This window comes from Takifugu rubripes, chromosome 18 (genome assembly GCF_901000725.2).
Source record: "Takifugu rubripes chromosome 18, fTakRub1.2, whole genome shotgun sequence".
In the NCBI taxonomy this organism is placed as follows: Eukaryota; Metazoa; Chordata; class Actinopteri; order Tetraodontiformes; family Tetraodontidae; genus Takifugu; species Takifugu rubripes.
This window is the reverse complement of record NC_042302.1, coordinates 716,523-777,179: the sequence shown is the minus strand read 5'-3', so window position 1 is coordinate 777,179 and position 60,657 is coordinate 716,523. Positions and strand designations below refer to the sequence as shown.

Below are 60,657 nucleotides of genomic sequence, written 5' to 3'. Positions count from 1 at the left end.
AGAATTATTGACAATATGCTTTTTCAAAGAGGAAGGTTTTAAGTCTGATCTTAAAAGTAGAGATGGAGTCAGCTTCCCGTACCTGGACAGGGAGCTGGTTCCACAGCAGGGGGGCCTGGTAGCTAAATGCTTGGCCCCCCATTCTACCCCTAGAAACTCTAGGGACCAATGGCTTCATTTAGCACAGGCAACTGATGGAAAACTGGGCTTTTGTTGTGAAGGTGTCGCTGTTACGAGTCAGTGAGTAAGGGTCAAAGGTCATTGTGAGCGCAAATGTATTTTATTTTTGCCTACAACAGAAATAGTGGACATGATGACAGAAATGAGTGGTCCAGTAAAGCTGTCTGCTGAAGAAGGACCTGCTTAAGGTTTCTTCCTGTTAAAAAGCAGTTTTTCCTGCTTGTTGGGGGTCAGGTTTTTTGTAAAGCGTCTAGAGACAATTGTGAGTGTAACAGACGCTGTATAAATAAAGAAGAACTGACCCAAAGTCAGGCCACCGAGCCTTATCCGGCCCAGCTGATATAACGTTGAAGGATCCCCAGTGGTGCAGCTGTTCTCTCTTCTCCTGTGCAACATCAGGCCGTCCATATGTCCTCCTCCACCATACATAATGCAGGAAACCCCCCGATGTGAAACCTGAGGAAGAGTATTTTCAATCCCCAGCCAGAACCACAACACAAAGAATATCCTAGTGTCTAAATAGCGTTAGGGGTCAGAAGACTGTGGGTCAGAGGTGCACTTCCATCAAAAGTGCCTCTGTTTATGTGAAAATACTGTGGCGCTGCCGTGCTAACAGACTGAGGATGTCAGTCACAAGTCAGGTGTTGCCATTGTCAGCTCAGCCTTTAGGACCTCTGGCCTCAGGAGGTGAGGGTGGGAACGAAAAAGAAGGTTAACCAACAAGAAATTGTAACAGACGCTATATAAATAAAGATTGATTGATTGATTGATTGATTGATTGATTGATTGATTGATTAATTGATTGATTGAAATCTTATTGAACTGCTCTGTCACATCAAACCACCAACCCAAATGTCATCGGTCATTAGAGCTGAATCAACCAAAGTGGAATTTTCCCTCATTCGCGTCAGCTATCAGGAAGGAATCTGCCTGATCAGATCTGACCTTCACCAACAGCTTAGGTGGACTCTAAAACCAGTACTGGGTCAGGGCCGTTGCTGTGATCAAATCGAAAAGGTATGAAATGTTTGGTCCACCCGCACGCTGTAGCCCATAAATGGTCCTGCAGATCCTCCATAGCTTCATCACAATCAGAGACACCCTGGCAGCTTCCTGACTGTAGCTCTGGTACAGGAGGAATCCAAACAATGGATCTTGGTGGTTACTGGGCCAGGCACTGGTCAGACCGTCACGTTAATCATGAGTGGAAGATCCCACCAGCAGTTGGCTCGGCATCCAATTGATTCTGAGCTTGACATCCGTATTTACAGCATTTCAGGACATCAGTGTGGTATCTGATCAGTCTTGTGGCTTCTTCAGCTCTATGGCGGAAATCATCTCATCTCTGCAGGAATTTCAGGATTGAACTTTTCTGACTTTTTTCGTTGTGTTCATTTATTGGTTCTGTCCAAGGATAATCCCAAGGTTATGTAACACATCTTGTTTTATAAGAAACCTAAAATGATTTGAAAGGCCTGAAAACGGCAAAAAAATAACAAAGCTGGAGGAGCTGAAGCTCATTCCTCCTGCAGGACGTCAGTGGCCCATGTGGGTTCTTTCCTCTACCTGAGCAGAATCTTGGACTAAAAATAACAATCCACAGACTGAACACTGACAAGTGGCAAACGTGAGAATATGGAGCTTCTGGAGACCACACAGAATCCAGTCCTAGACTGGCCCGCGGTAGTCCCTCCCCTCAGAGCTGCTTTCTCTCACTGTGTGGTCTCATCATAATTATCAGTTCAGATCAACACTGATCCCGCAGCCTGATCTCCAGCCTGTGTTTGTCACACCCAGAGAGGGAACACTTAAGCCAGAGACCGTGTTGCGGCACCTCCGCCTTCTTTTCTTTCTCTCAGCTCTAAATACAGAAGCAGAGGTGGGATTAGCTGCGGTCGTGTGTCCTGTTACTGTGGTGGTCCCAAGTGCCTGGGAGAGATGACGGAACACGTGCTGGGGCCCCTCGTCGCTCCACCTCTGGACCTGCCCCCTCCTCAGATGAATGCAACAGTGGGCTTCTTAGACAAAACAGTGGAGCCGTCACACAGCGGCTCATTCACCCAGGACCTGCAGTCACTCTCTTCTGTCTCTTCTTCCCACTTCTAAGTGGAAGAGGTGACTGACATGTATGTTCAAGCTCTCGTCTGTCTGCAGGCTGCTGCTCGGCTCTCCTACATCAAAGTGATGTTGTGTCCTTTTATTGAAAGTATGTGCTTGTCTCCATGGAGACATCATTAAAACCTGAAGGACAATGTGTCCGCCAAAGCCTGCTGAACGTATTCAGCAGGTAAGACAAGGCCGGCCTAATCTGGCTGGCCTAGGTCCAACAAAGACCAACCTTGAGTCAGAGTCTCATCACTGTGTCAGGACGAATATAACCCTCCCAGTCAGAGCTGGTTTTCATTCCAGTGCTCTCAGTGCAACTGATGGTCTGTCAGTGATGGTCACAGAACATGTGTGAGCAAGCTGATAACAGATGTTTTTATAGATGTTTCTGAAGTCCTAATCTTTAGTTATGGATCAGTTAACCTTAACTGTGGTGGTTTTGAAAGGTGTGCGCTCCTCTGGCTGTAGTTGTGGCTTTAACTCAGTCAGCAAATTTAAACTCAACATTAATTCAAGCTGCTTTTTTGGCACAGGCCTTATTTAAATTGGACTATTTTTTTTTATAAGAGTGGATCAATGTGTTGAGCCGAGTAAGTCCAACTGAAGACATACTTGCATATTTAAAAGTCTAGTAGCCATTTGTGACTTGTCATTAATGTACTATTCACTGTTTTTGGAGGCAATGTTTCACTGTAACATATTTTACAACCAGAGTTCGACCGTTATGCTTTTAACCAGGACAAGGAGACTAACCATTTGGTCTACAGCTGGGCCATGGTGACATGCTGAATGACTCAGGCTAACTGCTGCTGCAGCTAACAGGAAGTGTAAGTAGCCCAAACATGCAGCTAGTGTTGAAACCAATTTAAAGACCTCATGCTCAGGTTTGCAGGAAGCATCAGACTCACAGCAGCTGTAGGGGTCAAGTGGTCCAGGTCAGAGGTGGAGAGGTGAAGACTGAGTTTTAGGTAAGAGTTCAGAAGACATGCTGGTCTACTTGTGGTCCCCAGAGTTTCTAGGGGTAGAATGGGGGGCCGAGCATTTAGCTACCAGGCCCCCCTGCTATGGAACCAGCTCCCTGTCCAGGTACGGGAAGCTGACTCCATCTCTACTTTTAAGATTAGGCTTAAAACCTACCTCTTTGAAAAAGCTTGTCACTAATTCTGTAGTTCCAGTTACTATTATAGACAGACAAATTATCATACTAAGGGGGTCGATTAATCATTAGGTTAACATCTTAGCTATGCTGCTATAGGCCAAGGCTGCCGGGGTACGGAAATATGATCACCTGACAGGCCTCTGTCACCCCACTGGGTCATGGTTTCCTCTCCTCTCCTCTCCTCTCCTCTCCTCTCCTCTCCTCTCCTCTCCTCTCCTCTCCTCTCCTCTCCTCTCCTCTCCTCTCCTCTCTATTCGATCCTCTACCTGTCCTCCCCCCTCTCCTCTCTCTCTACCCAGCCAGCCATCAGCAGGAGGGTCCCCCGACATGAGCCTGGTCCTGCTCAAGGTTTCCTCCTGTTAAAGGGGAGTTTTTCCTTGCCACTGTTACTTGTCTGGGGTTAGGCCCTGGGATTCTGGAAAGCGCCTTGAAACAATTTTGATTGTAAAAGACGCTGTATAAACAAAGATTGATTGATTGATTGATTGATTGATTGATTGATTGATTGATTGGTTGATTGATTGATTGATTGATTGGTTGGTTGATTGAAGACAGATCCTTCCCCAGGTTTTCTTCATTACTGAGGTTGTTTTGTGGCGTGTTGAACCGTTGTTCCGTTACTGGAGATGACGTGTTCTCTATTTGTTGTCTCTGCCCAAACCCCCGCAGAATAAAATCCCTGAGTCATCAGCATACATGTTTATTATCAGGTGTTACGTGATAAAAAGGTGTCTGTAGGAGGGAGGGAGGGAGGTATGACTGATGCATCTTAACTGTTGTACTTGTGTCACGTCTGTGTACCATCCTGCTTCTGCATGCGTCACGTGAAGGAGACCCCCGCCTTGTCTTTCAAGCTTCAGTGACAGCTCCTCTTCCACCACCTCTCCCAGACCTCTTCGGAGGGTCTGTATTATGGAGTACACTTTTACGAGGATCCATTGGAGCTCAAGGTTGAAATAGTTGCGCCATTACCAAAACCACCCGTCCGTGGTCAATGCTGGTCGATTCACCCGAGTTGTCAACACTGTAAGAAGTGAATGTAAAGGAGTTAAAAAGCTAACATGCAGACCCACCCTTCAGCACCCCAAACCTGCCTGCTTCTGCTACTACCGCAAGGGGTCCTCCTGTTGAGCCTGGATCTAAAGGACCGCTCTGAACAATGAGCTCTTTGTCTCTTGACAACCTCACCTAAACCACTTGATCTCTGAAGTGACGGCATAAGTGAAGACATAGTGTTTAAAGAGTCCCATTAGCTGGGAAGGAAGTGGAGACTAACGGGCCTGAAGGGACATGATCCTGGCTGAAATGGGTCCTCGTTCACCTTCTGATGTTTCTAGATCAGAATCTCTTCTAGATATTTGTAAAGACTTGACTCACTCATGTTGTTAAGTTCACATTAATGTTTCGCTGGAGTCAAGAGACAACAGGTGCATGAGTCATGACTGACTCTTGGAATTTAGCTCAAATGAGCTTGAATCCGTCTGTGAGAGAAATGAAAGGAAGTGGGAACAAACTGACTCTGTTTGAAATTGGTGTTAAAAAGGGTCTCTTATCTGATCACAAGCTTCGTTCATATACTGAGAGCAAAGCTTCCAGTTTAATGCTTTGGAAGGATGAAAATTATGCTGTACCGGATTAGGTTGTTGTGGATGAAATTTCTTATCTGAATTATGGAAAAAGCCGTCGCTGTTCATTTCTTCTCTGTCCATCAGCATAGGAGGAACTTCGGGGTGCCCAAATCCAGTCCTCGGGGGCCACAGTGGAGTCAGGTCTTCTGTCCTACCAGGCAGAAAACACTTCCTTCAAGGAACCGGAGATCCCAGGTGAAAGCGATGTCTACCTGGTGGGATAGGAAAACTGGGCACCTCCGGTATACCTCTGGAATACCAGAGGGTGGAGTTTTCCACTTCCAGTGTGGCAGGCGTCCTTTGTTTGTTAACGACTGGTGGTTACTAAGAAAAGCGCACGTCACAGAGCCTCTACCTGCATGCTCACCTGCTGTGTCAACAGCGTCTCAGAGCTCTGACATTTTTACTTTGCTGGTTTCTGGGAATGTGAACAGCTAATTCTGTCTTCACAGAAAGCAGGAGGTCATCAGCTGCTTGGATATAAACAGAACACACCTGTCTCTTTACCTGTGAGGGATGGGAAACGTCCCAACTTGATATCCACCTCCTGGTCTCCTCCCAGTTTTCCCCAATTATGACACACCATCCTCTCCTTTTCTTCCTGCAGATAGGAGGCTGGTGCGGTCATTGTGAAAGCTGAGCCGCTTGTTCACCAGTTAGTGCAGTGCACTTTGATTCTCAAGGACCTGTTTGTACAGGTGTCCCTGCTATAAGGAGCCTCTGGAGTCTGGTATACCACCCTCCATCCCAAGTGATCAGTCTGTCATGTGCAGCAGGCAGAAATATGAGCTGGCAAACTGTTAGCCTTTATGTGAGGGTAACCACATGGACTCCTGAAGCTACAGCCTGCCTCAGATAAAATCAAAGTTCTCACACTATGCCTAAAACACGTGAGGAACATGTTCTCTACTGATAAAGCCTTGCTGAGTGGCATTAAGCTGCCCCCAGGACTACTGGAAGGAACCTGGGTGTCTTCTCTCAGGATCTGTCTTCATACACTAATAATCATGTCTCAAGGTCCACCTTTAATCACCTGCACAGTGTCGCTACAATTAGTAACGTCCTGTCCCAAAGTGAAGCCGAAGAAGTCATTAAAGTCTCTCCAGCTGAACCAGAATGCAGCTGCTTGTGTGCTGACTAGAACCAGGAACAGAGACCACATTAGTCCAGTGTAGCTTCCTAGATTTTATAATAATCATTCAATCAATCAATCAATCAATCAATCAATCAATCAATCAATCAATCAATCAATCTTTATATAGCGTCTGTTACAATCAAAATTGTTTCTTGGCGCTTTACAGAATCCCAGGGCCTAACCCCCAACAAGCAACAGTGGCAAAGAAAAACTCCCCTTTAACAGGAAGAAACTTTGAGCAGGACCAGGCTCATGTAGGGGGACCCTCCTGCTGATGGCCGGCTGGGTAGACAGAGAATGGAAGGGGGAGAAGGACAGGTAGAGGAGAGAATAGGCAGAGATCATAGAAATACATTAATTAAATTATTTATAATAAACTGCCGGTGGGTCAGTTGAGTGGGTCAGTGGGGTCGGAGGTCAGTAGGTCAGGATACAACTATGAAGGTGGCAATACCTGTAGATGAATAGAAGGGGGGGGGGGGCAGAAAAACTACACAAGAAATAACATCACAATCTACTCCTCACACAGGCTGTCCATGGTGAATTCTTTGAGGTTTGACGAGTTGTTTGTCTCACAAAGCCCTCTGAGGCATTTTGGCCTCTAAATTTGATTGATTGGTTGATTTTGAGTGAGGATCACCACTCTGAATGTTGAGCAAAGATGACCACCTCTGAGGAAATCAAGAACTTCCTGGATGAAACACAGTTTCATTAACACAGACAAATGTAGGAAAACCGGTCAGTTAAATGGGGATTCACCTTCAACTCCGCTCCACAGCGGCTCTTTGCATACCTGCAATGGAGCATTAGCAACATGGAGAAATTTCATATGGCACAAAACCAGTTTATGGGGAGAAACACGCCTGCTAGTGAGCTCATGTCTCACTCAACAACACGTCTATTGTCCCGTCTGTCTTGCCTCAAGTTCTGATTTTCATCAGTGATAAAGGGCTTGTTGTTGTAACGTGGTAGGAGGCTGAAGACCAAACAAAAGATAGAGCAGATAAAATAAAAGAGCACTCAGTGGGCAGATAATGGGAGTCCAAGCTGAAGGCCACATTAGCAGTCATGAGGGGCCTTAAATGAAAAACCTGAGGGTCCTTCCTCACAGTCAGGAAGAATACATGGCCCCTTGTCTTCTGTGACATCACCAGAAATGAAACAATGTCCGCAAGCTTTGATTCTGGTCCTCTTTGCCTCCACTTGTTCTTATTTTAAACAAGTTTTCAGCTGTCAGAAATGCAACATTGTGTAGCCAAGGCCTTAAGACTGGCCTTGTGACCCTGGTCGCTCGCTGGATCAATCACGTTGGGCAAGAATCCACTTGACAATTAAAGTGAATGCACATGAAGAAGAGACAAAAGCTGCACCAGAGACGAACACAGAGCTGTTGCGTCAGGCTCAGACCTTTGGGGGAGTTAGACCTCCATCCTGCAGTGACCTGGATCAGTGAAATCTGAGCTTTGCTGCCACAGTGCAGGTTGCTGTGTGTAACGTGAAGCAGAGTTGACCCGCGACTCCAACATTGAGCCTGTTCACGGTCGACATCTCGCAACAGCTGTTGAAGGCATTACTGTCCCGCAGACAAAACAAGGCAGAACAGGAAGCTGTGATTAAAGCACTTCCTGTCTGAGTGCCTTGAGGGTTTTATTTCACCCATGAACCCCCACCAGTCAAGAAAATTTACTGCTGAAACTGGAGGAGCGTTGCTGCTGCAGAGCGGAGCTCGTCAGCTCTGGGAGAGTAGAAAAGTGACTCAGAGGAGAGGAAAGAGTGTGAGTGTGTGGGGGGAAGGGTGAGAGAGAGAGAGTCAGTGCAGCTAATGTACTTGCATACAGGTTGTATTTCTATTCTCTCCTGTTTCTGTCTGTATTCTAACCCTAACCCAACAGCAGGATCCCCCCCACCATATGAGCCTGGTCCTGCTCAAGGTTTCGTCCCGCCACTGTTACATGTTGGGGCTTGGGCCCTTGGTTTCTCTGAAGCTCCTAGAGGCTCTTTTTGATTGTAACAGACACTGTACAAATGAGGATAAATTGATTTTATCAGAAGCAAAAGCAGGAACCCAGGTGGACTCGTCTGCAGCCCTGAATCATCCTCCTCTTTTGAAGTCCCATGTTGGACAGGCTAACAGAGACACTCTCCTCTCAGCATCTGCACCAAAGCATGAGAATGGGCTTCACAACAAAACAGAAATGAACAAATTCCAAACATTCTGTCTCTGGTTACGGAGCTAAAAACCATCTTGTGAGCTTCCAGACTCAGGAGAGATCCTCAGAAATCCAGACGGCTTCAGTCTGAGCCTCTCTTTGAAGCAGAGGGGACCCCCCGTCTTTACTTTGGAGCTGTTCTGAGAGTCAAACTCTCCTCAAATCAGCTGCAGATGACACAGATGGAGTGTTACCGAACGCTGAATAACCACCAACCATGACCTGTTACAAGATGAAGCTGTTGAAGCTTCTTTAGTCACTGTCATGCTATTTATTTCCACCTAATGCTGTAAAGCACACTCTGGATTGGTGATTCTGTGGGTACCCAACCAGCCAGAGCATAAAAGAAACAATGCCTGGCAGTTCTTCTCACCGTGATATTAGCAGACAGGCAACACAGCTGTGGGTGAGACCTTCTCAGGGAACCACATCCTCAATAGGAGCCATATGAACTTTCACAGCAAAATCCTGTTCCTGGGCTTTGCCGTTCGCTGATTTCTGCCCTTTGGTGCCACATCAGAGCCAAAAAATAGTGCAGGGAGAGTGCTGGTTCTTTTATGTGCCCATTATCCTCAGATGCTGGTAGGACACAGGAGCATTGGACATTGTTTATATGTACTGGGAACTATCTTGGATTCTGGCCCTCACCTACCTCCAAGGACTCCACATCTGTGAATCCTTACGTCCGGTTGCAGTTGTGACGTGTTTGGGTGATGCCACCAGAACTTCACCTTTAAATAGCTGCTACACGCATCCACACTGTCACAGAGCATTATGCAAACAGAACACCCGCTTAGGACCCTAGATCCAGGTCCGCTGGTGCGTCACTGCAAACCATCATTCACAAGAAATGGTTTTGTTATTCTGTGTCACCAGGCAGGATGTGTTTTGTTATCTGAGCTGGTGTTAAGCTGTCTGCCACTTTAGAACTGACCCGCTGCTGTTTGCGTTAGCCGAGATAAAAACCAGCCCTCCAGGTGCCAGTCACCCAGTTCCAGCAGAACAAAGGAAAGTCTCCTCAACTGATGCAAGCCAGCCCCCATGGCCCAGAACGTGTTGCTGTGACCACAGCTGATTATCCACCACACGAAGATGGACCCACAGCAGGAACTTTGTCTGACCTCTACAACAAACCTCTTCGTCATGTGTATGCGGCGTCAGGGAAACCATGTCACGTCACCTGGCCGCAACCCCGCGAGCTGAATCTGTACGGGTAGAAAAGAAAACCCGGCCAGTCAGCCTGGGCGGTCGGCCAGACCCCGATCCTCCCATGCCTTTCCCCGCCCAAATCCCCTGGAACTGGTTCTTGTCTCGTCATCGATGAGAAACACAGTCAGACGCAGATTTGGTGCCTTTTAAATGGCCTCAACATTCAATTTGCTCACAACGGCTGATCTGAAAGATGAAGCACTTGAAGTCTGTCTGTGTTGGCAGCATAAGGCCGACTTCTTAACGCCAGGGCTCATACGAGGGTCATTCCTGTGTGTGTGTGTGTGTGTGTGTGTGTGATAGCTTTATGGAAGCTATCGTTGGTAAAAATAATAATCTGAATTATGCAGACTAATTTGAACTACTGTCCCCCCCAGGTGTAGCACTTTGAAACTCACCAGGACTCTGCAACTCTGTAAATCAGTGACCGTGATGATAACAGCGATAACTGCTGAGTGGGCGGGACTCTTTTACAGTACTCGAAATAGGACACATGTGTCACAGGAACAGGAAGGCTTAACTGAGTAAATACTCAATCAATCAATCAATTTTTATTTATGTAGCGTGTTTTACAATCAAAATTGTTTCTAGGCACTTTCCAGAATCCCAGGGCCTAACCCCAAACAAGCAACAGTGGCAAGGAAAAACTCCCTTTTAACAGGAAGAAACCTTGAGCAGGACCACGCTCATGTAGGGGGACCCTCCTGCTGATACTAAATACTTACAGCAGTGTGTGTGTGTGCAGTTCTGTGTGTGTGTGTGTGTGTGTTTATGCGTGTGTGTCTGTGGCCATCCAGACCAGCAGGACTCACCTCTGGTCAGAGGTCATTGGTTCCGCAGTCATAGGCCCAACAACATTTCTTTAGAATCACGTGCACAAACTTTGATTTGCTGATTGAGAGTGTTCTCAGCACAGGCGCCCCACATTCTACATGGAGCCCACATTCTGGAGCACCTCAAGCATCAGGGGACCCCTCATCAACACTGAAGAAGAGGTCGAATTTGATGAAAAATGACATCCCCACATTTAATTGAACAATCATATAGAAAGTCCCCTTTTCCCAAACACTCTTTCTCCAATGTGTGTCTGTGCACATGTATGTCTTTTTCACATGGGAACACACACTCACACACACTTAATCCCAACACTGCAGCCCCACAGATGGGTTGGATGATTTACCTGCGGTTCTACTGAAAGACAAAGGCTCTTTTGTGCTTAGCAACCCCCCCCCCCCCCCCCCCCCCCCACACACACACACACACACACACACCCCACACATGTGAGGAGTATCAACTGCATGCACATGTGTTTTTTTCTGTGGGCCGCTGAGGTAGCCACATGAATCAGGCCGGGGTCACGAGGGGGTCAGGTTTTTCAGACATTAAAGAATCTGGCTGTCTGGCAGAGACATCTGTGTACATTTACAAGAACACTTGTGAGCTGTGTGTGTGTCCATACCCATAAACTATGTACTTGGAAGCTCGCATGGATGTCCCAAATGTTTCCCCAAGTCTCATTCATGCACATCAAAATCAAACGTAGCTCTTTGCTGGGCTAACGTCGCTGACATGGCTGAGTTAACTCCACCTGATCGGGGACTACTTTTATATCTGTATCCCTACACGTGCTAAGCCCCTCCCCCTCCTCTAAACATCTGGTCAGTGATTGGCTGGAACATGGTCCGTTGTGTTTCGGTGGAAACTGTTTGTTTGACTTTTGCGACCCTGCCTCCACAGATGGGCCATTTTCACAAAATTCAGGGAGCAGCTAGAAGCTAGCAGCTAGCACATCATTTGGAGATCGATTTGACGAAAGTACAGAAGATGGTTAAGTCCGATCAGATCCCACTGTTTACTGTCCTCTTTCTTTTGGAGATGGCATTTGACCTGTTGTTGAGAGACTGAAGAGGACAAGTAGGGCTGCTCCTGAATGCCTCACAAAGTGCTATAAAGGCGCCACACCTGCCCTCTCAACCTGTGAGGTGACGCAGCTGCCGAGATGGAGCAGAGATTAACCTGCTGGGAACGCTTGGCTGCACGTCCGACACGTCCACATGTGTGGAAACACGTCCACCCTGCTGCTCACGCCCTGTCAACACTACCCTGTCAATGCTATCAATGCTGTATTCCTCGTCAGTTCCCTTATAAACATAAAATCATTGAGTACAACACTGTGTCCAAAACAGGGTTAGGGTTGGGGTGGGGGATGGGGTTCAGAGTTAGAGTTTGAGTTGGGGTTGGGGTTGGGATCAGGGTCAGTTTGAGGGTTAGATTTAGAGTTAGGTTTAGGATTGCGGTTCGGGTTGTTATTTGGGTTCAGGGTCATGATTGGGGTCAGGGTTAGGTTTAGGATTGCAGTTCGGGTTAGCATTAGAGTTCAGGAGTTAGGTTTTCAGAGACTTAATCTGAGCTGCATGTGACTCAGTGAAGTCCAGGTAATGCTGATTATGTCAGCCTCCTCCTCCTCCTACCCCCAGCAACACTCCAATGTGAAACAGCATGTCAGTGTTTAGATCAGATGAACGGTATGAATGAGCTCATGTAATCTCCTTCAGGCTAGGGGAGTCAGGCCGAGCTGCAGAGCACCGAGGGATGGCCACACCCAAACACTGATAGGGAAGGACAATACTTGATACCAGGACCAGCCTTGGCCTGTTGCCTGTTGCAGGACAGAAAAAAACCCTCCACACATCCCAGTTGGTTCCTGCCAGAGAGACTTTCAACACCATAGAGCAGGGGTCCCCAACCTTTTTTCTGTGAGGGCCACATAACTTTTCCCTTCTTTGATAAGGGGCCGGGGTCAGTTTGTAACAGAAAAAGTGTGAGGATTGCAAACGTAAACGAAAAAATTTATTGTTTTCAAGAAAGCACAATCAAATAACCCTTTCTGGATTGTTCACAGACCAAAAGTCAGGAAAGAAATAATAACACTAATAATGAAAAAAATAATAACCAAATAACCCTCTCTGGTTTCTTCACATAAAAAAAGTCCATGGAACCTAAACTTTCTGTTGTGCCGTGCACAATCTTAACAGGTCCAAGTTCAGCTTAGAGCAGAATCTCTTACTTAAATGATTCATATGAGCAGTCTCTAAAGTCTGACTTTATTATCAAATACAAATACAAATATATGAAAAAAATCAAAATCCTTTCTGGTATTGTTCAGGGGTGGAACAAATGTGGAGGCGGGCCGTATCCGGCCCACGGGCCGTAGTTTGGGGACCCCTGCCATAGAGTTTTAAACAAAAACTGAACATTTGATGAAAACCAAAAAATTGTTCCACACTTTTTTAAAATCTAAAAGTAATTTTTGGATATCAACAGTTGCTCAATATCTCATGTAATTTTTAGGTTGTATTAAAAGAAAACAACTCCTGTTGGGTAACTAGTCATCGAGCAGTTAGTGAAGCTTCAGACCTGTCTTAAAGACATAAAGTCTTGGATGTCTTCAAATTTCCACCTCCTTAACTCATGGTGTTTGGTCCTGAACCTCTCAGGGATAGATTAGATCACATGGTCACTCTAGATGGTATCTCACATCTAGTCTCTCTGTGAGGAATCGTGGAGTAACTTTTGATCAAAATCTCTCCTTCAACTCACACATTAAAATAGTCTTTAGAAGTGTCTTTGTTTACCTGAGGAACATCACAAAGATCAGGAAACTACTGACCCACCATGATGCTGAAAAATTAGTCCATGCATTTGTCACGTCCAGGCTGGACTATTGTAATTCTTTATTATCAGGGTGTCCAAACAACTCTTTAAGAAGCCTCCAGGTGATCCAAAATGCTGCTATTTTGCTATGCCCCTGCTATGGAACCAGCTCCCTGTCCAGGTACGGGAGGCTGACTCTATCGCTACTTTTAAGATCAGACTTAAAACCTACCTCTTTGAAAAAGCTCATAGTCACTAATTCTGTAGTCCCAATTACTATCATAGACAGACAAATTATCATAATTAGGGGGTCGTCTAATCATTAGGTTAACATCTTAGTTATTCACCTGACAGGTCTCTGTCACCCCACTGGGAAATGGTATCCTCTCCTCTCCTCTCCTCTCCTCTCCTCTCCTCTCCTCTCCTCTCCTCTCCTCTCCTCTCCTCTCCTCCTCATCAAGTAGACTAGTGACATTATTTCTTGTGTAGTTTTTCTGCCCCCCCTTCAATAACTGTATTCATCTACAGCTATTGCCGCCTTCAGAGCTGCATACTGACCTCCGACCTTGCTGACCCACTCAACTTGACTGTACCAGCAGCTTACTCGACTTAATATAATGTATTTCTGTATGTATTTTCTATGATCTATGCCTATTCTCTCCTCTCCTCTCCTCTCCTCTCCTCTCCTCTCCTCTCCTCTCCTCTCCTCTCCTCTCCTCTCCTCTCCTCTCCTCTCCTCTCCTACCTATCCTCTACCTGTCCTCCCCCCTTCTCCTCTCTCTCTACCCAGCTGGCCATCAGCAGGAGGGTCCCCTTACATGAGCCTGGTCCTGCTCAAGGTTTCTTCCTGTTAAAGGGGAGTTTTTCCTTGCCACTCTTGCTTGTTGGGGGATAGGCCCTGGGATTCTATATAGCGCCGAGAACAGACGCTATATAAATAAAGATCGATTGATTGATTGATCGATATCAGTCCCAAAGCAACTATGTCAGGCAACCAAAGACATTCTCTCCCTGTCAACCAGGTTTTGATGGTACACTGATAACAGAGGTTGTTTCCTGCCTCGTGCAACCAACTGCTGGAACGACTCTTTGACCTTGAGGTTGGAAGAACCATTGGAAGAACCATCTTCCCTACCACTGTAATTTATGATTATGGAACCCCCCCAGGATTTCCATGATGCCCTCTGATTAACAAAAATTCCCAAAGCTTTTCCTCTGTTCCCAAGATAGGTTGTGCATTCTTTTAATTTCTTGCTTCTATGTGGCATTTGTTTTGCGTGTATTGTAAAGACCAGCTATACTGCCATGTACAGATAAAGGGACAGAAAAGATGTAATCAACTTTCAAGAAAGGAGCCAGAAATGTGGGTGAGAGGGCAAACCTGCGAAACTGCTGTTAGCTTCATAGGCTAGAGGCCAAACAGGTTCCTTTAGATCAACAGGTTTTTGCTCAGCTCAAACACTCGTTATTCTATAGACACGCTCATGTTGGACTGAATTATTGGTGCTCATGATGGTTTTTCCTCCCGTGGACGAGATGAGGAAGCAGGAAACAGCGACACCTTTGATGTCTACGGGGCTGTTCACAGAAACATCGGATAACATGGCGTCAGCGAGTCGAGTCAGAGGCCAAACTAACACAGAGACACTTGAAGTGTCGCTAGTTAACAGCAGCAGCCAGGCAGCAGAGTTCATACAGTATTTACAATATTCATTTCTGTCACTGTGCCACCGGTGAAACAAACCCAAAATGCTAATCTGGATGGGACTAAAGGACAACACCAGCACGAGTCCCTGATTCACAGTTACAAGACAAAAGTGTTTTGTCTTCTTTTATCTGAGTTTGCGACCAGATTCGACCTGCAGTGTGTTCGTGTGGACTCGTCCAGCCTGTTGCGTGTGGCGCTCGAGACGTTGTCTCAGGTTTATCCATGAGTCAGAACAGGTCTGTTTCATCTGGCTGCAGGGGAACACCTGGGCTGACATCACTCCTGTTGGGATGGGAAGGCGCATTTGTGGTTTGGGGAGGTGCGGCGGTAATTACATAGATGTCCCTTCAAATTAGTTTTGCCAATATCAGGTTCTGATCTGATACTAAAACCCCCAAAATAAGACATCCTAAATTTTGCACAAGGTTTTTATGACTATTACTGTGACGGCTCTGTCGTGCCTCACTGTTGTCGGGGCTGGCTGGAAGAGCAATTCCCTGGCTGACCTGCAGGGGGAGTGCCAAGCGTTTCCAGTCGACCCAGCATGTTCACCTGCTCACCTGTGGCCCATCTGCTGGGATTGGCTGCCTGACGGGACCAGGTATAAAACCTGTCTGGAGAGCGTCGAGGAGGGCCCCTCTCGTCCTCTCTGGTGTGCTGCAGTGGAGTTCGTCAGATGAGCCCGGAGCTTGTCACGGCCGCAGGAGTTTGGAGTTTCCCTCTTTGTGACTATTTGGACTTTTCTGTTTTATATTCCACTGGGTTCTTTAATAAATGTTATGTTGGGTTGAAAATCCTCATCGTTGGTCTCCCCATTTGTATGTCATGGCTACCTTGAGCCAAGTATTCGTGACAATTACTGAAACAATGAACAAGTCCATGAGTCCCGACTGAGTCGTACATGTAGCACTACCTACTGGCGACAGTCACCTCTAGACACCCGTGTTCATTATATTGGAGGCCCAGCACACATGTAGCTATAGCGCTACACAGAGCCTTAATGATGCGCCTAGTGCTGGTCAACCGTAGATTTCTATAAATGCAAAAACGCATATGTTACATTTTTGACATACCGGATACTTTCCACTGGATTCTGATCAAGCGGGCGAAAGGGGATGGGGGGAGGGGTGGGGGTGGTTGTAGGGTATGGGGTGGGGGTCCAGGTTGTTTTTTAACTGCTGTAGACAGGAGCCAAGTACTCTGGAAATAAAACGTGGATTAGACGCCCCCTTTTGAAGCTGCATTTCTGAGTTATCCAGAGGAGTGCTGCTGCCGCTCAAGCCCCCCTGGATGCAGGGGAGGGTGCTGAAGGAGCCACTGCGATGAGGAACCACTTGTTATCCTCATGTTTATTCCCACACATGCTGTTGATGTCAGAAAGAGCTCTGTGTATATCCAGGATCAGCTCAGAAGCTGAACCATGTGTACGTGAAGCCGTCCAGGGGTTTGAAGCAAAGCGATGGAAATGACGGGAACTTCTACCAAGACTGCAGCTCTTCTGGTGTGATTAGATCAACACAAATGAAAGGTTGTAGTTGTCGGTTGTCGGTGACCTTCCCAGTTCTGGAATTTTGGTTTGCAACAAACTCCGATCGGGTGTGAAAGGCGTGTTGAGAAAGGCTCCAAAAAGATGGTGCTGCTTGCTCATTCACTGTGTGGCCTCATCTGTGCCATCATAAATCTAATCTTTTTCAGGATCCTAAACCTGCTCTTGATGCGCAACATGGACTTCTATAGGCCTTCATAATAAACCAGTTTGGCAAGAGGAATTACAAATGACTCATTTAGTCTTGCTTTTGTCTTGGCCAAGCTAATGGCTGGAACACACAATCCCGGCGGTTTCTGTCCATCAGGCAGCACAAAAGTTTCAAACGAGGCTCAGAAACATCACACAGATGTGGGGAAAGACCAGAGGATCTAAATGTAATCAAGAGTGGGACACGAGGGACAAAGAGCAAATGCTACTTGCTACTTTTCATTGAATACTGGACTTCCCCCTTTGCTGCCTGTAACGTAAGGGGCCTGTCTTGGACCATGTAGACAACACAGCCAGACATGAAGCCACCCAAGCAGCAGCAGCCACAGCCTTTAAGAGTCCAGACTGGAGCTTGATCCAAGATTATATTTGTGTAAACAGAGCTGGGGAAGACGGACGAGCACTTTTGAGTCCTTTGCAGCGTGTAACATTGAAGCTCACGTGAAACCGCTTTTCAGTGATGTCAAACTCAGAACTTCTCCTCCACCTTCAGCCATGTTCTGCAGGTCCGGCAGTTCACTACAACCCATGACACTAACCAAAGACTGGTTTAATTTTTCCTCACCACCTCTGTCCTAGATGCTTGCTCCCCTAACCAAGAGACAGACATCTCTTCCACCAGTGGTCCATTTCCATCATGTCCTTCTTTCTTTACCTCTGTCAGCTGATTGGGTTTCAGAAATGTTAGCGCATCAGCTACTTTGCACAAGGATAAACAGAGCACAGCCAAAAGGAAGTGAGGTCATCCTTCGCTCTGCTGAAGCAGGCACAGTTCAGATGTAATAACCAAACTTCTTGTTTGGCCCTGGGGCTTTTATTCTGTAGTGAAGTAGACTTCTGGTGTTCATAGTCTGTCCCTGGCTGATAATGTTTGTGTTGGACATCTTTGCTGCATTGTTAAGCTAACAGCGCTAAATGTGCAGCCTGTTTTCTTGAGAAAGCTGTTTTTTCTTTTAAAGCTCCCGTTTGTTTGTATGAGGTTTTCTTTTCTCTTTGGTTGAACACTGTGGCCCCCCCTATTGGAACCAGCAGCCCGTTTGTCCCCCACCAGTAAAAATTCAGGAGATCCAGTTCTAAAGACTGTGAGGCACAAGCGCAGTCTCTAAAGGAGGCGTCCCTGCTTTGGTGTCATGTATGAATCTTCTGGACATCTGTCAGGACCCAGAAATCATTTTAAGCTGTGTGGCCCCAACCTTAGCTGAGAGCGCTGACACAAGTGCGTCGGTTCTGAAAGTAGATCAGTGCAGAGCTTTAGGAAACGCTCATTCAGCGTTCCTCCCTAAGCCACTCTAAAAGCCCCCCTATGCCCCTAATGCCAAAAGAACAGTCCAACCTTTATATTGGCCACAGTCACACACTCTGCTGAGTCATGTGACCCTGAAGGCTGGATGGCTGGAGGGCTTTTAAAGGTGGTCTGCTCTTTCAGAGGGGAAGGTCCAGCCTCTCTCACACTCACAGGTCCTGCGAAGATCATGAGATGCCTCACAGTTTGGAAACAATCTTTGAGAGAAATGGACCTTAGATTGGGAAATGGTGCTGTGTTCAGATTTGTGTCGGCAGCCAGAGGGGCGTGGCTTCCTCCAGAACGCTGTGTTGATCTTAAGTGAATCAATCAATCGATCTTTATTTATCTGTTACAATCAGAATTGTTTCTGGCGTTTTATACTGTAAAATCCCAGGGCCTGACCCCCAACAAACAACAGTTGCAAGGAAAAACTCCCCTTTAACAGGAAGAAACCTTGAGCAGGACCAGGCTCATGTAGGGGGTCCCTCCTGCTGATGGCCGGCTGGGTAGAGAGAGGAGAAGGGGGAGGACAGGTAGAGGAGAGAATAGATAGAATATAGAAATACATTATATGAACTAAAAAATGCTGTTGGTAGAGTCGGGTTGAGTGGGTCAGTGGGGTCGGATGGCAGTAAGTCAGCATACAGCTTATGAAGGCGGCGATACCTGTAGATGAATGCAGAGTGGGGGGGGGGGCAGAAAAACTACACAAGAAATAACATCACTGGTCTACTTGGAGAAAGAGAGAAGAACTGAAAACCCTAATTAAATTCAACTGGGCAACGTCAGGAGAGCAGAGGAGAGCAGAGGCGAGCAGAGGAGACCATGACCCAGTGGGGTGACAGAGGCCTGTCAGGTGATCATGTTTCTGGACCATGCAAGCCTCGGCCTATAGCAGCGTAACTAAGATGTTAACCTAATGATTAGACGACCCCCTAAGTATGATAATTTATCTGTCTATAATAGTAACTGGAACTACATAGTCATAATAAGCATTTTCAAAGAGGAAGGTTTTAAGTCTAATGTTAAAAGTAGAGATGGAGTCAGCCTCCCGTACCTGGACAGGGAGCTGGTTCCACAGCAGCGGGGCCTTGGCAGCTAAATACACGGCCCCCCATTCTACCTCTAGAGACTCTGGGGACCGCAAGTAGACTAGCATTCTGAGAGCGAAGCGGTCTATTTGGATGATAAGGTGTCATTAGTCACTAGCTCCTCCACGTAGGATGGAGCTAGGCCTCTGAGGACTTTGTAGGTCAGAATAAGAATTTTAGAAATTATTCCAAATTTAATGGGCAGCCAATGAAGAGACGCCAGTACAGGACTTATGTGATCTCTTTTGTCAATACCTGTCAGAACTGTGGCTGCTGCATTTTGGATCAGCTGGAGGCTTCTTAAAGAGTTGTTTGGACACCCTGATAATAAAGAATTACAATAGTCCAGCCTGGAAGTAACAAATGCTGGACAAACTTTTCAGCATCATGCCGCGTCAGTAGCTTCCTGATCTTTGCAATGTTTCTCAGGTGAAAAAAGGCACTTCTAGAGACTGTTTTAATGTGTGAGTTGAAGGAGTGATTTTGGTCAAAAATTACTCCTAGATTCCTCAGAGAGAGACTAGACGCTAAGGAGATACCATCTAGAGTGATAATGTGATCTAATCTATCCCTGAGAGGTTCAGGACCAAACATCATGACCTCAGTTTTTCCTGAGTTAAGGAGGAGGAAATTTGAAGACATGCAGGACTTTATGTCTTTAAGACAGGTCTGGAGCTTCACTAACTTCTCTGTCTCCTCTGGTTTCATGGATAGATATAGCTGAGTGTCATCAGCATAACAATGAAAATTTATTTCATGCTGCCGAATAATGTTTCCTAATGAAAGCATGTACAAGGTGAAAAGGATTGGTCCAAGTACAGAACCTTGTGGAACGCCATGGCTAACCCTACTGTATGAAGAGGGAACACCATGGACATGAGCAAACTGATATCCATCTGATAAATACGATCTAAATCAGTCTAGTGCTGTCCCTTTAATTCCAATCATATGTTCCAGTCTCTGTAACAGGATGCTGTGATCAACTGTATCAAAAGCAGCACTGAGGTCCAGCAGAACCAGCATAGAGACCAGTCCATCTGAAGCTATGAGAAGATCATTAGTAACTTTAAGAAGTGCTGTTTCTGTGCTGTGATGAGCTCTCAAGCCTGACTGAAACATCTCAAACAGGCTGTTCCTCTGCAGGTGCTCCAGTAACTGAGTCACCACCACCTTCTCAAGAATTTTAGAGATAAAAGGAAGGTTTGATATAGGCCTATAATTTGCTAATATGGGTGCTAGGGGTGCTTTGCTCATCCTCTCCTTCCTCACACTCCAAAGTTCAGGCCCAACACGATGGGATGTTAGATTTAGCTAAATGCTTCTGCGCACCGAGTACCCCAACCAAGAATGGCCACTACACTTCCAGATGTACAGGAACAGTTTGTTGGAGGACCTCTTCTGTCCCAACAGGGCACTGATGGGGAGTTTGGTGTGGAAGAGCATGGCTGACCAGCACAGAGCCAGTACAGAGGTAGCGCAGCTCCGTTGGGATGACCTGAATCAGAGTGCGAAACCAGACCTTCTCCTCCGGATTCACCCAATCAGGGTGCTGAGAAACATCAATAGTTCTCTTCTTCTCAGGTTCTTTACTGGAACTGGCTGAGATGCTGAGCTCAGCTGCTTCACACATTCCTGCTTTTCTTCCATTTGCTCTAATAATCCTGACGTAGCCCAGTTAGATTTAATTAGGGTTTTCAGTTCTTCTCTCTCTCTCTCTCTCTCTCTCTCTCTCTCTCTCTCTCTCTCTCTCTCACACACACACACACACACACACACACACAGTGGTTAGTACCAATGTGCCACAATAACCACTGAGAACTCGCTGTCTCTTCTGCTGTTGGACAATTTGGTTTCCATTTCTTTTTAAAGCCAGAGCTCTTTGTTCAGTCCCAGTGCTGGTTCCTCTCAGACACTCCACAGAGGTTCTGCCAAACCCCCCCGGCCTCACATGCTCAACAAGTATTTACTTCACTCAAAGCCTTTGGGCGAAACCCTGTCAAACAACATGATGAAGTGAATATTAGGGTTAATATTTCTGGCTCTCTCTGGCTCTTTAAATGCAGCCAGATTGGCTGAGTGACTATAAACACTGCTGTTAACTTGCTGTTGTCCCACCTTTTAAACAGATTCATCTGCATTGTTGCGTTCAACAAAGTTTAACACGGATGATGCATGATGGGCATTCCGTCTCTGGGGAATTCAGGAAGAGGAGGTGTTTTTTCCCAGATTGACCAGATAGATACCAGTTTGCTATCAGATAGATACTAGTTTGCTCATGTCAATGGCGTTCCCTTAGGAAACATTATTCGGCAGCATAGGATAAATTTTCATTGTTATGCTGATGACACTCAGCTCTATTTATCCATGAAACCAGAGAAGACAGAGCAGTTAGTTAAGCTTCAGACCTGTCTTAAAGACATAAAGTCCTGGATGTCTTCAAATTTCCTCCTCCTTAACTTAAGGAAAAACTGAGGTCATGGTGTTTGGTCCTGAACCTCTTAGGGATAGATTAGATCACATGATCACTCTAGATCAGGGGTGCCCACACTTTTTCAGCATGCAAGCTACTTTTCAAATGACAAAGTCAAGAAGATCTACCTACTATAAATTTGCAAAAAATTTGGTTTTCTTTGTTACGTTCGAGGCGCCTGCCATAACACGGTGAATGCAGCGTTTTGGATGCTGGGCAGCGTATTTTTAGCCTTAATGGGAGCAGCAGACCAGTTGACGCTGCACAGCCAACTGAAAGCTGCATTATGACTCGAGCCCATAGGTCCAGCAGGAGAGGAGAAACAGGGCCCTGAGACGGTCTAGACAGTGAGGGAGGCTCATCCCACAGTTCCCAGTGATGCTCACCGCCATGATAAATGTCCTGAAAACGCAAAAACCTGCCTGACAGTAAACACATGTCGTCCATACATTCGGCACCACAATAGCACATTTGTGTGGTTAGCTCAGAGGTTATGGTGAAATGTGCTCACGTCTGACATGACTCTGAAAGGCCCCCTTTGTTCCGAGCACCTCACACCTCGTTCCGCTGGTGTTTCTAACTGCTTTTCCTGCAGCGCGTCTGTGACGTAAGAAGGGAAATTAAACTGTCTGGACAGCACAGATGTGGAGTCTGGCTTCATTTGCACGCCAGCCTTTTCTGACACTAAGCGAAAGTTTTGGAGTCCCACAGCTGAGTTATTAACGCCTATGGAGCTTCACAAGACAGCTACCTTGGTCCTTTGCTATTCTGCACTTGGTGGCATCATTAGAAAGTCAAATGTATGTTTCCATCGTTACGCAGACAACAGTCAAACCACAGCGATAAATCCCATCACTAATCAGCTCCTTGTACAGAGCAGCTAGTTCAGCAACCTCTTAGCTTAACAAAGATAACACAAAAACCCGTTATTTGGTTCTGAAACACATAGATCCTGTCCGCGTTCTTGCTCCCATGATTACATCTGAAGCCACAACTTTGGGCTTTAAAGTGGATCCAGACCTTAGTTTGAGTCCCAGATTCATGTGGTGACACAGGCATCATTAGATGGCATATTGCTAAAGTGAGATCATTTAATATAAATATAAAACACAGGGATGTGCCTTTATCTCAGGCTCCAAAGAAAACCACTGATGTCCCCAAACTCTTCTACTCATCTATTAACCAGAACCAGGAAGTGCGAGCTGACTGTTCCAGTCTTAGCTACCCTTCCCTGGCTCCCTGTCGCACATGTGTCAAACCCAGTCCTCGAGGGCCACGATCCTGCTGGGTTTTCTATCCTACCAGGCTGAAAATGCATTCAGTGGGATAGAAAACCCGGCAGGATCGTGACCCTTGACGACTGAGTTTGACAGGCTTGAATTTTAGAGGGACTATAAGCTCCACCTCCTTGCATACGGGCCTGCTCCATTGCCAACTTCTTGGTCAGCGTTCTACCCCAAAGGACCAAACGATGAGCTGCTGCTCATTTATCGGAGTTTCCCTACTGTCGGCCAGCACCTTTCTTATTTACAGTCCCCAACTTCTCAGGTCCAGAGTGCCTCCTCAGGCCAGTGAGATACTGGGAAATCCACCAGTCAGCCATCTGGTTTATTCCATCTATAATCTAATCTATGAAAATACTAAATCAGACAAAAGTAAAGGTGTCGAGCTGGCAAATCCAAAGCTTTAGGGCCAAGACACGCACACGCACATGCACACACACACAGACACACACACGCACACACACATACACACACACACACACACACACACACAGGTATTCAGAGCCATATATATGAATGCATATATATGAATATATATGCCAGTAATACTAATAATAAATTTGCACAGGAGGAACTGCTGCACAACACAGGAGCTGATGGCTGAAATCCTAAATTTCTGATGTCAGAACACAGAAAAACCTCCAGCAGATGGAAAAGTTGGACCATTTAATGTCACGTTGGGCCAACTGCTGGCACACATTGTTTCCATAGCATGAATCAGATGAAAACTGATAATGAAGGTTGGTTTAAGTGCGTTCAGGGGTGCAAAATGTACTTTTGGAAAGCTTGGCAGCATCTGAGTCGGGCAGAGAGTTTACTGTGGAAATATGTCCTGCGTCTTCTCGCTGGATTTAGAGTCAGAGCTGAGGGAAAATCATCGCTTGGTTTATTGACCGGCAGTACTCCAGAGAGCTGGCAAATAACCCAGAGTTCTTTTACTTTCCACCATTGATCCGAAAGGCTTGTTCCATGTCCCACTGGCCTGCAAGGACAACCGTCTCAGTGGGGCTGGGTAGAGCAGAGCAGGTCGGCATCGAGAGGTTTTAGCTTTGCAAAAGTGATTTTATGATGTTTAGTATTTAGAAAGGAATAATATGTAATATAGGGAATAAGGGATTTTCGCTTTAATGACGGGTTTATGGAGGCCAGAGTGAAGTATGTGATCACTAGCGTTGTTCTTGGCTTGTGAACCTGCTGGTGATCTGGTAAAGTTACGCCCTGTTCACGGTACACGACTACCAGAGTAGCAGGAGCAACAGCAACGGCATCAGTCTTTTCTTCGTTCTTTTGGGGGTTTTTTGCATACATTGTCATTCCAAAATTATATTTTTACAGATATTTCCTCCTTCACACAACCGAACTAAAATAATAGCTAAATTAAAGCTCCTGTCACTGTAGCTATGGCAACGGAGCCAGCGTAGGGGTTGCTAACCAAGGTCAAGCAGGAACTGAATAAGTCAGCTGTCCGGCAGGTGGAAGAGAACAATGTCAGCTGGTGTTAGCATTTGGCTAATATTATTGTCGCTACGTAGAAGCTGTTCACTTGGACAAGCACGGCCACAATTTGATGGCATATTGCTTCATTCAGAACAGATTATATATGCTTCAGTAGAGTTTGCTATCCTCCTACATGTCATACTTTCCATAAATGATGATGGAATGATGCTAATGATTTGTCACTCTAGCTAGCAGTTTCACCCAATATCTCTCTACCTACCTTGATACTTGTGGAGAAATTCCACATCACTAAACTTGTAACCTTTATATAAATTGTTGCCGTTTGTGTTGGAATGTTCTCCCACACGTTTTACACCATCTGAATAAGCAAACTTTGGTAGAACATTTAAGTTTTTTCAGTCGACTCTCTGGTATCATTTCCTTTGATGTGTTTTGACAGGAAGTCACATTACAGATCATCTTGTTACTTCTAGTTGGTGTGGAAAAGGCTGTTTACCTGCCAGACACGTCCATTCGGGCTACACTTGTTGTGACATCATCATCAACATCTATTCAAGTTTGCTAGCACTGCTGCTAGTGCTGTAGCTTCCTGACATAAATGTGTTAAGGGTTAGTGTTGTGTTACTTGCTCTTTGAAACTTTGTCCCAGAGCTCCTGAAAGAACCCACCTGTCTCCAACACCTTCATTCAGGCAACAGATATGCAGATATGTTGGCTTGGAAACAGGTTCTCAGGTTAGGTGAAGCTAACCCCTGAAGCTGGTGGGGCTAAAACCAAGAATCAAGAGCATCTTCATATTCCTTCCGATGGATTTTTACAGTTGATTCAAAGTATTAAATATTATGTCACAGGAATCCACCATCACCCTCTTTCTTCACTCTCCTGCTGACCCACAGTCAGCATGTTTATGTGCGCGTTGTCGGAAAACCGCCCCCCCCCCCACCTCAGCATTCCAGTTCTCTCCCTCTCTCTCTTGGATGTTGTTGACATTTGAGACAATTGCTCTAGCAGACGTTCGGCCTGACGATGCAAAGAATCCAGACATTACCCAACATCCTGAGAGGGTCCATGCTGGTCATTTACCGGCATGTGTGATGGGCGGACTGCGCTGCGGTTTAACACACATGTGAGCGACACATCAGAGGACAGGTCCTTCACACTCATCCAACATCTGTCTGTCAGTCTGAACCTGAGACAACAGGTGAGTGTTGACTGATGTGTGCAAAAGGAGATTCGCCAAAAGTAAAACAAGAAACACTTCTTGAGTGTTGGAACTGAGCCTAAACAGAACTGGTCTAAACTTCCAAGTGGGGAAACAAGAGATTCAACGATCGTCTGTCTCTGTTGTGGCTTCACATTTTCATGGAGGGAAATGTCATCTCGGACTAGAGCAGGTGAGGAGTCCCATGATATCCCCCCTCCAGTAAGGGGGTCGCTCTATATTATCCTCAAGATATTAAAAGGAAGCTTTTCATTTGTTCAGCAGATCGGTTCATTTGACATTAGACCGATGTAGACGGTACAGGAGAACTCTTGTGGCCGTAGTTCTAGCTGGGTATTATTAGTGGTAGTAATGCAACATGGTTGGTTCTTCTTGAAGCTCTTGAGAATTATTTGCTGACAATTCGATATACTCTTACTCGTTCACTCTATTTGCATTTTACAACTTCATTCTGGAAGTTGTAATAGGTGACCGGGTCTGCCGTCCTTCACTGATATAATATTATACGCTCCGCTCTCAGAATGCTGGTCTACTTGTGGTCCCAGAGTCTCTAGAGGTAGAATGGGGGGCCAAGCATTTAGCTACCAAGGCCCCCTGCTGTGGAACCAGCTCCCTGTCCAGGTACTGGAGGCTGACTCCATCTCTACTTTTAAGACTCTGTCCTCTGGCCTCTGTCACCCCACTGAGTCATGGTCTCCTCCCATCTCTCCTCACAATACCTGCTGCCCTTTCACCTCCACCCTCCCAACACAGCCCACAGACACCAGTGGCCCTATAACCGGCTTAGGGACCGGGCCGGTGGTGCCAGCGCCCAGGAATCCTCACCCTCCTCTCATCCGTTGCTGTTGTTTTCACAGCCTTGGAAAGTGTGAGTGAGCACTTCCTGTGGAAAGTGTTGTGTTTTCAGCAGTCATGAGGCCTCTGCAGCAGCGCTGGGGCAGTAGTATGCCTGATCTGCATTTAACTCTCCTTGGGGGGGTTCAAGAGACACGATCGGGGGGCTATCAGTAGGTCAGGGCCTCACCAGATGAGGGTCAAAGGTCATAGTTGTGTGGACTCACACAGGAGAGATATTTCTGGGTCCATTAGCCTGAGTGAGGCACTAAGGTGCAAAAGTTATGGTCAGATATGATAAAGATGCAGCCCAGTGCACGTGAGCACTGAGTCTTTCTGGAGCACCAGAGATCATATTTAACCAGCATTTTGTGCACAGAATCATTTAAAAGAGAATATTGGCGTTTCCTACTAAACCTGAAATAGACCCCTCAACGTGTTGGGGTCACGACTCTGTGTCCTCATTAGCAAAGGTCAGGTGACGCTAAGGGTTCTAAATAGACTCCTTGGTCTTGTCCCAACGATCAGCAGCCACTGTTCCTGCGAGCAGCTGCCTCCAACTCTGAAGAGGTTTGATGACCACAGAGCAGAAGCCTGAGAAGATCACAGAGTGTTTTCAGCATCCCCTTTTGCCCACTTTGCAGATGGAGACGGGTCCTAAACACACCTGCACTAGCCCGCCATGGACCACGAGCTGAAGGGGCCCAGGAGGCTCACAGAGCTGGAGGAGTATCTGGAAGACGAAAGAACACACCCTCGGAGCTGACGGTCTTATCACACACATGCACACACGCTAACAGGAGACCAACGGGGCAGGTGCTGCTGGGGTCCTAGACAGCAAAAGTGAGGTAAAGCTACTAGTTAGTTAAGAGGTTATAAACGTGTTGGGGACAGGGCCTTATTGGTGGGGGGCAGGGCCAGCAGCCGTGCACGTGTGTCTGCACGTTACAAGAACAGGCTGAACTGCTTTACTGGAACTGACTGGTCCAACAGGTTAACATGAACCAGCTCCAGTCGGCTGCTTGTCAACAGCATTGAATCACCGCTGCTGTATAAACGGTGGTGTGCACAGCTCAGGCCTCACGTGCACGCCTGTCTTTATTTGAGATTCACACATTGTGTTCTGTGTTTATCTGCTCAGGTACTGCACAGAGGAGCTGGCTGAGAACCATCCCTTAGGCCAGGGGTGGGCAAACATTTTGATTCGTGGGCCACAATGGGTTCTAACATTTGATAAAGGGGCCGGACCAGGAGCAGATGGATGGATGGAGTGCTTTGGTAACCTCACCTCATTGGAGAAAAAATACACATCTTGGGATATGGAGAAAACATGTGCTTCAATTTCAAATGAAAATGAAGAGAAGCATTACAACAAAATATCTGACTTTGGAATGAGTCTTAAAACACTTAAAATCAAATGAATAAAATGTGCCTTTTAAAAAAAAATTAATAACGATTTCTATTTTAAAGCACTGAAAGTTCTGTTATCCTTCAGGATATCACCATCACTCTCCTCCTGACTGTCTTTTTTCTAGTGGGAAAACACCAGAATTGCAGTGAAAATTTAACATTAACAAGGTTTATTCATTTAATTTTTCAAGTTTGGCTGGCCGGATTAAAACGTTTAACGGGCCGCGTGTGGCCCCCGGGCCGTAGTTTGCCCATGCCTGCCTTAGGCCCAAGGAGCCTCATCTGCATACCAGGACAGGACAGCAGGAGCCTGCTGCTGTCCTCATGTTAGCGCCTTCAACAAAAGGGATCCAGTTTGTCTTTTAGCTTTGTGGTTCAGAACTGAAGAAATGTACAGGTGAAAGTCCATCCATCCATCCATTCTCTACCGCTTATCCGGGGTCGGGTCGCGGGGGCAGCAGCCTAAGGAGAGAAGCCCAGACTTCCCTCTCCCCAGCTACCTCCTCCAGCTCATCCGGAGGGATACCCAGGCGTTCCCAGGCCAGTCAAGAGTCTCTCCAACGTGTCCTGGGTCTCCCCGGGGGTCTCCTACCGGAGGGACATGCCCTGAACACCTCACCAGGGAGGCGTCCAGGGGGCATCCTGACTAGATGCCCAAGCCACCCCATCTGGCTCCTCTCAACGCGGAGGAGCAGCGACTCTACTCCGAGCTCCTCCCGGATGGCAGAGCTGCCCAGGTGCAAGTCATTTTCTTAATACTGAAGTTACTAAATGACAAGCCAAAGAGATTCCAGTAGTTCTTTACCTTATCACATGTTTGCAGCTGCATTGGTGAGCTGCTCAGCTTTGATTCTGGTTCTTGGTTGAGTTCCTGGAACTCTAATAGGACTTCTTGAGATCAAGCTTCCTTCACATGACCCTCCCATGTTCACAAGCACATCTGACCCACTTGATGTTATTGTATTCGGGCTTGTTGGAACCGGGACACTTTCAATGATATACAAGTGTATTTTAGTGAGATTCTGTTCAAGGATTTTGGAGAAAATCGAGTTTGAATTGCAGCAGGGACAGAAATCCGTGACGTCACGCAGCAAGACGTGGCAACAGTTCGTTTTACGGCGCGCTGATTGATTTAATGCTCTCAAGGTGCCATATCTGAGTTACTAGAAGCTGGTAGCTACAAAAGGATGCATTTTTTTTAATGTTTGTAGGACCTTCTGAGGCAGCGGTATGGCTGCTAGGTCACGTGGTCCCGAGCAGAGTCAGGAGGAAAATTCCAGTTCTCAAACAAATACCCAATGTGGGAATTTGATTTTTCACATGGTGAATCTAGACACTTTTGACTACATTTTAAATTTGAATGTAGTTTCTAGGTGAATGTATGCACAGAGCTATGTGCCCTCAAACAGGGGTCAAATTCCATGACCAATTCAAGGCCTCTCCTATTAGTTAACATGGGATTTCAAGGCCTTGAAAACCCCCATATCTCAGACACCCACCCACCCCTGCCCTCCAGGACTAATTAGAACAAAAGTAATAGCACGATTCCCAGAATTTAAACAATCACAAAGCGTGCTGGAGGAGATGCACGCCAAAATTTTGACGGATTAAAAACACAATAACTATCTGTGCGCCACAGAATAAAGGTGGGATTATGTAAAGCTAATGAGCACGCAGCATGAGCTGAGGGGCACTTACAGCAACATTCTCCTGCTCTGGTTTGAGAACATGTGTGTTACCAGCCCTGGTGTCGTCAGTGAGATGATAAACGAGACACTGTTCTGCAGCACATTTTGTTCTCCTGAGATGGTTTCAGGCCGAGACGTCCACCACCAGCCAGCCACTAGGTTATCCAAGGTTGACTGGATTTTATCACCAGTCAGGTTTGAGGCTGAAATCAGAACCAGAGCCCATCGCAGACGAGACTGAAGTAACCAAATTAAACCAAAACTAACCCTAACCCTAAACCAGGAAATCTCCTGTAAACACACGGCCATATCGAGCAAGACGCTAAACGCTGCTCAGGTGTTTCCTCGGCATACGAGTGGACGTGGCCTGTTCTACTAAAGAGCAGGTGATGCCGCCCCCCCCGCCCCCCGGCATAGACGGTAATCCTAAGAGCTCCACACGCCTGGAAACATCTGGCTGTGACCCGGGGCAGAAACATTACATTTCCAGTCATATTCTTTGAATTGTCTCATAGATTGCCAGTAATTTGTCTTCTCCTGTCCGCGGTTGTGCAAGCGTCCCCGTTACACAAATGAACCAGCTCCCCCCACCTTCCGCCGTCTCAAAGGACATGATCATGAAGACAGGGCACCCGGGTGGTTCTGCCACCAGGCCTCATGAGAGGATTCGTGTTGCGCCGCTGTGAGTAGCAGCAGAGCAGACATGAAACTGGGAACCAGTACAGGCACGGAGCCACTTTTCCAGTCTGGATCAGGGGCAGCTTGGGCAACAAACGAGTGAAGTTGGAGGCTGAAGGGGCGCCGCCTGTTTCTTAGCTGCATTCTTCGGTTCTGGTGTGGAGATGGAGGACGTTTGGAGTTCTCTCTGATCAACAGGCACGTCTCGGTTATGTTGTTTCACCCTCATCTCTCGACCTGTAGCGCCACCCAGTGGCTGCTGCGTCAGCACAGCACTGGAACATTTTCAGCTCAGGACTAAGGTGTCGCCCCCCCCCAAATCAAGAAGCCCTGAAAACAAGTGAACTAACCATAAGTAACCTTAACAGAGCATTTCTATGGAAACGGTGGACTGTCAAGGCAGATGAGAACATCATCATCTGGTCTGGTTGGCTTCAATGTTGAGATAAGTCACCTCACAAACTCGGTGAGAGCAGAATATCCAGGTTATTCCCGAGCAGCGGTTCAGACCAGATCCACAGAGAAGCATCCGCCTCCCTCATTTCGAGAGCAGATCACTATAAAGATTAAATCCACCCAAATAAAAACACATATTGGATTAGTTTCTGATTAGTTCATTTGATGTTCTTCATTGGTCCTTGTTGGACCACAGTTAGCCTTGTTAGCAGGGCTGAATTCACAAATATTCCTAGAAATCCACCCAACTGGAGACCACTAAAGACGTCCCCAGGTACCAAAGACAACAGGACAATCTGAGGGGTGAACTCCCTCAGCAACAGGTTCATAAATAGAACCCTTGGTGGGTTTTGGCATCAGCATGAATAAGGCTGCATTTCTGGAGCATGAAAACAGGCTGAGAGGCCTTCCGTCCCGTTAGAGGAGTCCATCTTTTCATATTAAGCCTGCGGACAGATTTATCGAGTGCTGAGATGGAGCCAGGCGGGCCGGGGAGTGAGGGAGTGAGCCGAGCCGTCTGGATCCAGATCTGAACGCGAAGAAATATCACTTTGAGATGCTTTAGGAGGTTCTGTTGGACCGACCATTAACACGCAGCTGCTGGGCAGCAGGTCCAGCTGACGACACCTTTACCTGCACCCGAGTGGACAATTGGAGTCCAGAGAGAGCAGCAAGCTCAGGCTGAAGTAAAGGGGGCTCCTTGGCTGGCCCCCGGCAGCTGGCTGCAGGAAGTGAAAGGAGACTGCAGGAGACTGCAGGCTTGGATCCACCTGACCCCCTTGTTTCGCCTTTGACGAGCAGCATCCTTTGGACCGAGTTCACGTTACGAAACCTTTGGAGGCGTTTGCATCCTCTAACCCTCCAGCATGTTCTGGAATTCAGAAACAAGATAAAAATACTCCACGCCACTATAAATAGGCAGCCCTGACTTCTCTGGAGGAAGCTGCTTAGCATCTGTCAAACAGAGGGAAGCACGACGCTAACGGCTGCAGATGAGGCTGGAATGTGGAGCGAGGCAGAGCTCCGTAGATCACTGTAAGGAGTCAAAAAAAGGCTTGTTTCATTTGAAGGAAGGACGACTTCTAACACCAAAACTTTGATTTTAGGACCAGATTTCCTGCCTCTCTTAAATATCATCGATAATCTCGGCATCAAGGGATGTTTCAAAGTACACTTTGACATTAAAAAGTGGCAAACGGAGCTTTTAAAGACAAAAGTGTATTTCTATATTTCTCTGCAGAATCTCAATAATCCCCGTTTCATCATGCTTCAAACACACAACAGCTTTTTACTGCACTTGTGAGGACATTGCTTGAAGAATTCCGCCTTTAAAATCTGCAGATAATTGCATTAAAACTAATTATCGAATAAATATCGAATAAAACTATTAAATGAAGCTTCCAGGTGATTTCCTGTTGTTCTCAGTGCAGGAAATCAGGTTAGTTCCCATTTTCTGCAAGTCTGGATCTTGTGGTTCCACAATCAGCAGGTCACCAAGCCCTTGGGCCTCAACGGCGTCCTTCCTACATCATGACCTCCGATGCGGACCACATGAATCATGTTAAAGAGCCTAAAACGCTGTGCCGAAGAGGTTGAATTGGTAGATTTCAACAGCACGGATGGATCAGCCTGGGCTGCTGTTACAGGACCTTAAACTAGTTCTGATTTCGTTTTTGGTTCCTCCAAGACTGGGGTCTCTTCTTCTTGGTACAAGAGGGGAGCATTAACTCGGGTTTCCTGAGGTGAACCGGGACTTTGTGCTGAACCTGTAGCCGGGACTCACTGGTAACAAAGGTATCTGATGAGGAGTTTGGGGATCTGTAGTTGGCCTATGACCTTTAGAGCTCGGGGACCCAGCCAGTTCCTCAGCGCCAACCTGCAGAGCTGCTGGAGACTCATGGGAATGTCTGCAGACAGAACCAGAACAGATACTAATGAGTGAGAACTGGACTTTAAAAGTGAGGTTTCCTCTATGGATTGGGTCCCGCCCCCTCAATAGTTCTGGTTCTCTTGAGCTGGTGCTGCCCCCTTCTGGGCACATGCTGACACACTAAATCTCAATTTCAGATCCGGTTTAAACCACCAGACTTCTGATACCAGTACAGAAGAGAACCGGTTCTACGCCCATCCGTGGAAACCTGTCGGAAGAGCGTGACTTACTCTCATAGAAGGAGAGGCAGCCTGCAGAGGGAGACCCCGGGGTGGTGTAATATACAGGCTTCCTGTTGTGTTGGTCTCTCGCATAGACGTTAGCGCCAAACTCCACCAGGATCTCAATCATCTCCACCCGCATGTTTTTGGCCGCGTGGTGTAACGGGGTCTCGTGCAGCCTGGCAGCATTCACTTTAGCCCCTGGTGTCGGCGCAAAGGTCAGGTCAAAGGTCAGGCTACAAGAGTTGCTCATTTTCGGACACGTATCATCACGACGAGACTCGCCTGCGTTGAGCAGCACTTTGACACAGTTGATGTCGTCGTTGGCACAGGCCACGTGCAGGGGCGTCCCGTAGTAGAGGTCATACGCCTCCAGACCAGCGTCCACTGCGATCAGCAGCTTCACACAGTCTGCGTTTCCTAAACAAAGAAGACAAAATAGTGCCATGATTCCACGTGAGGAACAGCTGAAGCTAACATGCTGCCCAGCTCACCCCCCATGCAGGCCTCGTGGAGTGGGGAGGCTGTACGTGAGGTCAGTGCTGTGTTGGCCTTGGCGCCGTGTTCTAGCAGCAGCCTCACACACTCCAAACTACCAGCAGAGCAGGCGTCACACAGGGGGGTACTTCCATCCACATTCCTTGCATCCACCTGAGAGGAGATCAGCACAGGACACAGGGTCGCACAGAGAAGCGCAAAGGTGGAATGTCCTGTTCATCTGGCTAGCTAGAGCAGAAAAGTCATCGCCGATGACCTCCACGACTGACCTGAGCTCCGGCTTCCAGGAGCAGCTGGACGCACTCGGCCTGCCCGCGCACACATGCCTCGTGCAGGGGTGTGATGGAGTCCACAGCCACCATGTTGACTGAAGCGCCGCTCTGGATGAGGTGCTGCAGCTGGGCGGCATGACCCTGCGAGGCGGCTCTGTGCACCTCTGTTCTTTCTGACCAGCAGCCTGCAGGAGAACAGCGATGGCAGTGTAGTCAGGGCATAGCCAGCTTCGCTTGAATCTTGTGCCTCCCAGCTCTGTGTGCCTCCTAGCCCCGCGTGCCTCCTAGCTAGGAGCGTCTACTAGCTCTGTGTTCCTCCTAGCTCAATGTGTCTCCTAGCTCTGTGTGCCTGCCAGCTTCGTGTGCCTGCTTGCCATGTGTGCCTCCTAGCCGTGTTCCTCCTTGCTTTGTGTGCCTCCTAACTTTGTGTGCCTCCTAGCTCTGTGTGCCTCCTAGCTCTGTGTTCCTCCTTGACATTTTTTATTTCTTTTGTTTGATGTGCATCTCCTCCTACATGCTTTGTTTTAGAGGCACCAAATTTTGCCAACTTAACTTTAAATTTTAGCCAAGAGGTTTTGGATTGCTCCTGTGAAATCTCAAAGTCCTGGGTCCACGTCCAAGATACCTCCTTACGGGTCAAGTTGACTCAAGTCTCCTATTAACTGCCATATTGACTCCCAAGACTGACAAAAGCTACGTATTGAACTCGTCCTTTCTCCAACAACGTTGAACCTAATTGAATTAACTTACGCACGCACATATTTGAAAGCCTTCTGGGTCTAACATCCCCAACCTCAACGGCATCAGTGGTCAAGTGCCTTTCAACACGGGTGCCTTAGGGGGCATCAGCCATGGGGCAGATGAGCAGAGCAGGAGGCACAGTCACAATTTTTATGCAATGGTCTAGTTTCAAATGACTGTTTATCTTTTTGCCTTGCTAACTACATCCGATGAACCAACTCTCGATATGCATGATGGGAAATAATTCGGGCAACTCGGAGCATCGTAGCTGTGGCGAAATGTCTGAAACAAAACCCACTTGCTAGCTGATAGCTAAGAAATCCCCCAACCTGTCGAATTGGGACGGGGCCACGTTTCATTGAGTTCTTACTCACCAATGTCTCCAAAGAAATACGGACGAGAATTCTCTATTTCCATCGCTAAATGCGTTAGCCCGGTTCAAAATAGCACACAAACTGCCGAGATGTTTGTAGAAAAAAAAAATCCGCGTTGCTCTGTTTACTTGCGGCGCGCGTCATGCGGCCGAGAGAGAGGCGCATGCCGGGAAATGTAGTGCGTCCTAGCCACCTTTTGGCAATTTGTTCCATGAAGCGGTGACTCCAGTTAGTGAAAATCTGGATGGATAATTCCCGGTTTTATTAACGCCTCGAAAAACAGGCATTTCCACAGTAGTTTTTGTCATCCGCATGCATATATCAATCAAATCTCTCAAAGAGAGAGAGAGAGAGAGACAGAGAGAGAGAGAGAGAGAGAGCCAGCCAGCCAGCCAGGGTTTTAAAAATTATTCTAAATTTAACGGGCAGCCAATGAAGCGACGCCAGTCCAGGAGTTATGTGATCTCTTTTGTCAATACCTGTCAGAACTCTGGCTGCAGCATTTTGGATCAACTGGAGGCTTCTTAAAGAGGAGTTTGGACATCCTGATAATAAAGAATTACAATAGTCCTGCCTGGAAGTAACAAATGCATGGACTAACTTTTGAGCATCATGCCACGTCAGTAGCTTCCTAATCCTTGTGATGTTCCTCAGGTGAAAAAAGGCACTTCTAGAGACTATTTTAATGTGTGAGTTGAAGGAGAGGTTTTGATCAAAAGTTACTCCAAGATTCCTCACAGAGAGACTAGATGTTAATGAGATACCATCTAGAGTGATCATGTGATCTAATCTATCCCTGAGAGGTTCAGGACCAAACACCATGACCTCAGTTTTTCCCGAGTTAAGGAGGATATATGTGGCTTCTTCACACGGGTCAGTAAAGCTCCAGCCAGATTCTTCTTGACAAATATGATTTTATTTTGCAGTACAGAAATCATTTGAATGCAAGATGGATTTTCAGTTTACGACTGAATTTATTATATGGCTGTTACCACTTCAAAACCGCTGCAGTGCACGTTTGGTCCTTCTCGGGCAACTAGTCGACCTCGCCCTGTGAATGCTCAACCTAATCATGGTTTAACTGGGATTCTCAAGATGCTTCAGGAGGAGTTGAGCGCACTAGAGCGCCACGTACAGGATGACAAAAATAAAGCCGCTCTCGCTGCGATATGTAAAAAATCCCCGTGGGATGATGTGGGGCGAGAGAATCCCCCCCCCACCAACACTGAAGTGCTCCATGATACTATTATTGAAGAAGGTCCTGTTGGTTTGGCATCTTTGGACTATGTAAGATCTCCCACCAGGAAGACTGTTCTGCTCTCAGCACTGACTTCCTCCCTGCAGCCTATCCAAGAACACTATATCATATCTCTCTATATATATATTTGCATTTGGGACAAACCATTGATTTGGAAAATGTGCCCTGCCACCAGTGAACATCTGAGGAGGTCACCGGCAGCACTGGCGGACGTGCACGTGAGGCCTCTACTCGGCGGCATCACCAAACGTGTCTTTCTTGTGCCGCTCCATCTCAGCAAAGTTGAATTCTGTGCCGGTCATCCTGTTGTAGATGTTCTTGATGTCGTCGCAGGTGCTCTCGAAGTGAGTGGTGGCGTCGTAAGAACGGGAGATGAAGATCTAGAGTCGTCATCAGAGAGGGACAAAGTCTCAGTGCACGTGGGTCGACAGGCAGCTCTAACAGGTCAATGAATCTGTTTTAGCCACCACACCATCAAGCTGCTGGCGGCTAAAGCTAAACGCAAAGCTGCTCCAGGAACATTGAGAGGTCCTGTCCGAGCCGACTGGACATACCTGGTTCTCGGTACCCGGGTCAGTGGGTTCGTACTGGTCTGCGATGCTGACAAACTTCTGGTCGATGGGCATCAGAAGGTCCAGAGCCGGCTTGATCTCCTGCTCGGGGTCATTCGTCTCCACCGAGGTGCTGGCGATGGCGATGTATTTGCCCTCTGCTGCCACGTTATGAGCAAAGGAGATCATGCAGACGTAGATGTCTGCAAGGACAAGAGAGGTTACCGACGTCCCGCCTGACAACCGACCGAAGGAGCTTCCACAATCCGGTCCCAGCGCCGGAGGAGATGAGGAACTCACCATGCTTCCTGTTGACCTGGTTCTGAGGGATGATGATCTGGCAGGAGTTGGAGTTATTGGTGTTGGCGATGGGGTGGCTCAAGATGCAGATCACTCGGATCACCTGACCCACTTTGGTGACCCGCTCGGGAACGTAGCTGGGGTCACAGATGAGCTGCTTGCATCTGGCGATCTGTCATGCCGGTGGCCACAGGTCAGAGGTCACATGTTAGGGGTGGGTTCTTTTTTCAGGGAACCCCACAGATCATCTTGCACAAAATTTGACAGATTGTTGAAAAGCTCTGGGAGCGTACCAGGAGCTGCTAGATAAGAGAAGCCACACACAAGAACGGAAACGTGTCTCACCTCCCCGTCAGACTTGACTCCCACCACCTTCCCGTCCTCCATGATGATTTCCTCGATGGGCTTGTTCAGCATGTACGTTCCACCGTAAATGGCACTCAGCCTGCAACAAAGAGTGTTGAGCCGAGTCAGCGGGTGCACGACGTGCACGTTAGACTTCATTGTGACCTCTGGGACAGCACACTCCAGGTGATACACACATCAGCCAGCCGCTACAGGGTAAGAGCATTGACGGACAAGGTTCCTACCGAGCAAATCCTTGAGGAAGTTCTCCCAGGCCGTACATGGGATAGAGGTAGGGGCTTTGGCCGTACCTGGCCAGAGATTCGCTGTAAAGCTTTATTCTGTTTATCGTCTCAATGCAGGGTCGATCGATGTAGCTGAGAAGACAAGACAATGGTCATTAAAGGCCTGCACAGCTCATGAGCTCATGGTTCTCCTCCAAAGAGCACTGACTCATCTGTGCCGTAGAGGGCCAGCGCGTGACCGGTGAAGTCCACCACATCCGGGCCCAGGCTAAATTTGGAATAGAGCTCCCTCATTGTCGTCTTCTGTGGGTCAACGCCATCAAGAGTTTTGGGGTCGTTCACGTCAATATTGGCCACAAAGCCCAGGAACTTTTTGAAGCGCCGTTTCTCAAACAAACCCAGCAGTTCTTGAGGAGACAAAGCGAGACAGTGAAGGCGACACAGAAGAACGGGGATCGGCAGCCCATCCCAGCGAGCCAAAACACAATCAACGATGTTAATGGCACGCATGCATGCCAGAAACATTTAAAAGGACCAGTTAAAGCGCTGGCTCTCATTGCGCTCTGCCTTCTCAAACCCGACCCCTGCAGTGCCCCACTAGTGACAGCAAATGGTGTGAAATTAGCTAATGTCTAACATCTTCATGTCTGATTGGTTTTAACCTTTTCTTTCTTGGAAAGGACTAAATTGAGAGGAAAGATTTCTTCATAACTTACTGGTGGCCAGAGCCTCAGTCTCTGTCGAGGGAACTTTGTAAATGTTGCCATTTTTGTAGACAAAGCTGCCCATAACCACCTTAAAGTCCAGATAACGAGTCACACTTGTTATCAGCAGCATGCGGGCCAGCTGACCTGCAAAAGGAAGGGAAATTATGCTCAACAATGCTTAACAATAAAGGCCGCCGTGCACGGATTTAACATAGAAAACAGACTTGTCAGCAGAAACGTACCGTTGCTCATCAGAAATTTAGGAATGAGATCGACGTTCCAATCCCGACCTTTTCCCATCGACTCTGGTGGTTTCCCAGGAAGGCTGAAGCGCTTGTAGAGCTGGGAAGAGACACAAAGATGAAACAACCTTATCCAGGAAGAAGAACCATCCGCAATGTTCCGCAGCGTCCAAACTCAAGACCACATGATAACGGCGAGGAACCAGACTTGCATTGTTTTAGAGCCTCATCAACCCACCGTAGGTCACTTTGTGAAGCACCTTTCCGATGGGTGGGGCCACTAGGAGACAGTTGACTGTGTTCCAGTTAGAGCTCTGGCTGGACCGCTGCCTAAACCCCCCACATGTTGCCTTGGCTCACAGTGGACAAACTGAGAAGCAGCTTCAGCAACAGACTCCTGCAGCCTCGCTGCTCTAAGGAACGGTACAGGAAGTCATTCCTGCCGTCCGCCATCAGACTGTATAACTCATCCAAACCCAGCCACTAACAATAACTGTGCAATATTCATGTTGTAATTTTATTTCTATTTAATCTATATTTATGTATATATGCTTATATATGTGTGTGTGTGTATATGTATACACACACACACATATATGTATATATATATATATACATATATGTGTGTGTGTGTGTGTGTGTGTTTATAATATATGCTTATAATATATGCTGTATATATGCTTATAACGTTCTAATCTTATCTGTAATTATTTATTCTGTTTCTATACTTTGTATAGGTTGCTACTATAATTCAACTTCCCCACGGGGATGAATGAAGTACATCTTAATCTTAATCTTAATAAAAGCCTCAGGAGTTCAAGGAACCTTTGGGAACTTTAGTATTTTACAAGTGCACCAGATGGAGGCCCTGGATTGAAACATTGCAGGAATGTCTCCTGAAGGACCAGTAGCCGAATCCCCTCGACGCTGAGCCGAGCACCAGCAGCAGGACCTTACCTCATCCAGAGGCGTGATGGAGGCGCTCTCGGCGCCGTAGAAGTTGTTGCGGTCCATGTGAAGGACCTTCTTCCCCTTCACCGACATGATGCCTGACAGAATGCATTCCTGCGTGGACACAAGAGTCAGAATCAAAATCATCCGGCGATAGTTGCATTACCATGACGCCCAACCCTTTGACTTTAGCTCCAGGAAGCTTTGCTCCTGCCTGGGCTCCTTCTAGGGTCCTCACACCGGCGTCCCAGTCATGTGGACGGTGGTAAAAATATACTGACCAGCAGGGTCAAAGTCCCAACTGTCACAAAGGAGGGCGAAATAGGGGCGAAAAAACCCCCATTCTTTTTAAATAAAAAATTGGCATTTGTGTGGTTTCGACCCAGCGGATGATTAAAGGCATGTGACAAGACCAGCCTGTAAAATGAGGCAGCAGTGCTCTGCATTAGAGACACAAGTCAATAAACCTCCTGTCTGCAGGGGAAAAACTGTCAGAAAACGCTCAGAAAAAGCTCACCTCCACCACCAGAACAGAAGTGGTCACGGGGGAGTTTTTTGGAACTCTGTCACGTGTTTAAATTCATTAGTTCCCATTTGACAGAAACATTGTGCCATCTTCTGTCCATTTCTGTTTGTCGGACCTTGCTAACGTCTTTTGCATGGTTTTCTTCTGTTTTAACCAACACTATGGGGAGGGGGACATATTTTTTCTACTCCATCATGAGCTTAAGAACTTCTCTGCATGCACGGAGATGCAGTGGCAATGCGCACGCGCAGAACTACAACTAGCAAAATTCGCCTGAACACCGACTTTAACGTCCAAATGCTCCATGTTAAGTTGTGCTAATAATGCTAATTAACATGGCTTTAAGTTGACGAATAATTTAGTGAGACACGATACAAAGTTCACTTCACGATAAACTATAAAAAGGACACTTAAGTATCATGTGTTTAAACCACATCGAGCTAATAACGAGACAAAAGTTTCATGCGTGGGATTTTAGTGTCGTTAACTTTGATGGTTATTCCGGGTTGGTGACGCCGCTTCGCGGCAAATATTTGCTGATGTAAAGAAAGTGCTCCAGGAAGACAGCGTCACCGAACACACGTCGACAGTCTTTTAAGTTGTCAGAAGTTAATTAAATGGCTGCTGGCCTGATTTGGGCCGGCTAACGTTAGCGCATTTAATCATCCCCGTATAATCTTTACTAAGAAAAGCTGTCGGAACTGGCGTCAAACTTATGCAACAGCCAGGCAGAGTTCTGCATATGTTCAGTTAACTCATGTCTGGACAATCGACACCGGAGAGTGGTGTTGTGGAAGTCTAAGCGAGTTGGCTCCCCGATCTTCCGTCTTCTTTTCATTTTCTCCTACTTTAAGTGGCCGGCTAAGCTAGCTACTTAGAGCTAGCCCCGATTATCAGGCCCACTTCAGGCCGCCTCGCACACCGCTTAACAGGTTGCAAATCGCTTCTACACCGCACACCACAAAGTTGTCCCAAAGTCTTACCGTCAGCCCGGTGCCCAGCACGATAACGTCGTATTCTTCATTCATGTTCAACTCTTTACTCGTCTATTGCGCTAGATGAGGAAAAGAGAAAATGGAGAGCTGCGAGTCTTGAAACGAGCAGTAGAGTTTCGGATGTGGGCGTGGCCTCCGCGCTGTCAATCACGCGATGGGCGGCTCTCAAGCTCCTGGACCCGAGATCCGCCGAGATCAAGGTTCCTGGTTCCTGCAGCGACTTCAGGTGTTTGCATAAATGCACGCTTTATGTGAATCTTAGAAGGAACACAGCAGTGTCTCATAGCAGTGCGTCGGTAGGTGGCCGCTGTTTCCTGTCCCAAAGTCACAGAAATGGTTGAAGACACCCAAACAGACCATTCTGTGAAGCTGATCGTCTCCAGATTAAAAGAATTGGTGACAAACTCAGTTGACAACTGGGCTCGGGAACACACTGACTCAGAGAGGAAAGGGCCCTCTCACTCTTTCCTCTGTGCACAAACACATTCTGGACCTTTATTTTAGGCATTGTTCAAACACTCGCACAACATCTGGTTTTCGGGCAAGCTGCTGTGCTGTGGTGCCGCCACAGTCCCCCGAGTCTTCGAGTCCCAGCTCCAGCAGCACCTCGGCCGTCTGTGCGTGTTGCCCGATGGAGGCCATGTGAAGCGCTGCATGGAGGGAAAAGAGGACAGAGGTGAGACAAGCGAACGAAACCCCCCCCCCAAAAAAAGACGCCATCCAGAGGTTTCTGTCCTCAGAGGGGACAGATGTGTTCAGGTGTTTGTCTCTGAAATGCTGCTGTTCTGTCTCATTACCGCTTCTCCCCTTTCTGTCGCGACAATGAAGATCCGCTCCAAGCTCCAGCAGGGTCTTTACTGTGGACGTGTGACCCTCCTGAAAGCACATGATGTTGGTGTGGATGTGTCTTCATGTCAGTGGGTTCACTTGGACTGGTATTCTGACCTTTGCGGCGTAATGCAGCGCAGTAAGGTGGGTGTTTTCCACTCTCTGGTTCACGTCAACATCCAGCTCCTGCACCAGGAACCGCAGCGCCGCCTGCTGGCCAGTGACAGCAGCTTGGTGCAGCGGCTGAGCTCCGAGTAGATCGGTGGCTGTTGGAGACGCCTCCAATGGAGAGCAGAAGGATCAGAGATGCCCTCTAGATCCCCTAAAACCGCTGTGTGCAGTGGCTTTACCTGGTGTTTCTCTCGGAGAGTCCTGGCCACAGATATGTGTCCACTCCTGATGGCGTCCATAAACGGAGTGACTCCGCAGCTGTCGGGGCTGTCTGGCACGTAGCCACATCTGGAAGGTCAGCAAACATGTGGATCCATCAACATGCATTTTCACAATTTGCAAACACATAAGGTTCCAACCTTACAGAATGGCATGTTTGACAGTACTCAGGGCTGATTTTCACACAATTCCACAATTTACCCACCTCTCCAGCAAGATCCTGACAACCTCCTCACAGCCGTGCATTGCTGAGCAAGAAAGTATGAATTTATGAAAGCGTAGATGCTCCGTGCCACTGAGAAAGGAGTCAGTGACATGCTGCATGGATCTACAGTTTACCTGCCGTGTGCAGGGGAGTCCTGCAAGTCTTGCTCTCAGTCCTCCAGATATCTGGGGCGACTGTGAGCAGGTAACCGACGACCAGGGGGTCACCCTTCCTGCAGGCAATGTGGAAGGCCGTCCATCCGTCCTTGTTCCTCAGCGCTGGATCAGCCTTGTGGCTCAGCAGATCCTGGATCACAGCAAGGCTGCTGCGAGTGCAGGCCATCATCAGGGGGGTCCTAAAAGGGCAACATTAATACCTGCTCTGAACAAATGCTTCAGAAATAATGGAGAAAATTGTTGTCTTGCATTAAAGAAGTTAATGAACAACTTATCAATGACAGAAATTATATGGAAGTGGTATCACAAATGTTAGCAAATCCTCTGAAGCTGACTCCAAAACCCTGGCTTTCATTTTTACAGTAAAGCAAACATGGTTTTATCACATTACATTGCTAATATTAATGTCCCGTTTCCTATGAAAATACCGTAATGATTCAACAACAAACATGTAAAACTTAAGGAGAAAAAAAAATATCCTTCGAGCCGGATTCGAACCAGCGACCTAAGGATTTCAGCCAAAACGCCATCGAATGGAGACGCTGCACTGTACAGCGGTAGTTTGTATTTAAATTAACAGTAAGATGAACTCGTCTAACTGGTTAAATCAACCGTGACATGATCTGGTTGAACTGGCGACAGACAGCGATTGGTCTCACCAGTCTGCCTTTTTGAGAGAATCCACCTCGGCTCCCTCCCGCAGCAGGTAGCTGACACAATCTCGGTGGCTCATTGATGCAGCTTCGTGCAGCGGCCTCTTGTAATCGTTGTTGTACACCTCGACATCCACTCCGACCTCCTTAATTAGATACTCCACAGTGTCCAAGTGTCCCATTCTGGAAGCATAGTGCAGCAGAGTGTCTCCCGCGCTACCAAAGTGCTTGTTTCTGATCGTTTGCAAAGCCACCGAACCACCTAATGTTATCACTTCTTCCAGGGTTTGCAATTTCCCATCCTGGGCCAGTCTCACTACTCGTTTTAATGTGTTTTCGTCCATGTTTCGAAACGATTAAAATCCTTTGCAAGAACACAACTTCGCATATAAAATGCTGCGAGGACGCGCTGCCGAAAAAGGTTTATTAATATGTTTCTCGCTAATCAGAAACCCCCGTGGCCAATCAGGACTGAACTCGGTGAAACTTACACAAAAAGATAAATAAAAAAACACACTAATTCAGAACCTTTTAAGATTAAACTAGATAAAATGGCATTGTTATTGTGTGTGATCGTGAAAATGTACGTAAGTTTTTGTTAGAGCCTATCCAAAGTTTTACAGGAATAGATTTTATTTGTGCGCCATCTTGAGGCGTCAACCCTAGTCTCAACGGGTAGTAGACCTTAAAGGGACAATAAACGAATTTATCGCTTTTAGGTAGAACTAATTAGATTATAGCAAGATGTGACACACCGTCTGTGTGAGTTGATCTCCTATGCTTGTGAAATGGTAAAACATTAATCTGCTGGCTACCGTTTCCTTGTTTATGTTAGTCCTGCTGGAAATGATGGACAGGGCTTTTAGCCGGCAAGCCCCAGTTCTCTGGAACTACCTCTCAGTTTGGATCTGAGAGGCAGACCCAGTGTCATTATTTACAACCAGACTTGCTGCTTGCTTACTGCAATATTGTCTCAGGTGACTCTTCAACCTTGCACAAATACACAAGAGAGTTGGTTCATCGTGTGAACAGCAACTATGAGAAGGTGTCTGGCAAGAAACTGGTTCCAGATTTTACACCAGAGTGGATTAAAATTTCTTGATTCAATGTTTTCTCAGGAAAACTAATTGGGGTGCAGTAATTGCTAATAATGAGCCCCTACAAAACATACACAAGAATCAGATCAATCAATGAATCTATAACTGGTCAAGAGGAAATTGTGATACCACAGAACTTAAATATCAGTATTTATTTTCCAGGCTGAAGATGACCACAACATTCCTGGAATGGACCGCACAGATGAATTTGTTCGTGAGCAGACAGGATTGACCCTGAACAATCAACAAGTTAGCGCCATTCTAGGCTTGTGGCAGAACCTTGAAGAATATGACAAAAACAGGATCGTGTATGCTACACGACATCAGGAGTAGTGGCTAACCGGATGCTTCAGGCTGTGTCCACTCCTGGACACAGCACAATAGAGAGCACAATAGTGTGTTGTGTTGCCAGCTTAGTGGTCAAACTGTTGCCTGATTGAGACTATCTTTATAAGGCTGTGCAACATTCAAACAAGCCCTAAAACAGAGGACAGCACAGCCTATCAAGCTGGTCTCTAATTCTACAGGACTACAAAAAGATCAGGCAGCTGGTTTGATCTAACGGGACACTAATGCAGCAGAAGACCCTTCAACTAGTTGAAGTGAACCACAGAGGCATAACCAGCGGTTGAAGGGCCAGGAGGTGTCTGTTCTGTTGCAGGGAGTACAGCTGCTGGTCGCACAGCCAGTGGCAGGTGAGCCACAGTTTCCTGCAGAAATAAAGCTTGTCTCTCTGCTCCACTATCAACACCAGCTGCACTCATACCACATGCCACTGATTACAGCTGGACCGAAAAAAAAAAACGAGTTTCTGGTGAAATGAGACTGCAGTTGGCTCCAGAGAAGCATGAGCCCTCCCTCTTTCACTGCTCAGTCTCCCAAGCTTCAAATTCCTCAGGTCCCAATGGAGAGAGGCTCATTTAGCCCAAGTTTGTAGTGTCATAGCTTGATTTTGTATCCGTTGATGGGATTTTTTTTTAAAACCGAAGCTTAGCAAAAATAAACCTTGTGTTCAGAACGTCTATGTGTTTGTACCAAAAGTGTCAGAGTACCAGAAGTTGTCTTTTTAAAATGCTGCCCAGAATTGGAGACTGTATACGGCCCTGTCAAAAGAGCCTCGAGGTACATTGCCACGTTTTTGGTGTTGGCTGGGCTGTTCTGGTGGTTTAAGTCTAGGCCAATTAACAGTTGGTGCGAGTGGAGCCAAAATAAATGGCTAAATAGTGGTATGCAAAATTGATCTAAACATGAGTGCCACCATATGTCATCTTAAATGACCGAGTCCGGAAGTCGTCCCAACTTTCTGCCATTAGATTGGGTGCATGTGCAGCAGCTGTAGTTGCTGCTCAGACATTGGAAGGGTGGAGGCACCACCCTGGCAACACCATATCTGGAAAACATAATTGAACTGTTGCGATTAGTATCTCCATATGGAATCTGAAATATGAAGTACACACAATGGCTGGTCTACCCTCCTTGCCACACCTGAGCAACCTAAATGAAGGTCTCCTGCTCCAGATCAAAGCTTTAAAGCTTGATACTAAGTGTCACTCCTGCCAGAGGAAAAAACCCACAACTCTATAAAATAAAAGACTATGAAACTTAAACTGACAAAAGAACGCTCAAAAGTCTGCTTCTGTGAATAATCATTCCAAATCAAACATACAAGTCCCCAAATGACCAATCATTACATTTAAAGGTTTTCCTTAAAAACACTTCACACAAACAAAAACAATGTTTCTGAATTCAAACACCATGATCATTTGCAAAGTAGGAAGGATCTCTCATCCTGTTAGGGACTTTTAGTACAGTTTTTAAATAAATCTAAAGTGTTCAATGAACCCTTAACCAACACTGAACCCTTAGTATAATTTGCATTTATTCTTTGGATTAATCTTGAATGTGTTTTAGGGTAAGGGGGTGAGCATCTGCATATTTTATTGTAAAGACGATATAATCATTATTTGGTATGAATGAACAAAACACCTGGATGAGCACACAATGAACTTGGTGTCATGGAATTGAAACAGTGCCAGTGCTTCATAGACGACATGTGGACACATGAGGGTAGAAAGAAACAGGTGGAATTAATCAGAGATACATTTCAAAATAAAACAGGAAGTCACAAGTCAACCTCATAGATAAATCGAATCCATATATTTATATCTGTGGAGTTTTGTCTTTTGACTTCCTGTTTTATTTTGAAACAAAACTCTCTAGTTTCCGGCAACTTGCCCTTCCCTCATGCCTCGCCTGCCTGATTGTGCTCCCTAATTCCTGATTGTTTTCACCTGTATTCCATAGTATTTCCACCTACATATATAAGAACATGGCTGGAGCCATTGTTGTGGTGAGAAACTCAGGTGAGGGATCACTGAATGAGGCTGCATTCAAACCTTGCTAGCAGTTTTAAATCTGCAAACTTATAGTGAATTGTAGAAATGATTCCGAAGTCTCCAGTTTCCTTAAAGCAAGGGATTATGCCTGGGCTAAGGCCGGAAATTCTCAACCCTAACCCCTAGGCCAATCTCTGAATTGAGTATTCTCTCCAAAGTTGGTCTGTGAACAACTTCAATGTACAAATATGCATAGTCACAATATCAGTCAGGTTTACCTAACAGCACAGTACGATAGCCTTTGCTGTTAAAGTAGTAAACAACATCAAAGAGATACGAGAGCGGCTAAATATGAATACATGATCATAAAAACCTTTTGTACAGACTTGTCCAAAGGTTTTAACACAGTCGACCAAGTTATCCTGGCAGATAGACGCCACGAGATTGGCGTACCAACCAGGCTGGAAACAGTACGTCCAGGTCGGAAGGCCTGTTTCTCCTTTCCCCTGGTTGCAAAGGCCATGCCTCAGGGGTCCATGTGAGGGCCACTGTTGTCCACCATTTTCTGAATGGTGGCATCCTAGCCTAAAATCAGATAATAACTTGTTATTTACTTAGTATCATGTGACTTTGAGAGTTCTGTTAAAAGGAAGGACTGAATTCACTTACTGGCAAAACAATCATTTGGAACTGGGAGAACATGAGGAGTCCCATCTGGAAAGAAGAGGATGCGGGGGGGGGGGGGGGGGGGGGGGAAGCGTTGTTTAGGGTGAGTCTCAGTCTTCAGAGGGTTGGAACATGGAGCATGGACAGGAGGAATGAGACCACAGCTCCGCTTTTCTGGTAGGATTTCACTTTTCTTTTAGAGTATAAATTGCAGCATGTCTTATTCAACCTTTATCCTTTCAAAGAAACATTGCAAACGCTTCTAATGACACATTTACCAGAAGAATGTGTTTTATCAACTTTGCTCTTTGTCTGTGTGTGTGCGCGTGTGTGCCACGCTCTGCTTTAAACATTTGACCAATAACAAAAATTGTTACATTTGAAATAATACCTTTGTGAGTTTTTTTTAAAATAAAAAATAATTTTAAATTGTTAAAAGTCCTCAAATGTCTTATTATTGCAGTGATTGATTGTAACTAAACTTGTCAAAAGACTATTGGTCTCTAAGGGTTACCCTAAATCTGGTATACCAAATTTTACCTCAATAATTCTTACATGACACATCCAACTTTGAATAAATCCCGACGATTGCTGGGTAATTATCATGCCGTGGTTGTTGAAGCCTAATCTCCACATTGTGGTTGTGGCTGCATTCTGTGTAAACTGTCTTGAAAAATACCCTGAACTCATTATGGGTGTTCACAGCCTGCCTAGTGTATGTTTCGCATTTCTGCCTTCTGGAACGAGTGGATCTTCCACTGCTAATGAGCTCCAGATGCTTTAGCCTTCTCTGTTAAACAGCAAAAAAACAAAAGCATGCTGGGTTTGAAAAGGTTCAACTGGACTTCCTTCAGGTTCCTTGGAGACAGTTTCCATTCATCCAAGAGGCTTCTGCCCTTTTTAAGTGGGTATCTGGCTCACCGGATTAGGTTGATGGGGGTCATTAGTCGTCGCTCCAGCCTAAGAATTCTCTTATTGTCTTGGACCTGGATCACTGAGGACATCCATCAACATGTCCTCTTTTATCATTCGCATCAGTAATGGGGTGTGGGCCGCCCGCTCCTGTGCTGTTAGGTGTATGTACATTTGCAAAACCCAGAATCTTAGTTTTTTTTACCATCTCTATTTCTATCAAAAAACCATGTCAGTCCATCCAATAATTGTTTTCAGAATGAACACAAAGAGAAATCCATTACTTCCTGGAAAACTAACCCATCAACAAACTTCTGTCATTGTTGCAGATGGGCCAGGAAACTAATCAGAGATGAGTGTGCTGAGACAAAGTAAGTGCAAATGTTCATGACTGCGTAATGATCCAAGAGTTATAGATGAAAAACACTATTCATGTTTTTCTGCATCAAATAACAGACTTTTGTCTTGTTGCTTGAGAACAACTCCATCATGAATTTTGGGTAACATTAACTTTGTCTGAAATGCACTTCTAGAGTTGTAAAACTGATTTGTTAAAATGCTAAAAAGAAGCATTTTGATTACTTTTTGATTACAGTCGATCAGTATGATGGATTAATTTAACTTTAACTTACCCGTTAACTGCAAGGAAGCTATGAATCAGAAGCTAACTTAAGTGTCAGGTTTTCAGCACAATCTCTTCAAAGTCCCATTACTGACAACTTCACTGTGTTTATAAGCTAAAGGGGATAATTTTCTTTGTTACTAAAGCACAGTCTCTAGTATAGTTCACCACACATGCTGGTTGTTACTGAATTTTCCCCCTTTATTTGTATTTTGAGTTTTTTCTTGACATTTTGGCTTTTTTGCCAAGGACCTGATGAAAACTAGCTCCCTCCTGGATGGACTCAATGTTTTTCTCTCACAAAGGAGAGGAAGGATGAATTAATCTGCTTTCTTCTGGTCTATGTTGCAGGAAAAAGAAATAAGAGAAATAATCTCTGGACATCCTTGACCCCACTGTCCCTGAGGGGACAAGTTTTATCTCACCTTATATCTAAATTCATCCTCTAAAAACTAGTATGTGAGGGATTAAACTTCAGGAAAAGGCTGTGAAAGATTTAACTGGGCAGTGACAGACTTTGGATGTATGCTAACAACAATTGCGTTTTCATGTTGCCTCGTCCTGTTCTTTAGTTAACAGGGTCCTTCTGGTGCTGGTGGTTCTGATGGTGGGTCTCCTGCTGCATAGTTCTCTCAACAAAACCTTCACAAGACACAGTTTTCAGGGTAAACTGGCCTCCAGGTTTTATAGTCAGCTATGCCACATGTTTTCCCAGAGCTAGGCTCTGGGAACGCAAAGCCTCATCCTGTCCCGAATGTTCATGAAAATAATGTTCAAGAATATGAGAATAACTGGCTAAAATAGTTAAATGTCATAATGCAGATCACCAGACGAGCGCCGAAGCACAAGTTCCTGCAGGAAGAGTGCCGGAGGAGGACAATGTCATCCCAGTGGTCATCTGCTCCTCTGAGGAGCGTGTTGGGGCCACCATGGCAACCATCAATAGCATCTACAGCAACACAAAGGCCAGCGTGTTTTTCTATGTCGTTACTCTTCGGGATGCTGTGAAATTGACGAGGTTGGTCTGCTGCCTCCATCCTTCAGAGTTTACAAGTGTGATGTAGGACCAGTTAAAGACATCAGTGGTTGAGTTGCCGTTTTAAATCCACCTCTCAAGTGTGATAACAGTCTTGGTTTTGCCATCCATCCCAATCATTAATTTTGACTGTGCACTGTGAAGACATGAAACCCAAATGTGTAAAGTTTGTAGATGCTTCCAACAGATTGGCAATCATACAGTATATGATGTAAATGTGCTGTAACGATGTGATGGAGGCTGACCACACGCGGATTTGGGAGTTACAACTACATTTAAACTTGAGTGTTTCATTCAGGTGGACCATTGTCACCAAATATGGCTTTTCTTTCATATATCACAGGTATAGTTGGTACAGCGTGTGCTAATGTAAGGACCCCTTGTTTATATCTTGCGATCTTTTTAGACGGTACATAATGAAGACTAAACTGAAAAATATCCAGTATAAAATTTTGGAATTTAATCCCATGGTTCTGCGTGGGAAAGTCAAACCAGACTCCTCACGGCCTGATTTGCTGCATCCAGTGAGTTTTTGGTTTATTCTGCAGTACAGATCAGAAATACATACTGTTTCAACATTTACAGTGAATGTCCTTTTCTTTCGCAGCTCAACTTTGTGCGTTTTTACTTACCTCTGCTTGATATCAGCCACAGCAGGGTAATATACTTGGATGATGATGTCATTGTGCAGGGTATGTATGAGCTCATCAGTGCGTGTGTGTGTGTGTGTGTTATTGTTCTTGCTACATATCGAGTACCAAAAAACTGGGACGAGGACATTTTGTCTGGTCCTCCCAACTTCAACGGCTGTTTGAAGGTTAAGACTTGGTTTTAAGGTTGAGGTTAGGTTTAGTTCATGGGTTAGTTGGGGTGGTTAGGGTCAGGGTGGTTAGGGTCAGGGTAATACGTTATGTCTGTAATTTCTTACTCTACCAATTCATGTACCTCTGATGAGCTCACGACACAACCAGTGTGAGCTAGAGGCCACTTCTCTAGGACGACCTTGAAGGTCCAAAACTAAATGGTCGAAGATGTACCGTTGTGTCAACGTTTCTTTAACCCTGATTGTGTCAGAACGAAGGCGAGTTTGTTCAGACGTCACTTGGCTCCAGTCATTTTGATAACTTCTCCCACGTTCCTGTAGGGACCTTGCATTAACCCGCAGACACCGAGCATCCCTTCGCTTCAGTGGGACACCACAGAAGCCTTTTATTTATGGCCTTTGCAGTCATTGAATAAATGCCAGGATTTTTGGGATATTCACTACCAGTCGATTACCGGCAGCTCCTGGATCTGGCGAGTAAAGCATAAAAGACATTCTGACCCATTTGTTAGTCTTTTCTTGGCGAAAGTTCATTTCTTACCCTTTAAATAAAACCCACTCAAATGTCCTTAAGTCACTTTAACATGATTTCAACCTTTCCTTCTTGCTGTTTAACATTGTTACCTCCACCAAGGTCATGTGACAGCTGGCGTCTCTGTCCGATTGTGAAAGAAATGACTTGAAAAGTTGCAAACAGATTTCATTGAAATTCGGAAATGTGAAAAGAAACATGACAGTTTTGGTGCTGTTCCAGATTCTGGAGGGTATTTAATATTGCAAATTTTGTTTTAGTAAATTATTAAGAAACCTTCCATCCTCTATGTACTATCGGTGTACTTCACCATATGTGGGGAAATGAGCTCCTTGGTGGACATCTGGGCTCTCCCAGTACTTTTATTCATGCTGTTGGCTCAGACTCCCAGCCCAACCCGAAATACCTGAAAAAATATCTCTGTCATCCAATTTCAAAAGTAAGTGAGGATGTTTTGACCAGCTGTGGGTGGTTGTTGCCCAGGTAGAAACAGCATATGGAAAATGTCCAAGGACTGACTGGACACGTCTCCACACACCTCTGTAGTTGCTGCTAACAAAACCAAAAAGAGCCTTCGCATCCAGCCAGCTGGATCCAGCCATGTGCTCATGACATGATGAGAGTAGCCTTTTTCAAATGCTAAATATCCCGAACGGACCAGTAACCAACGCTGTTGCTCAATTGAATGCAGGAGACATTGAAGATCTGTTTAACGTCAAAATGATGGCTGGCCATGCTGCCGCTTTCTCCACTGACTGTGATCTTCCTTCCACACATGAGATGGTGCGCAGCGTTGGCATGCAGGTGGAGTTTTAGAGGTTTTTAATCGTGCCTTTGATTAAATGCATTGATTGTTATTGCCTGCGAAGCTAGAGTCCTTTAACATTTTCATGTTTTGCGTAAACTTGAGATAGAAAAAGATTTGGATTCTGTTCATCAGTTGTTTTGGTATTTTTGTAAAGGCAGTAATTAAAACATGGCCTCCCTTCCTTTACTCATCCCATAGACCACCTACATGGGTTTCCTGGACTACAGGAAACAGCAAGTTAAAGAGCTAGGCATTCATCCCAGAGACTGCTCCTTTAATCCTGGAGTGTTTGTGGCAGATCTGATTGAATGGAAGAAACAGAAGATCACCAAACAGCTGGAGAAATGGATGGAGGAGAATTTCAGGTATGTACTAGGACATCTGGGAAGCTTCCATCTCATGTTTGACCAAAAACAGCGATTGATGTGTAACTGTACTATGTATATGTTTTGATTTAGTGGTTTGTTTAATTTTTCTCTTTATCCTGTAGAAAAAAATTGGTAGTTAAGAATTTGTGCCTTTATTTAAGGCTCTGATGTCCACTGATGAGAGGTGAAACGTCCCCCAGGTTCGTACGTCCCCAGTGGTCATTAGAGACGCACGATCACCCACAAATATGAGAACCTTCGTGGATATGTGGACATGTGGATCTGCCTCCTCTTCATACCTAGTGAACGGGTTCCGGATCCATCACTGACCCAGCATCCAGACTTTAGGCACTGAGGAAAGCCGACCCAGACTCTGTACCGCTCTCCGCATCGCACAAGGGTGCTGGTAGCTCAGTCTGTTGGGAACTGGGCTGAGAAGGGGAGGGTTATTGGTTTGAGTCCCAGTGCAAACCAAACATGGAACACGATGTTCCTAAAGTAGGGGAAGGTGCCAGAACACCTTCAGAATCTTGAACAAGTTACCAGACCCACAAATACTCACACAGGGCCCTGCAATGAACTGGCGACTCATCCAGGGGAAACCTGCCTTCACCCATTGTGAACCCTCCTCGTGACCCTGAAAGGGATAAAGTGGAGGAAGAACAAGAGGAGAAAAGAAAAATTCTGACTGATGGAAAAGAACTGAGAGTAAAACAGTCATCCCATCTTTCTGAAACTCTATATCTGATATAACACGAGGTTTTAGGAGGGATTTGCGTTGTGCAATCTTATTTTTACACTGTAAAGTAAATGTAGATGTTTCTTCTCTCCTTCCTCTCCACCAGACAGAACATATACAGCAGTGCCATGGCAGGAGGTGTGGCCACACCACCTATGCTGATAGTTTTTCATGACAAATTCACAAGACTGGACTCACTGTGGAACGTCAGACACTTGGGTACATCATTCCGTTGGCAGATTACTTCCAAATTCTTCAAAATTCTAGATAAAGTAGCTAAAACTTTTATATTTTTTAATGAATTTCCCTGTTTTTTAATGCAGGGTTTGGTGCAATCCTGTAGATGGTTATTTCGTTATTAATTATGGCAAACGTAGCAGAGTCAGGATGTGATATTGACAAGTTCCATTTGACTTATTTTTACAATTGTTCTATTTTTCCCTTTTTGTCCAGGTTGGAGTCCAAATGTTCTTTACTCTGACAGCTTCCTTCAGGAAGCACACCTGCTTCACTGGAACGGCCCATTCAAGCCATGGAATTACCCTGCTGTCCACTTGGATCTGTGGGAAAAGTGGTTCATCCCAGACCCCTCTAAAAAGTTCTCTTTAATCCGGCCTGAGAGTGACAGCTGAGTTCTGTGGAGCGCAACATTCATTCATTGGGGTATACAGTCTCGTCCTCCCTACCGCTCCTAATTGTCCAGCCTGTCTTTTGTGAAATCAATCAATCAATCAATGATTGATCTTTTGTGAAAGTGTCCAATGTACCCTTCCTGTCTTGTTCAAATTGTGAAGTGCATTAGAACATCAGTGTACTTATGAGCGGTGGGCTGATGAAGCCTTGTGAAGAAGCACTGAAGCTATATTAAATCTCTTTCCTTCATGCTCTCTTCGTAGTTTCGGAGGGTGAGTGTGAGGAGGAAGTGTGACAGTTGTTGGCAGCAACTTTTACAGGGGCTAATCAAGTCCCTGCTCCAGGGTAGGTACTTAGATTGGCTCCAAAAAACTCCTGGCTGGGGCTTGAGGTTCAGTTGGTGCTAAATGATGGCAGCATGTGATGCCATCAGAAATCAACAAACAAGGGTCCTCAAATTCTTCTTCGAGATGCCTCCTGCTCTTTATAGCATCCACAGCCATGTGCATGAACTGCTCCTTCCACATTTACCTGCGTCTTCTTTGTTAGTTTCCGGATGATTTTTGATTTTGGTGGCTCGTCCAGATGCCGTCACATCAGAACTGCTGCATGATTACGCAGCCAACTCGTGACCTTCCCCCCTCTAATGAGGGGTAGTTCCCATCAAGAGTGTAATAATCTTGAAACTTGTACAGACTCACACTGAGGCACATTTGTATGAAATAAATTGTGTATTTTACTTCCTGTCTGTTCTTTTATGACCATTCCTAGAATGTTAGCAAAATCGGTGAGAGGCTCCTCCTAGTGGTCAGACGTGTAAATATATGCAGCATACATTTTATCTTCACCTTCATCTTGTCTCGTCTACTTATCTGCTTTATCCCCTTTGGGGTCAATGGGAGGGTCCACAATGGGCGAAGGCAGTTCAACCCCTGGATGAGTTTCCAGTTCATGTCAGGGCCCTATATAAGCTTTTGTGGGTTTGGTTCCTTGACTTTACTGTTCACAGTTTAACATAACGAAGACCTGCTTGGTTGGTTACTGTAGAAAAAGAAAAAAACAGAAAGGCTTGTAATAACTGGGTTTGAAACCATAGAGGGCAGTCACTAATTTTTAGTTCAAAACACATCAAATTGAAATACTTTGACTAAAATGTCAAAAGCTAGACCAGAATCTTCTCAACCAAATACATGTGTTTTCATCAGAAATGTGTTTAGAGGTGTAATTAATGGTGTCTAAGTCTTTTTCTTCTGTTTATTCTTTAAAGATGGAGAATTAGTTTTAAAAATACATGATGTTAGATTTAAGTGATTTCAGCATCTTTGATGCCGTACAATATTGGGGAGCATCATCCAGTTCATCAATAAGATTAAAACAATTACATTGAACAAATGGTGACTGCTGCATGTAATGAGGCCTTTCATAAGTGGCACCATAGCCTTCTTCTGCCGGCCTACATGCACGGAGGGGTCCAAAAAGCTCAGGACATTGTCCCAACCACATTTCCAGGAGCCTCCAGTGGTTTTTTCCGCCTGTACGTAGACGGCTCCTTGTTGTGTATAGCCAAGATATCCTGAACAGGCTGGAGGATATTAAGGCTAAGATAACATCGTCCTATGGATCCATTTTGAAAATGGACTCCACTAAAATGGTTATTTAAATAGTTGTCATCTTCCTGGTAATACACGCTCAATCTAGAAAACTTGTTGTGGTTCGGTTCTTGAACGTGACTCGGGTTTCTCTCCTCCCTTCATCTGCAGGAGCGGCAGCCAGGGGCGGGCCGATCCCTGGGGAGCGCTGAGCCGCTGACTCATCTGCAGCTCGTTGCCTTGATTCGGCGGCTACTTAAACTCCCCTCTCTCTGCCTCTGGTGCCGGATTGTTGTTTCGCCACAGCTTCTAGCGCCCACCCTCTATGATCTCCAGTTTTTCGCCTCATGCTTTCCGTGTTTACTTCCAGCGTGTGAGTTTGTTCCAGTGCCTCGTCACTGCTGTTCGTTTGTACTTTTTCCTCGACGTTTTTTTCCCTTTATGGTGATTTTTAGTTGGTAAATTTTCTGTTGTTACTTTGTTACTGATTCCTTCGTTCCGTTATCTGCTTCATCTTGCACCTTTTGTTATCAATAAAGAGCCGTTTCTTCTACTCTGCATCTGGGTCCAGAATATGGGATGTTTCTCTTTATCGTGATTTTGTATTTTCTCAGGGTAGCTCATTGGGGTGCAGTACTTGCTGAGGCAGAATAATAAACCCCTATGAGACATGCACCCCAATTCTGAGGAGAAGTCCCATTTACTAGAGGAGTTGAATGTCAAGGAGCAGATGAGGGATTTTAGAAATTTGTGGGAAGCGAAGGTACCCTTGCTGATCTGATCCCATCACAGAAATCCAGCCTCCTTCAGCTGTGCCTCCTCCGTCAACCTTCTTCAGGGTGCTCTTCACAACAGGTTTTAAGTGGTAAATGAGAAAATTCTAAGCTCTGTCTTCAGCTAGTATTTATTTTCCAGCCTGCTGACAACCACAACATTCCGTTGATGAATTGGTGGAGCTGCGTGAGCAGACAGGATTGACCCTGAACAATCAAGAAGTTAGCACCATTCTGGGTTTGTGGCAGAACCTTGAAGAATATGACAAAAACAGGATTGTGTATGCTACACGACACCAGGAGCTGTGTCCACTCCTGGTGTAGAGAGCACAACAGTGTGTTCTGTTGCCAGCTCAGTGGCCAAACTGTCACCTGATGGAGACCATCTTCATGAGGCTGTGCAACATTCACACAAGCCCTAAAACAGGGGACAGCACAGTCTATCAAGCTGGTCTCTAATTCTACAGAACTACAAAAAAAAAAAATCAGGCAGCTGGTTTAATGCAACCGGATACTAATGCAGCAGTAGACCTTTCAACTAGTTGAAGTGAACCAGACCACCCTTATACAGAGGCATAACCAGCGGTTCAAGGGTCAGGAGGTGTCTGTTCTGTTGCAGCTGCCAGTGGCAGGTGAGCCACTGTCTCTCTGCCACAGTACCAACACCAGCTGCACATATACCACATGCTGCTGAATACAGCCGGACAGGCAAAATATACACTGCTCACAAAAATTAAAGGAACACTTTTTTTATTGGCCCTGGCATGAATTGAATTAAACCTGTCTGATAATTTTCTGGTTGGTTAAGCAGCTGAGGGCTTCGTTAATCAATTTCAGCTGTATTGGTGTTCATGGAATTAACAACTGGTGCACTTCAGTGGCAACAATTAGAAAACCCTCAAAACAGGACTGGTTTTACATGTGGAGGTCATTTCAAGTTTCTCCCTCTTGATCTTTTTTGGCTGGTTTTCCACTCGTGCTGATTTTGGCTTGCGTAATTATCTCTACTGGCAGTATGAGGTGATTCCTTAACCCTACAGAAGTTGCACAGGTTGTCCAACTTCTCCAGGATGGCACATCCACACGTGCTGCAGCAAGAAGGTTTAATGTGTCTCCCAGCACAATCTCCAGAACATGGAGGAGATTTCAGGAGACTGGTGGTTATTCTCGGAGAGCTGGACAGGGCCGTAGAAGGTCCTCAACCCCTCAGCAGGACCGATACCTGCTCCTTTGTGCAAGGCGGAACAGGCTGAGCACTGCTCGTGCCCTACAGAATGACCTCCAGAGGGCCACTGGTGTGAATGTCTCTACCCAAACAATCAGGAACAGACTTCATGAAGGTGGCCTGAGGGCCCAACGTCCTGTAGTGGGCCCTGTGCTCACTGCCCAGCACCGTGGAGCTCGACTGGCATTTGCTCAAGAACACCAGAATTGGCAAGTCCGCCACTGGCGCCCTGTACTTTTCACAGACGAGAGCAGGTTCACCCTGAGCACCTGTGATAGACGTGAAAGAGTCTGGAGAAGACAAGGAGAACGTTATGCTGCCTGCAACGTCGTTCAACATGACAGGTTTGGTGGTGGGTCAGTGATGGTCTGGGGAGGCATATCCATGGAGGGACGCACAGACCTCTATTGCCTAGGAAATGGTGCTCTGACTGCCATAAGGTATCGAGATGAAATCCTTGAACCCATTGTCAGACCCTACGCTGGTGCAGTAGGTCCTGGTTTCCTCCTAATGCACGACAATGGCCGGCCTCACGTGGCAAGAGTATGCAGGCAGTACCTGGAGGATGAAGGAATTGAAACAATTGAATGGCCTTCACGATCCCCTGACTTAAACCCAATAGAACATCTCTGGGACATTATGTTTCGGTCCATTAGGCGCCGCCAGGTTGCTCCTCAGACTGTACAACAGCTCAGGGATGCCCTCACACAGATCTGGGAAATGCCACAAGACACCATCCGTCGTCTCATTAGGAGCATGCCGCGACGTTGTCAAGCATGCATACAAGCTCGTGGGGGCCACACAAGATACTGAAAAGCATTTTGAGTTGCAGAAATTAAGTTTTGGAAAAAATGGACTAGCCTGCCACATCTTCATTTCACTCTGATTTTATGGTGTCTACACAATTGAGCCCTCTGTAGGCTGAAAACTTTTATTTCCATTAAAAGACTTGGCATCCTTTTGTTCCCAAGACACTGCCCTGTTGTTATTTGTATAGATATCCAACTTCATATTGAGATCTGATGTATTTAATGTGTTTCTTTAATTTTTGTGAGCAGTATAGGTTCCGGCAAATTGAGCCTGCAGTTGGCCTTTCAATCCTCAGGCAACCACGGATGAAATTCCCAGATATTACACATTCTTGTTTTGTCTTCCTTCTTACTAAACATGCTTACACATAGACCTGTTCCCACACTCCACTTTCCCATTTTTAATCCTTCCCGTATTATCTATGAAACTACTCTCTTCTACTTTAATTAGAATGGAAATGACATAATAATGCAATCCGCAATATTTCACAACATTCCCCCTGTTGATCTCTAAGTAGAGATCACATCCATTCTTCTCGTTGTCCGTCTTCTTCTTTAGAGGCCAACAGGAGAGGCATTATCATCTTGGGATCTGTGGATCCCTTTTCTACAGTAGCAGTAATAAAGTGTACACACAAAGCTCGGATACATGGGATATAGCAGCAGCCACACATAACAATTATGGCTGTAAAAACGGCTAAGGAAGTAAGTATCGAGAAAATCAACCCTTTCCATTTGCCAAACATCCGGGTCATCCAAGAGCCAGTTCCATACTCCACATTGGAGTTTTCTGCCAATTCATGAGAGAGGGACCTCAGTCCCTCTAGAGCTTTAGTTACAGAGCTGTCTGGAACCGTATTGTTGGGAATAAAGGTGCAACACATTTCCCCAAACATGTAACACACTCCCCCTTTCTCAGCCAGCTGCACGTCTAAGGCCATTCTATTTTGCATAGCTACCATAGAGGTTGCTGACAATTGCTCAGCGAGTCCCTCCACCGCATCTCTGGTCAGGTTTGCTAATCTTTGAACATTATAGTGCACATAATTTATCCGGTCCACATTCTTATTCGGCGTAATTGGAAGAGCGCTGCAATGATTGGAAGATTTTAAAACCCAGCCGCCACTTGATTAGCCAATTTATACTCCTCTGGAACTTCCCTAGGGACTCCTATTGCATCTATGTACGTGGGAGACCCAACAGACAGATCGAACGCAGATGAGCTCCTCTTCCGTAGGACGTGTCGTCAGCATCGGGCTGTTAGGCCTGCTGATGTTGTCGGTCTATTCATACTCATCCTGTTACCAATCAGTGTCACTGGGGTTGCCAGTCCTACCATTGCACAGCTTCCTTTTACTCCTGCCTGCATCTTTGTATGCAACCCATGCCCACAGTACCAAAATAGTCCTGCTCTAGCTAACGACCCTATCTGAGAGGCATCACCCTTAATGGTTCGGTTGCACCAATCCTCTGCAATCTGCCCATATTTCCGCAAATTTCCTGTGAAATTAAAGCACACATACCTGTTTTGGTGCGCCCCTCCATGGTTTGAAAGGTCCTGCAGTGGATTTGTTGCTAATTGGTGGGTAAATAGTAGCCAATTGTGTACAGTTTATTGAGTGCTTTCTCTTGTGAGTGCCATCATGCACTGACATCCCCAATCGTCATCAAGATGCAGAGGAGCCGGCTCGCTGAACAAATGTGGTACACTCTCCACTAATTTTATCCTTTGCCTCGCTCGCCAACCAACCTAGCCATATATTGTCAGTCCCCGTTCCCGTGCTCAGTTGTATTACGTCTATTGGTTCTAGAGCCCAATAGTTAAGTTCTTATCCACTGGGAGGAGTTACCTCCTATTGGGCTATTATCCCTTGGGGGAGGGGTGTCACCCTTCCTTTCTGGTATGGTGGTGGCGATATTAAGTGTATCTTGATCAACCCCATGGGGTCACGTCCAGTTATGTCAACTCCTAACACAAGATATACTGGGGAACCTGCGCCCTTCAGGACTGGAGACTGGTCCCAGTGTAATGATAGTGTAAATGGGTTGCTTGTCGGGGAGAAATCTCGTTGGAGCTTTAGCTCTCTTCATAAGTGCTCTTTCATTCTAGCTACTCTAGCATATGGGCCCGCGTTCGCATATCGTAAGGGGTCTGGCTGTTCCACCATTCCTGTATGTACTCAGACACTACTCCAATCATAACACCACTTTCCTCTGGTGTACCCATTGTACGAGCATAAGAATTGAATAGGACCAGGTTCATAGCATAAGTCAGTGGTTCCCAAACATTTTTTCTCAAGCCCCCCTTTGATGATATAGGAACATTGTAAGCCCCCCACCCCTCACTGCACCCAATCCCACCCACCCCAAATCAATCGCACCTCCTTTGTTTTGAATAAATTAAATAATACATAAAGATGTTTTCTAAAATATGTACATATCACTTCACATTTCAATTCTACAGTTTTTGTTTGTTATGCTGAAAAATAGCAATACAGTACTAACAAACTTTCAACTCAATTTAAAAATATAATTATATACAGAGCTCACATCATAGCAGCAGAGAGCCTCCATCCTGATGAAGAGCTTTAACTGGGACTCTTCTTCCTCACTGAGTTCCCTACTCTCCACCATGTTGAACAGCAGTGAGGAATTTAAACT

At 46.0% G+C, this 60,657-nt stretch overlaps 4 protein-coding genes and 1 long non-coding RNA gene across 7 annotated transcripts; 2 read left to right on the top strand and 3 right to left on the bottom strand.

Annotated features, from left to right (window-relative positions):
• Positions 1-2,542: 2,542 nt before the first annotated feature.
• Positions 2,543-5,814, top strand: LOC115246663 (uncharacterized). The gene is made up of 6 exons (XR_003885757.1): positions 2,543-2,637; positions 3,025-3,113; positions 3,171-3,254; positions 5,158-5,268; positions 5,526-5,582; positions 5,681-5,814. It is a non-coding gene; the product is annotated as an uncharacterized lncRNA (long non-coding RNA).
• Positions 5,815-29,574: 23,760 nt separating this feature from the next.
• LOC101072213 (ankyrin repeat and SOCS box protein 13) lies at positions 29,575-34,821 on the bottom strand. Of its 2 annotated transcripts, none has more exons than XM_003978384.3 (6): positions 34,657-34,821; positions 33,539-33,726; positions 33,266-33,422; positions 33,057-33,191; positions 32,781-32,972; positions 29,575-32,527 (listed from the first exon to the last, which is right to left on the bottom strand). In XM_003978384.3, exons 1-6 carry the CDS (start codon positions 34,697-34,699, stop codon positions 32,400-32,402), a joined length of 843 nt encoding a protein of 280 aa, XP_003978433.1. In that variant the 5' UTR covers positions 34,700-34,821; the 3' UTR covers positions 29,575-32,399. The 2 variants fall into 2 exon arrangements, with proteins under 2 accessions (XP_003978433.1, XP_011618009.1); XM_011619707.2 differs by lacking the exon at positions 34,657-34,821 and adding an exon at positions 34,300-34,531.
• A 729-nt stretch (positions 34,822-35,550) lies between these two features.
• Positions 35,551-40,924, bottom strand: gdi2 (GDP dissociation inhibitor 2). Its single transcript, XM_003978383.3, has 10 exons — positions 40,765-40,924; positions 39,262-39,369; positions 38,305-38,404; positions 38,072-38,206; positions 37,564-37,762; positions 37,356-37,487; positions 37,111-37,210; positions 36,766-36,937; positions 36,469-36,668; positions 35,551-36,294 (listed from the first exon to the last, which is right to left on the bottom strand). Exons 1-10 carry the CDS (start codon positions 40,807-40,809, stop codon positions 36,142-36,144), a joined length of 1,344 nt encoding a protein of 447 aa, XP_003978432.1. The 5' UTR covers positions 40,810-40,924; the 3' UTR covers positions 35,551-36,141.
• Positions 40,925-41,238: 314 nt separating this feature from the next.
• On the bottom strand, positions 41,239-43,619 carry ankrd16 (ankyrin repeat domain 16). The gene is made up of 7 exons (XM_003978389.3): positions 43,035-43,619; positions 42,334-42,554; positions 42,200-42,242; positions 41,955-42,063; positions 41,722-41,883; positions 41,574-41,652; positions 41,239-41,426 (listed from the first exon to the last, which is right to left on the bottom strand). Exons 1-7 carry the CDS (start codon positions 43,370-43,372, stop codon positions 41,272-41,274), a joined length of 1,107 nt encoding a protein of 368 aa, XP_003978438.1. The 5' UTR covers positions 43,373-43,619; the 3' UTR covers positions 41,239-41,271.
• A 3,597-nt stretch (positions 43,620-47,216) lies between these two features.
• Positions 47,217-54,339, top strand: glt8d2 (glycosyltransferase 8 domain containing 2). 2 transcript variants are annotated; one of them, XM_003978388.2, is made up of 11 exons: positions 47,217-47,304; positions 48,369-48,410; positions 49,234-49,326; positions 49,484-49,679; positions 50,104-50,221; positions 50,305-50,389; positions 51,744-51,856; positions 52,059-52,225; positions 53,074-53,186; positions 53,421-53,630; positions 53,864-54,339. In XM_003978388.2, exons 2-10 carry the CDS (start codon positions 48,392-48,394, stop codon positions 53,597-53,599), a joined length of 1,083 nt encoding a protein of 360 aa, XP_003978437.1. In that variant the 5' UTR covers positions 47,217-47,304; positions 48,369-48,391; the 3' UTR covers positions 53,600-53,630; positions 53,864-54,339. The 2 variants fall into 2 exon arrangements, with proteins under 2 accessions (XP_003978437.1, XP_011618007.1); XM_011619705.2 differs by having other exon boundaries at positions 53,421-54,339.
• The last annotated feature ends 6,318 nt before the right edge of the window (positions 54,340-60,657 follow it).

Excerpts from the sequence above, each read along its gene's own strand:
- LOC101072213 (XM_011619707.2), bottom strand. The coding sequence starts at position 34,345 with ATGCCGTTGAGGTTGGGGATGTTAGACCCAGAAGGCTTTCAAATAT. Across the intron at positions 33,192-33,265 it reads CCACGAGGCCTGCATGGGGG|GAAACGCAGACTGTGTGAAG; the intron begins GTGAGCTGGGCA and ends TTCTTTGTTTAG. Across the intron at positions 32,528-32,780 it reads CTGCCTCTCCTTCTATGAGA|ACATTCCCATGAGTCTCCAG; the intron begins GTAAGTCACGCT and ends TTCTGTCTGCAG.
- gdi2 (XM_003978383.3), bottom strand. The coding sequence starts at position 40,809 with ATGAATGAAGAATACGACGTTATCGTGCTGGGCACCGGGCTGACG. Across the intron at positions 36,669-36,765 it reads CCAGGTCAACAGGAAGCATG|ACATCTACGTCTGCATGATC; the intron begins GTGAGTTCCTCA and ends TTGTCCTTGCAG. Across the intron at positions 36,295-36,468 it reads ACCCGGGTACCGAGAACCAG|ATCTTCATCTCCCGTTCTTA; the intron begins GTATGTCCAGTC and ends TGACGACTCTAG.
- ankrd16 (XM_003978389.3), bottom strand. The coding sequence starts at position 43,372 with ATGGACGAAAACACATTAAAACGAGTAGTGAGACTGGCCCAGGATGGG. Across the intron at positions 42,555-43,034 it reads TCTCTCAAAAAGGCAGACTG|GACCCCCCTGATGATGGCCT; the intron begins GTGAGACCAATC and ends TTGCCCTTTTAG. Across the intron at positions 42,243-42,333 it reads GACTCCCCTGCACACGGCAG|CAATGCACGGCTGTGAGGAG; the intron begins GTAAACTGTAGA and ends TTTCTTGCTCAG.
- glt8d2 (XM_003978388.2), top strand. Across the intron at positions 50,390-51,743 it reads TGATGATGTCATTGTGCAGG|GAGACATTGAAGATCTGTTT; the intron begins GTATGTATGAGC and ends AATTGAATGCAG. Across the intron at positions 51,857-52,058 it reads TGCGCAGCGTTGGCATGCAG|ACCACCTACATGGGTTTCCT; the intron begins GTGGAGTTTTAG and ends CTCATCCCATAG.